This window comes from Podarcis vaucheri (genome assembly GCF_965113315.1).
Source record: "Podarcis vaucheri genome assembly, chromosome: 14".
NCBI classification, from domain to species: Eukaryota; Metazoa; Chordata; class Lepidosauria; order Squamata; family Lacertidae; genus Podarcis; species Podarcis vaucheri.
In genome coordinates this window covers 47,037,833-47,109,765 of record NC_138752.1, presented here as the reverse complement: position 1 = coordinate 47,109,765, position 71,933 = coordinate 47,037,833, and the positions used below count along the sequence as shown (strand labels likewise).

The window sequence follows — 71,933 nt, the reverse complement described above, 5'->3', positions numbered from 1 at the left end:
CAGGATAAATACAACTCTTACAACTATATGAAATAAGAATCTAGCATTTCTTAAATCCTTTGCATAATTACATTTAAGCCAATATATTTAATACACAACACAGGTAGCCTCTTAAAAGGAATAAGGCCTTTGTAAAGTAGAAAAAGGAACTCAGTTTAAAACAGTTTCAAAAGAAGCCTCTTCAGTTTACACCCCCCCCTTCAGCCAGCTGCTTTTCCCATTAGCTCTTCCCAACATTTATTGCCCTCTAACTCTCTCAGTTTAAGAAAGAAACAGCTTTAAAAAAAGACTTCCCAAAAATGCTCTCTTTCTGCCAGCTAGATGCTTCTCCATTTGGTCTTTAACCTTAGAAAGAAGATCTGGCTCATTTTACTGGGAGGCACATTGGTATTATTTTACTATTTACTCATTCCTAATTATGTTTATCTCTGCCTTTTTTATCTTCTGTAACATGTAGGGTCAGTGTCCTCACTCTCAGTCTGTAATTCCAGCTTTTACGACTTTGAGAATTGTTTTCTGCTATCAATCAAGGGGGCCCTTGTCTAGGAGGAAAACATTGCCAGTGTTCTCTAAACAGCTAGTCTTCTTGCCTGGCATGAAACATTTGAAAATCTAAGCCCATTTAATTTAGGAACCTGATCAAACATTAATAAAATGCAGGCTTATGATTAGATGCCTCATTCCCCCCTTTCAAGCTCAAGGACCTTCATCCCAAGTGTCCTTGATAGCTTGACCTTCATCATGTTCCTGAGGTAAAGCTCTGTATAGGGCCATGATATGAGGTAGAGTTTCATTTGAAACCATCTTGCTAATTGTACTTCTAAAACATGAAATGATACATGGCACCATACATAAAACCATTACCACTACTGTCAAGAAAAACAAGCAAGACAATAGTATCCCTTTGAGTCCTGTGACATTAGGTAACCAATTGGTGAGCCATCCCATATCCCATCCTTCCCATGTTTGTACTGGGACATGTGCTATATTCTCCATCTTTGTGGCCAACACACGGATTGCCTCACCATTATCTGAAATGTTAAAGCAACAGGCATTCCCTGTCAAGTTCAAGACTCCACATAGGCCTCCCTGCTTGGCAAGTACATAATCCATTCCCATTTTCAGCTGCAAAATGGCGGCTCTACTTTCATCCAGCTGTTGTGCAATAAGTCTCAAACTCTGGGCCGTTGCATTGGTTACAAGTTCCACTACTGCTTGCAATCGAATTATTCTGTTTAGATTATAAATAGGATCCCGTGCCCCTTGTATGAGCTCACCAGGATTCCAGGAGGCAGGATCATAATAGGCTATAATGCGCTCTGGTGGCCAATCTTTGGGTACTTCCTCCTGCTATATGAGAAATATCAGCGTTTCTTCGTGTTCGCTTGGCCAAATTAGTGGGCATAATCCACATTGGTGGTAATACCCATCCCAGGAAACAAGTCCCACTCCATTTGGAGGGGAGCTTCTTGTATGCCCATTCTCCACATATCCACCACAACCATCGGGTCTGAGGTTTTTGGTACGTGGAGTACAGAAGGCGAAATAGCAAAAGAGGTAGAGAGTTCACAGTGCAGTATGTTAGATTGCCTTTTTCTGTCACAGTTATGTTCCATACCACTTTCCATGCATGAATAAAAGGAGGTGCACAGGGCAAGGCATTCCGAGTTCGATAGGTAGTACCGTGTGCCCAGGTATTCTTAATATTATCCCAAGTATAGTGACAATGAGAAGAGCCTATCATGGTAGAATCAGCTGCATCTGATGATTTATGTACACAGAATTCCCCTTGTACAGGTATAACTCGTAATGGTTTAGTTGAGTTCCATCCGGGGAAATTCTGTATTTCTGTTTGGTGTGGTATTTCGCTTACCATACCAATGGCATCTAATGGTATCGGTAATAAGGGCATACCTCCCTCTGAATCATCTGGCCCAAGAGAGCAAACAAGGCAATTGGTCCTATTTGCAACATTGGCTACCATCTCAGCTAAGCCTACCCACATATTGTGGCCATGGCGGAATCCATATTTAGCAAATTTGGTCAGATTCAAGGACCCTTCCCCTTTCCAAGGGATCAGGATTAATAATAAAATCATGTTGATGTCTAGCATATGCATTCCTTCCACAAAAGATTACCTTATTGTGATAGCAAATAAATATTAGTCCCAATATAATTCCCCCAGTGACAGAAATGGGGAACCACCAAGACCAAAACATATATCCCGAGGATCCCCAATGAGTAATATCTCTGATAATTGTTCCACAAGGGGGGGCAGTCAATTAATTGTATAAGAGAATCTTTCCTTTCACAATCGCTGGTTCAGATGCTCCTCAAGCTTCAGGCGTGCGCAGGTCAGCCAGCTTCCAGGTTGTGGCTGCAGCAGGCCGGTCGTCTAATGTTGCCCGTGACCTAGCCCGTTCCCGGTAGGGCTAGATACAGGGTTTTTTGGAGAGAGTCAGTTTAAGAGGATTAGAGGGGTCACCTTTGCACGTCCAACTGCCTTCGGACTTCTTCAAACGGGAGTGATGAATCCAGGGGGTCACCTCAGCTACCTTCACCGCTGTTGGGGTAGAGAGCAAGACGGTGTAAGGTCCACGCCACTTAGGTGCAAGTGGATCACGTTTCCACTCTTTCACCCATAGCTATCGCCAGCCTGGAACTGATGAATCGGCTCGGCAATGCTGCACGGCGTGCGCTTGAGGGCCCACCTGTTAAGAGAAACAAAAACACGGGAGAGAGATTGCACTTGTCCCTGTGTCACATGGTCTCCTATTTGTTTAAGATCAGCTGGAATATCCTGAACAAAGGAGGGCGGTCTCCCATACAGGAGCTCAAAAGGTGACAACTTAAGTCTTTTTGTGGGTGCGCACCGAACACGAAACAGTGTTATGGGTAACACGTCTACCCTCCTGAGACTTTAGACATATTAGTGGGCTTCTGGCATGCCCTGCAGATACCTTGCACAAGCGTCTGGCGGTAGGTGGTAAGCCTGGCCAGGTGAATTGCATTGTTTGGATCCCAATTAGGATCTTCCAAGGGAAAGTTGTCTTGGAGATGACGGTCAATATTAAAAATATTTCCCACTCTGGCCTGCTCACGCAAATATATCTGTGCCTTTTCAATTATGTCTCTCCTTTCCTCAGTGGTGAACAGAGTATTCAAGAGCTGGCGGCAATCTGTCCAAGTAGGACTATGAGTATTTATTATTGAAGTCACCAAGTCCATCATAGCCTGAGGTTTTTCTGCAAAAGATGGGGTGTGTGTTTTCCAATTCATCAGATCCGTAGTTGTGAATGGAATGTACTGGAGGGTCGAAGTTCGAGGTGGCCGTGGTCCGGGTTGCCCGTTAACCAGCACAGGCTCCTCAAGTGCATCAAATACTCTTCTGAGAGGGGCTAGTACGTGATCTTTCTCTTCGCTTTGCTCTAGGGGCCTCAAATCATAGGGGATGGTATTTGTCCCAAGGCGTTCTTTTAGCAACCTTATACGCCTGGCTGTATTGCTTGCTGACCGATTAAGGTCTCCCTGTAACTTCTGTAATAATTCTCTAGGACTTGGATGTACAGGGGTTTGGGGTGGGCAATTAGTTGTTCCACTAAAGGAGACTGTAGATGGAGTTCTACTGGGACTCACAGGTGGAATAACCACTTCTGCTTGGACTTCATTATAGGACTCCAATGCCTCCTGAAGATATTTATCATAATCTATCAAGGAATCAAGTTCTGTGACTCCAGCCCCATTATTCATTCCACTTTCTTGCCTTGGGGTTACAACTGGTGGAGTGTTTGGATTAGGCTCCCTTCGATGTGGAGCATAGGGTGGAGGTGGAAGCAGCTCTTCCTCTGGTCCCTCAAAAATGGGTTTGAGTTTATTTGGCAAGATTCCTTTCCTAGCTTCGGCTTTTACAGCCAATAATTTGCATCGTTGGACTTTGCATTCCCTTATCCATGGAGGATTTTTATTTAATGTGCTCAGCCAGGAATCTATATATGAAAATTGTTCTGGGCACCCTCCAGTTTCTTTGGCGATGTTAGACCAAAGTTTGCTTACTAAATTTATATCAAAGGTTCCCTGAGATGGCCATTCAGTATTTTGCTTCGGCCACTCTAATTCACATAACGTTCTCAGGCGCTCTGGTGTCATTTTGACTCCATACGCCCCTGAGAAGGCTTTCTTAAAATTATTTAACATACATTCAAGAGGTGTATTTTCCCCCTTTGAACCCCCAACTCCCATTGTATGGCCCTGTGAAGTATCCACTCAGTCACTCACACACACACTTCGTGGGTTTCCTTGCCTAGTGAAGTCGCCTTACTAGGAACCGAAGTACTGCCCACTCCACACTCAGGTCAGCTACAGATTGCTCTGTACTTTCTCACACATACAATGCGCTGGATACTTCACCACACACTACCTCCCATTCTTCCCTTTTCCCCCACCAGACCACCATCTGATATATCCAACCACCTAGCGTACTCAGTTCCCACTTACTGAGACGCAGAAGTTTGATCAAGACTTCTCTTCCTCCCAATTAATTGGAGGGCCAAAAATCCCTTTGTGCACTTACCCTTGGTTGGTTCCGTTTCCCCCCGGTCCGTCGCCGTCAGTGGGCAGGGTATCAGACAGACGAGACTGCTGCGTTCCCCTGGAAAAAAATTTCCCAGTGCGCGCTGGGTAGGCAATCAGTTGTCTTCTCTCTTGTACCCTGTCCAGTAAGGCGAAGGGGCTGCGTTCCAGCAGACCACTTATCCGAGTCGCAGGCACCATAAAATGTAGCACCCTGCTTGTGGTTAACGCTTAGCTGGAATGAAATATTCAACGCAGCAATAGAGAAATTAAAATAATAATTTATTTGTCAGACAAATAAATGAGAGGCACAGTGGTATATGGTTACCAAGCTCTGGCCTGGCCTCCTGCCATTATGGCCAGCACTTATATTCCCTCAGCCCAGGCCCCTTGCTCCTCCTTTGGCTGCCTCTGTCCAATCAGCCTGGTTGAATTTCCTATTGGCTGATTGCTATAACCAATCCTAAAAGATACACCCATATCCTCCTGTCCTTATATGGAACACAAAGAGCTATATATTGTTACATCTATAAATGACAAATAAGTAGTAATATATCTTACATGTGTCTCAACAAGGAATCTTAATTACCAGCTCACCTCTTGCCCTCCTTGTCCTATTGCCTTCTAAAACAAATGGTTAATCTTAAATTTTTATCTTAAACATATGTCAAGGATCTTGAGTTTCACATCAACATTGAAAGATCTCCTTCATTTGAAGGTTTCCAAACAAATGCCTGACCACTATATATCAGGACTGCTTGGATGGCGTCTTCCTGTCTGGCAGGGGGGCTAGGCTGGTGGCTGACTTAATTTCAGGATAAATACAACTCTTACAACTATATGAAATAAGAATCTAGCATTTCTTAAATCCTTTGCATAATTACATTTAAGCCAATATATTTAATACACAACACAGGTAGCCTCTTAAAAGGAATAAGGCCTTTGTAAAGTAGAAAAAGGAACTCAGTTTAAAACAGTTTCAAAAGAAGCCTCTTCAGTTTACACCCCCCCTTCAGCCAGCTGCTTTTCCCATTAGCTCTTCCCAACATTTATTGCCCTCTAACTCTCTCAGTTTAAGAAAGAAACAGCTTTAAAAAAAGACTTCCCAAAAATGCTCTCTTTCTGCCAGCTAGATGCTTCTCCATTTGGTCTTTAACCTTAGAAAGAAGATCTGGCTCATTTTACTGGGAGGCACATTGGTATTATTTTACTATTTACTCATTCCTAATTATGTTTATCTCTGCCTTTTTTATCTTCTGTAACATGTAGGGTCAGTGTCCTCACTCTCAGTCTGTAATTCCAGCTTTTACGACTTTGAGAATTGTTTTCTGCTATCAATCAAGGGGCCCCTTGTCTAGGAGGAAAACATTGCCAGTGTTCTCTAAACAGCTAGTCTTCTTGCCTGGCATGAAACATTTGAAAATCTAAGCCCATTTAATTTAGGAACCTGATCAAACATTAATAAAATGCAGGCTTATGATTAGATGCCTCAGTCTCTTCCCGGTAATAAGAAGTATATAACCTCTGTCTCTGGTTTCCATGTTGGAATACATAGATGGTCTAAAAATTGTTGGCAGAGATCATCATATATTTTACATTTAAGCGCCATGTGAGCTAGAGTTTCTACCAGGTGGGCATCGCATGGGCAGATCCTATCTCCTTCTGCCATACCTGCCAACCTACCCCAAAGAAGGTTAGAAGGATTAGAATTGAACCTAGCCAGCGAAAGAACCCTTCTTTCTTGTGGGTTAAACAAAAATTGTAAATAATTAAGGTTAAATTCCTGCGCCCAAGAGAGTCGCAAATAAAGAGGGGAACGTATTTTTTCCGCAGCTGAGATTAGTTCCTGGTGACTTCCCTTAGTCACAGTGGTGTAATGGAAAGGTAGCACAGGGAGCTCCATAACTTACCCCCCCAAAAAAAAAAAACAACCCAAAGGAGTGATGATGTCATGTGCCAGAATGCTAAGAAAATTAATAGCAGATCTTCTTTCCCTTGGCAAGCAAATGAGGTGATGAGGCATTCGAGTTTGTGATAAGTTACATAGAGGAAGTCAGAGAAGGAGGAAAAATAGTTGAGCAGAGGCTGACGACATCTTCCCTTTTTTTGATGGTGTTCCTACTTCGCACCACTAGTTTTTTTAAAAAAAAATTATTAAGGAATTTCTTGTTTTACAGAAGTAAGTGTAATGCCTCGTATTTTTTTCCCATGTAACATTTTTACAAATCCGTTTCATTGTTGAGGCATTGGGGGGGGGAGAAAGAAAAAAGAAAGGGGGTGGAGGGAGGGAAGATGGATGGGGGTGGGGTCGGGTGGCGATGTTTCTATTATGCTTAATGTATGTAGAATTTGGTGTCAGCGTTGCTTGTTGAAATATACTCAGAGTCGCAAAGTGATTTCATGCTCTTTATTCAGCTCATAGTGGTGAGGAGGAATGAATGAAAGTCCCCTCAAAGTATCTGCTTTATATACATTATTTACACAATGGGCTGCACATGATTGGTTAATTCTGGAATTCTACTGTAAGCCAACCAATCATACTGCTGCATAGTTCTTGGACCAATCAGACTGCTGCATTCTGAATCCTATTGTTCTAGGACCAATCAGACTGCTGCAATTTGGATCCTATTGTTCTAGGACCAATCAGACTGCTGCAGTTTGGATCCTATTCAACTCAGTACATAACACTTGTGTTGTTCACTTGTGTTCCTTTGGTGGCGAGAGAGGTTGGGGTTGGCCTAGGGTGTGATTGTTTGTGATTGGCTGTGGTGATCTTTGTTTTTGTGTGTGAGTGAGGTGGGTGGGTGTTTTGGATCAGGTTAGCCATATTGATTTGTATGCTGTTGGTGGATTATTGTCATTGTCTTGTTGGGCTGTGTATGTGATAAAGGGGAGCCATACCGGGGTGAAGGCGTCTTCTCTTTGTCCCCGTGTCAGTTTCAGTTTATTAGTTAATTTTTCTAGTAGGGCTGTTTCCCATACTATTTGGTACCATTGGTCCATGCTTACTCCTGACAGGTCTCTCCAGTGTCTGGTTATGGTGTTTCTGGCTGCTGAAAGTAGGTGGGTTATGAGTTCCTTGTGGTGTAAATGGGCATTGTTGTCTTGGAAGACTTCGCACCACTAGTTTATCAGAACACTGCTTTGCCGCGCAGTTTGCTTTCTAATTTCTAAGCTCTCCTGGTGGTTTTAGCACCCAGGAAGGTAAGTGGTTAAGCAAAACAGGTTCTCGAAAACAATATTACGGAGAGGAGGAGGAGGAGGAGGAGGAGGAGGAGAAGAAGAAGAAGAAGAAGAAGAAGAAGAAGAAGAAGAAGAAGAAGAAGGTGTGATTTACTTTCTGCAGCCTCTCAAGCTAGTGTGCTGCTTGTTGCTGAAAGTCACTTTGATCTCCTCAAGTAATTCAGACTGTGTTTTTCTCTGAATGACACCTAATCCCTTATTAGCTCATCCAATGATACAAGTGTCTGTTCCGATTCCATGAAACTATCCAATCCTTCCCATGGGATGCAAGTTTTTGTTTTGTTTTTTAAGCACTAATGCAATATGATTTTCTCCCCTTGTCTTTTCCTTTTCCCTTTCTCTTCCTCTAAACCTGTGGATAAAAAAGAAACTGGGCAGGATATAAATATATTATTATTATTATTATTATTATTAATAATAATAATAATAATTTTGTTTCTCTTAAACCCTTATCTGTGCTATACATTCAAAGCTGTCTCATGCCCCTTTAAATAGCCATGGCTTCCCCCAAAGTATCCTGGGAAGTGTAGTTCATTAAGGATGCCGAGAATTGCTAGGAGACCCCTGTTCCCCTCACAGAGCTGAAATAGCCAGCGTTCCCTGGGAAGAGGGATTGTGAAACCACTCTGAAAATTGTAGCTCTGTGGAGGAAACAGGGGTCTCATAAGAACTCGCAGCACCCTTAATGAACTACAGTTCCCAGAATTCTTAAGTGGGGGACCACAAAAGTGGTATGATAGTACTTTAGCTGTACAGGGCAATTGCATGCCCTTTAACTTTTCTCCAATGAAAATAGGGATATCCTATTCCATTATTATTATTATTATTATTATTATTATTATTATTATTATTATTATAATACACCGCCCATCAGACTGAGTTGCTCCAGCCACTCTGGGCGGCTTCCAACATATATAAAAACATAAATATTAAACATTGAAAAACTTCCCTATACAGGGCTGCTTCCAGATGTCTTCTAAAGGTTGTATAGTTACTTATCTCCTTGATTGAAGGGGTCACAGAACTCCATGACCTCCAACATATCTCCGATGAAAATAGGGCCGTCCTAAGGAAAAGCGGGACATTCCAGGATCAGATCAGAAACCAGAATGGCTTCTATAAATCTGAGACTGTTCCTGGAAAATAGGGACACCTGGAGGGCTTGCAACTAAGGCCTTACACTCAGCTCTCCTCTGGAAGAGGTTTGGCTCCGAAACTTGGAATGTGAAATCCTTTTTTCCCTTTGCTGCACATTTAGGAAGAAATCAAGTGAGGATCAATAATAAAACTGAACACCTGCAAGCTTCTAGTGGCCAGAAGAACTCAAACCTTGAATTAGCATGATCACGACACCAGTTGTTCCAGAAGCTGTCGATGAGGAGCATATTTCAATGAATTGATCGTCCAGAAACATTCCAGATGATCAAATTCTCTTCACATCCTTCAGATTTGGCAGACCACACCTGGAGTCCTGTGTCCGGTTCTGGGTACCACGTTTTAAGAAGGGTATTGACAAGCTGGGGCAAGCTTGTTTCAGAGGGTAGAATCCAAACCCATGGATTCAAATTACAAGAAGGAAGATTTCAGCTAAACATTAAGAAGAACGTTCTGACGGCAAGATCTGATTCGACAATGGAAGCTGATGGACTCGCCTTCAGTTTTGACAGAGGTTGGATGCCCATATTTCAGGGGATTTTGAGCTATGATTTTCTGCATTGCAGGGGCTAGACTAGATGGCTCTATGGGTCTCTTCCAGCTCTACAAGTCTATGGTTCTAATCTTCATTTTAAGCAAATCAGGGTGAATGACCAATACATAGGTTGTCCAGAGGACCTTAAAGATGGGGGAAGAATTGGGGCAATGATTTCGAGGGATGGGGACCTGAACAGAACTGCCTCATGCCAACTGCAACATATACAGCTGCAATGTATGGGGTTTTTTTCTCTCCAAATACTCTGCAGTATCGTTCGGAAAACTGCGCCCTAAGGCGACTCTGAATTCTGAACTGATCTGAGTGCACAGAACATCCTTAAAGTTGAATATTTGTTATAGAGCTCCACCTATTGTCAACATGAATTAAGAGAGGTCCTGCATCTCATTTCTCCATCGTGGAATTTATGGCGGATCTTGAAAAGTCTTTTTCTGGAAAACCAAATGCTGTTCTCACAATGCCCGCTACCCACCACTGATCAAAGCTGCCAACCTTTCAACTGGTCTCTGTCATAAGGTGAGTGTGAGTTATTAACACTGTTGCACTGTGAAAAGCTTCGCTCTGGAATTGATTTTTCTGTGTCAAACTGCTGGTAAAATTGCAAAAGCTGTCCAGCGTGAGCTTTCCCCCCTGATGAACTGGCAACCCTGATACTGACACAAATCCTGATAAGGGGGCTGCTTTCAACAAAAACACAACACGCAACAATTTCTTTTATACCAAGGGTTTTTTAAAAAAAATGTACACCCAGCCCAACATTCTCAAATGAAATTGTCTAGAGCACCTAAACTTTGGAACTCCTGGCCTCCTTACATCAGGCAAGCTCCTTCACTGTCCAGTTTTCGGCACCTGCTAAAAATATTTCTGTTTAGGCAAGCCTCTCTGAACTTGCAGAAAGTTGGTGTGTGTTTTAATCTAGTTTTTAGCATGTTGCTGATTTTAACTATTTTGTGAATGTTTTAAATGGGTTTTTAATAATTGATAATTTTACCTTGCTTTATTTTTTCGGTAAATCCTTTTAGGTTTTTATTGCTACCAAGCGGTATATGTATCTTGAGAAAGAAATAATTTTTTAAAAAAATAAAGCAGAGAAATTTCCGGCCTGTGGTCGTGATTTGGCCTTTGACACCTGAGATATTTGTTTTCAGGACCCATTGAATTCCTGTGACTCTAACTTGTTTTAAACTGTTTTAATATTGTTTTTAATATTAATACTGTTTTTAATTTTGCTGCCTTCAGACGGCTCGGGGGTTGGATAACTCCATACCCTCCAAAATTTCTCCAGTGAAAATAGGGCTGTCCTAAAGAAAAGGACGCGGCTGGCGCTGTGGGTTAAACCACAGAGCCTAGGACTTGCCGATCAGATGGTCGGCGGTTCAAATCCCTGCGACGGGGTGAGCTCCCGTTGCTTGGCCCCTGCTCCTGCCAACCTAGCAGTTTGAAAGCATGTCAAAGTGCAAGTAGATAAATACTGTAGGTACTGCTCCGGCAGGAAGGTAAACGGCGTTTCCGTGCGCTGCTCTGGTTCGCCAGAAGCGACTTAGTCATGGTGGCCACATGAGCCGGAAGCTGTACGCGGCTCCCTCGGCCGAGTCGGCCATGACTGGACCTAATGGTCAGGGGTCCCTTTACTTTTAAGGAAAAGCAGGACATTCTGGGATCAAATCAGAAACTGGGATGGCTTCTGTAAATCCAGGACTGTCCCTGGAAAATAGGGACACTGGGATGGTCTGTAGTGATAATAATAATAATGATGATGATGATGGCTGGGGAGGCCCAGCCAGATGGGCGGGGTATAAATAAATTATTATTATTATTATTATTATTATTATTATTATTATTATTATTATTATTATTTTATTGCCCAGGATGCTGTTTTTATTCCAATCAATCCCAATTGTAAACAATTCAGGCTGCTTCAAAGAATGGAAAAAAGATATTTCTAAATTTATTTGGGGGGGGGAGCCAAGTATAAAATTGTGATAGATATAAAAGAAAGAGGAGGTTTTGCTCTGCTAGACCTGCAAATGTATTATGAGGCAGCCTGTTTGTGTCAGTTAAAAGAATGGATTACATTGGATAATACAGATATGATTTAAAATTTGGCTGGCATGCATGTCTTTGGCATGGGAAGGTGAAAATTTATAAAAGTTTTATGAAACCTATTCTTAGGTAGAATCTGTATAGAGTTTGGGAGAAATATAAAAATCTGCTAGAAAGAAAAGCACGTTTATGGCTATCTCCTAACAAGGCAATTACAATTAAGAGAGTTAATATGGATAGACAATGGGCAACCTACAGGGAATTGCTGCATTTCACAGGGTGGTGGGTGGACCCAAACTGAAATCAATGGAAAACTTAAGGAGTCATGTTATGGACTGGTTGCAAGATCATCAGTTACATTATATGTTTAAATTAGATAGAAATAATGTTTTTTTTTCAGACCAAAGCTCACAATTTGAAAAAGAACTCCTACAAAACAAAGATAAACTTTTGTCTAAAATGGATAACCTGTTATTAGAATGACGAGCTAGTCAAAGCCTCAATGATGCACTGGGCAATAGATAGAGGAGACACAATATACTGTAGATTTTAACCTCTGGGAGAAACTCTGGAAAAGCAACTTGAAATTTATAGCATGTTATTCTTTGAAAAAGAACTATTTGAAAATGATAACTCTGAGTAGGCTTGCTAAATTTTACAAGGCAGAATCAGATAAGTGCTGGAAGTGTAAAGAGGGAACGTTCTTTCACATGTGGTGGACATGCAAAAAGGTAAAAGAGTTTTGGGAAATGATTTATAATGAATTGGAAAAAAAAGTTTAAAATTACTTTCCCAAGAAAACCAGAGTCCTTTCTGTTGGGGATAACTCAGACTGAAATCCCCAGGTGTCAGAAAAGGTTATTTATGTTTGCAATAACTGAGGCCCGTGTTTTGTTAGCCCCCAAATGGAAAGTGAGCGAGGTCCCAACTAAAGAAGATTGGCAACTTAATTTGACAGAATACGCACAACTTGCAGATTTAACATATCGAATAAAAGAGCAAGAATAACATATGTTTAAAGAAGATTGGGAAACGTTTATTGTGTATATGGAAAATAACTGTGCACATCTGAAAACGCTGGCAGCCTTAAGATAAATTCAACAGAGTAAATAATCTTTGACGGGTGTAATAGTGGAAAACTGATTGGAATAGTTTTGTAACATATGCAGGGATGTAAGATATGCAAAATGAAGCATGGAAAGAGAAGAAGGGAAGTCACTGATGTTTTAAAGTGTGTAAAATAATTGTAAAACAGAAAATTATATATATAAAGTTTGCCATGAAGGAATGTAGTCCTCAGGCGGCAAAGTTTTCCTAGAACCAAATTAAATGATGTGCTCCTGTTTGCAAGTACAAATTCCAGGTGCTTAAAACTAAAATCTACAGTTCAGAGACTTTAAAAATGAAACCCTCACTCTGCCCCCACTTGCCACTCCTAGTTAAAAAGGTAGCTGGCCACAAGCCCTGAGCTCTGCCGTGAGTTAAAAGGGCTGTCAGATACACTTGCTGGAGGAAGTGAGTTAATAACAAAGGTTTGGTGTCCTAGAAACGGTCATTGTGATGAATCAAAAAGATGAAGAGAACTGTTGGGACTACTCGAAAGTTGTGTGTGAAAAGGACTACTGCTGTCAGACAGAGATGTGAGTGGCAAGATCTGGCTCGAGAAGTCATTATTTTGTTGAAATAAAGTCCCAAGATTGGCAGAAAGATGAAGGCTACAATCTGTGGCAAGTTCTCAACAGTGCCTTGACTCTTTTGACAGGAACTGATGCAGGAATTTGTTGTGTGGGTTACCCCTCGAGGCCATTTCTATTCAGCTATAACAATAATAAAAGAAAAATCCTTAATTATTTGATTTTAGATGGGAAAACCTTGGGGGTGGGAAAGGCTGTCTCCTGGTGCCAAAATGACAACTGGGTGACGTGTTGCCATTTTCGCCAGCTTCCTGGTGGGTTATGCTTACCATACAAGTACCTCTAGCTAAGCTAGCATGCAAGCATGTTAACATACAAGGATTTCTCTTCAAAGAAACCTTTCATCTTTCCCCTTTTATAGCTTGCCAACTTCCTATAGCTGCTCAGCTCAGGTCAGTTCAGCTAGGCTCCCTAAGAATGGTTTACTCACAGTTCTACATGTTTCCAGCCTAGGTCAACTTTACCTCTTGGCGAACTGCAAATTACTGCAGAGGGAATGTTTGCATGGACAGGCAAAGTCCCCCAAACCCTGGGCGCGTGGAATAAAGACTCAAGACCATGTGCTATGGGATTAAAATTGGCCACAACTTTATTATGTTTCAGATGTGGGTAGACCTTGGCTCAGGCACTGGGCGTTTATCCCTCCCAGTCCCCCACCGGGGATCTGGGGAACACCAGGGTTATCCAGTGTGTGGGGAGGGATGGGCTGGCTCTGGAGAACATATGTTCAAGCAGAGAAAGCCTGCCCCTGTTACACCGCCGTCACAGGGGAGAGCAATTACAACCTCTAGGCGTATAGTGGACGCTTGGGTTGCAAACGTGATCTGTACGGGATGCATGTTTGTAACCCGCAGCGTTCGCAACCCACATCTGCACACACGCAGGTTGTGATTTGGCGCTTCTGCACATGCGCAAAGCACAATTTAGCACTTCTGCGCATGCGTGACCGCCAAAGCACGGAAGTAACCCATTCCAGTGCTTCCGGGTTTCAGCAGTCCATAACCCAAAAAAAGGGAACCTGAAGCGGCTGTAACCCGAGGTATGACTATACTACCAAAGCCTCCCCTCAAACAACCCCTTTAATGGGGGAGGAGGAGGAGGAGGAGTTTGGATTTGATATCCCGCCTTTCACTCCCTTTAAGGAGTCTCAAAGAGGCTAACATTCTCCTTTCCCTTCCTCCCCCACAACAAACACTCTGTGAGGTGAGTGGGGCTGAGAGACTTCAGAGAAGTGTGACTGGCCCAAGGTCACCCAGCAGCGGCATGTGGAGGAGCGGAGACGCGAACCCTCTGGGCACTTCCTGGAGTCCTTTTTCAAGTGGAAAATAGCTTTGGAATGGAGGAAACTGGCAAAGGAGTTGATTTTATGTTATTTTTAAAGCTAGGTATCTTCCCTGAGCTGTCAAGTTGAAAGGATACATTCAGGCATAATATTTGTAACATTTAACAACTTTAAAGATGTGCCCCCCTGCCGTAATTTCCGTAGCAGTTCCCATAGCAAGTATGCGTCCAATTGCAGCCTAATTTCTTTTCTTTATAGATAGAGGTAGATCGATAGATTTGTGATCGCACTGGCTTTTTTTAATCATCACTCGTAAGATGGATCCTGAGTTGACAGTAGTTGTATTTAATCCTGAGACAGTTGTCCAAAAAAAATAAAAAGGAGACAAGGAACAAGGAAAGAAAGGGTTCGATGTGTTTGCGCCCTTTTAAGAACCAGTGAGCTGGAGGAGGGAGTGATTTAATGTTGCCCCAGCAGCCTTCACATTTTTCGTGAGTGCAGCCTCAAAACCTCCTGCCTACTGACATTGCCTATGACTCTAGGCAATGTCAGCTTACCAGGCTGGGTCAAAAAGAGGCCGCTTTTCCCTGCTTTTTAATTAGACAGAAATGAGCTCAAATAGGTTGGTTGACTTACGACAAAGCACACACCAACCCTAACCAGCTTTGCCCCGGGGAAATGGTGGCCAATTAAGTCGATTGTGGCTGCCATGTAGATGGGTGCAGAATTTGCAGGAATCTAAGAACAAGGACGCGGGTGGCGCTGTGGTCTAAACCACAGAGCCTAGGGCTTGCCAATCAGAAGGTCAGCAGTTCGAATCCCCGCGACGGGGTGAGCTCCCGTTGCTCGGTCCCTGCTCCTGCCAACCTAGCAGTTTGAAAGCACATCAAAGTGCAAATAGATAAATAGGTACTGCTCCAGCGGGAAGGTAAATGGCATTTCCGTGAGCTGCTCAGGTTCGCCAGAAGCGGCTTAGTCATGCTGGCCACATGACCCAGAAGCTGTACACCAGCTCCCTTGGCCAATAAAGCGAGATGAGTGCCACAACCCCAGAGTCGGCCACGACTGGACCTAATGGTCAGAGGTCCCTTTACCTTTAAGAACAAGGAGGAAGCAGTGGCATTGCCCCCCTGTGCAGTTTACATTATATCCCTGGGTTTTTATTGATTTATTTTATTTTATTTTAAAATATCCACACACAGCATTACTAGACTTGCTCTTCACAAAACATGATCGATCCCGGGGTGAGGAGCAAAGGCATAAAGTAAATAAATAAACAGGAAAGTAATATGCCAAAATCATATAAGCAGGTCCAGTCAACATCGGCAATTCTGTCCTAGGTTAAACTGAAGTGGGAGGAGGAATTTTACCCTTATGCTATTCATATAACCAGATATCAGTTATCAATATATTCACATATGCTCACACATAACCAGAGTTTTACAGTGGTTTTATAGTCCATTTGAATCATAAAAGCTTTTGCCTGCCTAACAGCGAAACTGCTTGAAACCGCACGTTTACAGAATGAACCTTGCCCTAGTGCCTTTTGGGGTCTCTACAAAGAGGAAGCTATAAATCAGGAGATGCTGATACATCTCTCCCCCCCCCCTCTTGTCCAGACTCAGTCTGTACACAAAACAGGAAGGTTCTGACCACAATGTCCTTAAAATTGTTACTTAAAAATCTGGGTGCGGGGCTACTCTGCCACCCAGCTCGTCGGACTAGGTACGCAGGTCCCTGTGGAAGAAAATGAGCTCAGCCGGACAGGAGCAAACTGCAGAAGATCCAAGTTTATTGCGCAACAGGTTCAAGGCGAGATTGAACAGCCAGAAAGAGGTGACATGAACTTTTTAAATTTCCCTCCATATCCCAGAATACAGTGCAAAATACATCCCAGTTACATCATGAATACATTAAGGAGAGGTTGGGTTACACCGGATTAACATATGGAGGAGGGAGGGGGGAATATGCAGAGCTGGGGATATGGAGGAGGGAGGAGGGAATATGCAGAGCTGGGGATATGGAGGAGGGAGGGGGGAATATGCAGAGCTGGAGATATGCGCAGATAAGCACATCCTGAGAAGACAATGGTCCATGTATGCATAGTCTGTCACCTGGCATTGCCCGGAGGAAGGGCTTGGCAGAGTGATTTGACCGCATTAGGGTCTTGACACCTTGCTTGAGGGATTATGGAGGACAGGGGAGGTGTCATGGGGTCCTAGAGAAATTGAGCAAATTGGCACGTTGATTTTCTATGAATTTTATAGATTTTAGTCCCTTTTGACATTGACAATTGGAAATAAATGGATATATTGTAGCAAAGAAGGAGGTGAAGAAGACATGCCCCCCCCTTCCGTATCAAAATGAACAGATATTGCAGGGGAGTTACAGTCAGGAGTTCCTCCTAGCTTTAAGTTTCTATTCTCCTTTTGCTCAATGTGGGGGAAAGGTCAGACTGTGCAGACAAAGAAAGCAGAAGTTGGGAGTAGTACTCTGTACATGGTCAGGAGCTGAATGTGCTCATTGGTTATTTTGCTGGCGTTCGCGTATGTATTTGATTGTGTCATGATCTATGATGCTGTACTCAGGTATATAACCCCAGAACTTCAATGCTCTGGGTCCCAATCTTTTGGAAAGGATTCCAACTGGGTCCATTTTATTGCTCAGCAATAAAACCTCACCTTCTTTTCTCCAGTTGCTGTGTCTGTCAATCCTTCAACTCTATTTTAGTTGGTACCATTGCTAAAATATTTGCTTCAAAACCAGCAAAAAAGCAAAAAAACCATAACCCCACAACAACAACCCTACAAGATCCAAAATTCATATTTCCTGGTTGTAAATCAATGGAACTGAATTTGAGGCAACTTTGATTCTAATATAATTTCAACAGGAGACCTATTTAAAAAACCCTCCATCAATGGTATTTAACACCCTATAAACTGAAGTTAGGATCTGATAAATGTTGCAGATGTGGATTAAATAAAGCAGACTGCATACATATTTTTTGGGAATTTTTCTAAAATAGAAATTGTAATGAGTATGGGTTGCTCGTGCGTAAGTTGCCGCCTCTCCTGGCTATGTTGCCTGGTTAAACCTTTCTGTCTGGACAGCCCTTCACTTCGTGGCTGCCTCAGTCACTAGCAGAATCCGTCAGTGGGCGTTTCTTAAACCTTTTCCAACATAAAAGTTGTTTGACGCCAAGTCTCCTCCTACTCTCCCTGCGCGGAAGTCTTCTGCGCAGGGAGGGTGTGGGTAGCGGAGGACCCGTGCTCTCCCCGCTGGTGTCCGGTGAAGAGTCCTGGAGCCCTCTCGCCGATTCCCCCATCTGTCCCCCCTTTATCCCTGGTGTTGCGCTGATTTGCTTCCCCATCTGTTGAGCTGCCTCTCTCCCTGCTGGGCCCTTCTCCAGCATCATTGGAGAGCCTTCCCTCTGCCTCTAGCTCCGATATCAGTTCCCTGACATCCACCTCCCCCCCCAGGACCCCCTCCACCCCCGGCCCAATCTGTTGACCCAACTTCGTCCCTTTATTCGGCCGACAATGCGGGGAACCCCCGGAAGGAGCTGTCGCCATCCTCTGAGGATTCAAAACCTGCTTCCCACCCGCTCTGATCCCTTCCCGCGGGGTGGGCCTCCCAGTCTGATTCTTCTTCCTCCGAAGCCTCTTCTCCCTCCCCTTCAGAGGCAGAAAAACCCCACAAAATCCTCTTCATCGTCTGTGGTTCCAAATTGCTCCTCCCAGAATCTCGCTAGTGGTTTGGGTTTGTCTGGGAACAGGCGGTGGAAATCCTCCACCAGTTACCCGTCAGTGATTGCCTCCGCGGGAACCCACGTGTTTTCCGACCCGGGTTCTCCCTCCCAAGCCACCAAGTACTCCACCTGGCATCCTCGCCACCTTGAATCAAGTATTTCCTTGGCCAAGTTGTGGTGCTCCCTCTCTTCTACCTGTGGGTGTGTGGTGACTTCTCCCTCTCGCCCCGGGAATCCCCGTCCTTCCCTGTATGGTGAGAGTAGGGACCTATGGAACACCGGGTGTATCTTCATGCTTTCAGGCAATTTGAGCTTGAATGCCACAGGGTTCACCTGCTGTGTTACCTCAAACGCCTGGGCTGCAACTTCTTGCACCCCCCCTTAAAAGGTAACCCTTGGGTTGCCAACCACACCCGATCTCCCACCCGTATGGTCTCCCCTTCCCTACGGCGCTTGTCTGCCTGCCTCTTGTAAATTTCCTTGGCCCGCTCCAAGTTCATCTTAAGTTGCTGGTGCAGGGCTTCCATTTCTTCCACGAACTGCTCTGCTGCCGGTACGCTCCAACCTTCCTCCCCACTCCCCGGGAAGGCCCTGGGGTGACACCCATAATTGGCTATGAACGGGCTCATTCCCGTGGACACATGTTCAGCATTATTGTACGCAAATTCAGCCCGCGCTAGTTTCTCTACCCAATCGTTCTGCCTCTCGCTGACGTAGCAGCGTAGGTATTGCTGGAGTATACTGTTCACTCTTTCTGCTTGCCCATTGGTTTCCGGGTGTCTCGCCGTTGAGAAGCCAACTTCGACCTGCAGCAAGCTCATGAGCTTCCTCCAGAAACGGGGAGTAAATTGTTTCCCACGGTCGGAGATAACCCTCGAAGGAGCCCCATGCAACCTGAAAATGTGATCTACAAACAACCTGGCTGTTTCCTCTGCCGTGACCGCGTGTGAGCAAGCTATAAAATGGCACATTTTTGTTAGTAGATCGACCACTACGATGACCGCTGTCTTCCCCCGGGACTTGGGCAAATCGGTCATAAAATCAATGGACACCACCTCCCAAGGTTTCCCCGGTGTGGGTAAGGGTTCCAGTAATCCTGCGGGGGCAGCCCACTCCCCCTTTGCCCTTTGGCAGTGGTCGCACCCCCATACATATTCCCGTACATCCTCCCTCACCCTGGGCCACCAGAACTGCCTGGTGATGAGCATCATGGTTTTGTGCTGTCCAAAGTGTCCAGCTGTGGGGTTGTTGTGGAGTTGTTTGAGTACCTTCCCCCGTAGGGTCTCCCCCGGTACATACAGCGCCCCCTTATAGTACAGTACCCCTTCCTTCTCCTCAAACCCTCCTTGGGCTTCTCTTCCATCTCGGAGCTCCCGGATTTTAGTTTGTGCAAACACGTCGTTTCTAGTAAGTCCGGCCAGTTCTCGTTTCCCCACCAAGGTTCCCCCACACACCCATCGGTCCTCGGGGATCACGTGTCGTATCTCCGGCGGCCGCTCTCCTTCCATGTACTCCAGGTTCCGGGAGAGAGCATCTGCTCTCATGTTTTCCTCTCCTGGCACGTATCGGATTCCGAAGGAAAACTTGGAGAACTCCTGTGCCCATCGAATCTGTCTCTGGTTGAGCACTCGTGCGGTCCTCCAGTATTCCAAGTTCTTGTGATCTGTACAAACCTGGATCTTGTGCTGCACCCCTATTAGTATATGTTGCCATCGATGAAACGCCGCATAGATCGCAAGCAGTTCACGGTCATACACAGTATAGTTTTGCTCCGACTTGTTCAGCTTTCTCGAGAAAAAGGCACACGGTTTCCATTCCTGCTTGCTCCTCCCTGGCTGCAAAAGAACCGCCCCAATGGCTCTGTCGGACGCGTCGGTCTCTAGCCTCATGGGTTTCTCCAGATCCACGTGCAGGAGCTGCTCTTCCAATGCGAACGCCTTCTTCAGTTTTTCAAAGGATTGCTGGGCCTCCTCTGTCCAGATGAACTTCCTTTTGCTACTGAGACAATCTGTGATGGGTGCTGTCAAGTGGGCGAAGTTCTTGATGAACTTCCTGTAGAAGTTGCTGAACCCTAGGAACCTCTGCACGTCCTTCCGGCTTTTGGGAGCCTTCCAGTCCAGCACTGCCTGCACCTTGCTTGGGTCCATCGCTAAGCCTTTGTCCGACAACTTGTACCCCAGAAACTCGACTTCTCTGGCATGAAACTGACATTTTTCCAGCTTGGTGCTTCTGCAGTCGTTTTAGCACTTCCTTGACGTCTCTGACATGTTGCTCCTCATTGACCGAATAGATTAAGACGTCGTCCAAGAAGGCTACGCAGTTCTTGTACAGCAGGGACCCCAACACGTGGTGCATGAAAGCTTGAAAACAGGCGGAGCCCGACTGTAATCCAAAAGGCATAACTAGGTACTCAAAGGCCCCCAGGGGTGTGAACATTGTGGTCTTCCATTGGTCCCCCTCCCTCATCCTAATCAAGTTGTATGCTCCCCTGAGATCAAGCTTGGTAAAAAAATTCCCCTGCCCAGTGGCGTAGCGTGGGTTGTCAGCACCCGGGGCAAGGCAAGTAATTTGCGCCCCCTAACCCGTGGATTTTAGCACTTGAATGCGAGCGCGCGCCCCCAAGATGTTGCGCCCGGCCCCCCCTGCACCCCCACGCTACGCCGCTGCTTCAGGCCCCCCAATAAAACATTTGAGGGGGCCAGTCCCCCAGTTGATGGGCATTGCCAATGTGATCAACTATGCAGGGCGGGGCTTACTTGCCCCCCCCCAATATCATACTGTATTCACGTTGGCACCCCTGATGAACTCAGCGGGGCTTACTTCTGCCCCGTAAGCCTTTGCACCTCCGCGTCTCCTTTCCTCTCTATATGTAAGAGGGTGAAGGTCAGGCTGGCAGCGCAAATAAGGGCCCCGCTGCTGAAGGCCTCGCCCGCCACGACCTCCTGGTCCACGGGCAGGGCAAAAAAGTGCCTTTTCCTTGGGGGGGGAGTCTTAAATTTCAAACCATTATTATTATTATTACTACTACTATTATTATTATTATTTCTCTACCTCCACCGACGACTCGCCACGTGCGAGGAGGGAGGCAGCGGGCTCCCTTCACCTCCCCGTCCCCTCAAGGGAAAGGGAAAACGACGTGAGGAAAAGCGACACGGGACAGCGAGCGAGCTTCTCCTCAGAGCCTTTTCCCGCCGCCCCCTCGCAAGACAACCCCGAAGCCGCGCGCGGAGGGAGGGAGGGGCGGGGCCCGGCAGAGTCTCGCTGCCCCCCAACGCCTCTCGAGGCGGCATGAGGGGCGCCGCGTCAAGGGCGCCCGCGGGCGCAGCGGCGGCTCCTGTCAGGGCACGAGGCGGGCCCGGCGCCTCTCCCCCACCCACCCCGTCCGCCCATCCATATCCCGCTCAGAAGGGGCCGGTGGGGTGGCGAGCGCCTCACGCCAGCAGCACCAGAGAGGGAGAGAAGTCCGCCTCCCGCCGCCGCCGCCTCTTCATCCCCAGCAGCAACTTCCCTGCCCGGCTCCCCGCCGCCGCCGCCTCCTTCTCTCCCTGCTTTGCAGTAGCAGCCGCCGCCGCCGCCGCCGCTCCTCCTCTCCTCCCGGGGACGATGCTCTGGCTCCTCAGCGGCAGCTCCCGAGCCGTGTCCCCGCGGCACCTCCGCTCCCCCGGGCTCCCCTTGGCTCCCCTTCGCCGCCTAGCTCCTGCTGCACCACCTGGGGGCAGCGCCCATGGCCGGGGCTTCCTCCTTCTCGAGACATGGGGCTCTGCTATAGCCTGTGCCCGAGGCTCTTCGGCGACTCCGGAGGCAGCGAGCGCCCCCCCAGATGTTGCGCCCGGTGCGGCCGGCACCCCTGGCACCCCCCACGCTACGCCACTGCCCCTGCCTCACCCGTGTTAAAATGTCGTCAATCCTGGGCATTGGGAAGGTCACTGGTTCCGATACCAAGTTGACAGCCCTATAGTCCACAATGAGCCTGGGTTGATTAGTGTCCTTTTTGTCCACAAAGAACACCGGACTGCCCCCTACCGCTTTTGATTCTCTTGTGAAGCCTCTTTTCAGGTTCTTGTCAATAAATTCCCACAACTCCTTCATCTCCCTGTCCGACATGGCATACAGTTTACCCACCGGTAGCTGCGCCCCAGGGAGCAAGTTGATTTGGCAGTCAAAGGGCCTATGGGGGGGGTAGTCTATCTGCCTCCTTCTCGCTGAAGACCTTCTGCAGGTCAGCATATTGTGGTGGCACCTCCCCTTTCGGCTCCACAGCTATCCCAGCCACCCTGGCCACGGTCATTCTTGGGGTTTCCCCCCCTAGACAGTGTTCCAAGCAGTAAGCAAACCCAAAGGTGACCGTTCTCTGATGCCATGCCACCACTGGATCATGTTGTGCTAGCCAGCTCATCCCTAATATTATTGGGGGCCCTGCCAGTGAGGCTACATGAAAGGCGATGGTCTCCGTGTGCCTGGCAACCCTCATTCTCATTGGTGGGGTCTGGTGCGCCACTTCCCCTCCCAGAAGCTCCCTGCCATCAATGGTGGTTACTTGCAAGGGGAAATCCAGGGGCAGCAGGTGGAGCTGGTGCTCTAGTGCAAAGTCCTTGCTGAAGAAATTGCAGGAACTGCCTGAATCCTGTGGGATGTAAACACAGGAGCAGTCAATGACAACATTCCTAGAGTGTACATGTTAGAACATGGGGAGGGATGTCTGTCCAGCAAGCAGGTAAACTTCCTGGGGACGGACTTCCTCCGCATGTGACCAGAGGTGGGTGTGGCCTCACCTGTGCAGGTAATGACAAAAGCACAGGGCAGGCAGCCATCTCTCTCTCTCTCTGCCATTTTCCTTCGATGAGGAAGCATCTAAAGATGCCCTCTTGGCTCTCAACCAAGAGAGGAGATAAGGTCTATCTTACAACAAGATAGATTCTAAGTATATGTAAACTTTTTAAGCCTGCCTACCTTCTGGGATCATGTTGTGAACAGATCGTGAGTAAACTCTTTTATACTTTTATAAAGACTGTGTTGTGTCTTGTATTTTAAGAGGGAACAAAGGGGAAATTACCAGAGTAATTATTATAGAGGTTCTAGCGAACCTGTGCACACGTTACCGTTGCAAAATTAAAGGGGAATGTTTATAAACTCTGCTGATATTTTGGGAACTTGTTAGCACAAGTTGGATAAGGATATAATTAGTCAATATATCCTCTCCTGCACCCCAGAACATTCCCACAAATCCAACAGCCCTTTCACCTTGACTGGGTGCCCATTCGGGAGTTCTAGCACCACTTCTATGGCTATAGCCGCCCTGGGGGGGTCTGGTTGGGGCACTTCTATTGGTTGCTGGCCTGGCTGCTGTGCCCGCTGAGTGGCAGCCAAGCGTTGGCGTTTCCCTGCTCCTGCCCCTTTACCATCTCCTCCTCACCCCCTGCAGCTCCCACCATCCCTTGCCAGGCCTTTCTTTGCGGGCAGACCCTGGCAAAATGTCCTGGCCGCTGGCAGAGAAAACACTTCTTGGTGGTTTTTCCCATCCTTTCCCTCCCTTTTGAGACCTTCACTGGAGTTTGAAACCTCCCCCGCGCGCGCCCCATCTATTTCCATTGGCTCCGCCGGCGGGGAAGGCTGCCTTGGTATTTCAGGAATGCGGTAGTCATGGTAACATTGCTCTCTCCCTTCCCGCTTCTCCTGGGCCCACGCTTCCTGCCTTACACCAATCACAAGCACAGCCTTGGTCAGCTGATCCATCGACTGTGGGCGGGGTGCGCGGGAAAGCTCGTCCTTCACCGTTGGGGACAACCCCTCCTCGAACAGCATTTGAATGGGTTCAGAGTCCAATTCCCACCCGAGCCGGTGGACTAACATGGCAAAGCGTGACCAGTAGTCTCTAACTGACTGGTTTCCTGTTTGCAACCCATCAGTTCCCGCCGAGTCACACTTTGCTGTAAATCACTGGAATACATCGCATCCATCGCCTGGAAGAATTTCCTCAGGTCTTTCAAGGTGGAATTCTGCGTTGCCATTAGGGGCCTGATCCATTCTCTGGCCCCATCCTGCAGATGTCCGACAATATAGGCAACCCTCTCCCCATCGTCTCTAAAATCATTCTGTTGCAGTTCCAACGCGTACTCTATTTCAGTTTGGAACGCACTGTAGTCCTGGGGTTTCCCTCCAAATTTGTGTACCAGTCCCAGTACCTTCCTTGCTACGGGGGTGGGTCTGACCTGAGCATCCTGAGCCCGCCTTTCGTCCAGCCGCGCCGTCAGAAGAGCCACATGCTGTTCCAAATCTCGGTTCCTCTCCACCAGATTTTGCACTCCAACTACTCCCTCCGTGGCGCCAGCTTCTCCGGTTTTGCTCATGATGCTGCCTGCCTGTCGCTGTGCACGAGCGACGTCAGGGACTGACGGATTGCTGTAATGAGTATGGGTTGCTCGTGCGTAAGTTGCCGCCTCTCCTGGCTATGTTGCCTGGTTAAACCTTTCTGTCTGGACAGCCCTTCACTTCGTGGCTGCCTCAGTCACTAGCAGAATCTGTCAGTGGGCGTTTCTTAAACCTTTTCCAACATAAAAGTTGTTTGACGCCAAGTCTCCTCCTACTCTCCCTGCGCGGAAGTCTTCTGCGTAGGGAGGGCGTGGGTAGCGGAGGACCCGTGCTCTCCCCGCTGGTGTCCGGTGAAGAGTCCTGGAGCCCTCTCGACGATTCCCCCATCTGCCCCCCTTTGTCCCTGGTGTTGCGCTGATTTGCTTCCCCATCTGTTGAGCTGCCTCTCTCCCTGCTGGGCCCTTCTCCAGCATCATTGGAGAGCCTTCCCTCCGCCTCTAGCTCCGATGTCAGTTCCCTGACAGAAATATTCCAGAAATCTGTTCAGACTAATATCTCTGATATGTTAGGACACCATTTAGCCTTGGAACCTAAAATATTTTTGCTTGCTTATCTGAAAGATGTTATTCCAGAAAATGACCAACAAATAGTTTTTAACCTTATGATAAGCTTATAATAGCTAAAAAAAAATGGGGAATGGTAGGGTGGAGATCTCCAACTATATCTGAATGGAATGAGAAGATTTGGTCCATGGTAACTACAGTTAAGCTAACTGATTACAAAAAAATATATTTAAACTACTCTAACAGGTTTATATAAAAATGGATATTTTTTGTAATGTTTGGGAACAAAAGTTCAATGAGACAGTGGTACCTCGGATTAAGAACTTAATTCGTTCTGGAGGTTGGTTCTTAACCTGAAACTGTTCTTAACCTGAAATACCACTTTAGCTAATGAGGCCTCCTGCTGCCGTCACACGATTTCTGTTCTCATCCTGAAGCAAAGTTCTTAATCCGAGGTACTATTTCTGGGTTCGCGGAGTCTGTAACCTGAAGTGTCTGTAATCCGAGGTACCATTGTAATGTCCAACTTTATGCTGCTTTCAATGTGCTGTAACAGCAATTCTTTATGCTCTTTATCTTTGGTTTATTTTGTTTATTAAAAATATTTTATATAAAAACATTAATATTTTCAATTTAATGAAATACCTAGCTGAAAACATCAGAGATCGTGAAGCTGAAGCTCCAATACTTTGGCCACCTCATGAGAAGAGAAGACTCCCTGGAAAAGACCCTGATGCTGGGAAAGATGGAGGGCACAAGGAGAAGCGGACGACAGAGAACGAGATGGTTGGATAGTGTTCTCTTTTTTTATTTTAAATGATATTTATTAAAGTTTCAGAAAAGATTACAAAAATTAAAAAAAGAAAAAGAAAGAAAAAAGAAAATACAAAATACAGAAAAGTAAAAACAGATAAAAACAAATCAATCTTTCCATGTCTTGTCTTTCATTTACTTGTTTCCCTGACCTCCTCACACTCCCTTTTTTGTATTCCAGTTCAGTTAGTTAATTCAGCAAATCCTTTCCCTCTTTGTTTTTATCTTAATCCTTTATCTTAATATATTATACCTTTAGATTCTCACCTGTTAACAATCCAATTTTTACATACTCCTTTGTAACATTGCTACTAAAACCACTTAACTTCATTCCGACATCATTCTAACATTCATTAATTTTACAGTATTTCTGTAAATAGTCTTTAAATTTCTTCCAATCTTCTTCCATCGACTCTTCTCCCTGGTCTCAGATTCTGCCAGTCATTTCCGCCAATTTCATATAGTCCATCACCTTCATCTGCCATTCTTCCAGAGTGGGTAGATCTTGTGTCTTCCAGTACTTTGCAATAAGTATTCTTGCTGCTGTTGTAGCATACATAAAGAAAATTCTCTCCTTCTTTGGCACCAATTGGCCAACCATGCCCAGGAGAAAGGCCTCTGGTTTCTTCAGAAAGGTATATTTAAGTACCTTTTTCATTTCATTATAGATCATCTCCCAGAAAGCCTTAATCCTTGGGCACGGGTTGGACAGTGTTCTCAAAGCTACAAACATGAGTCTGACCAAACTGCGGGAGGCAGTGGAAGATAGGAGTGCCTGGCGTGCTCTGGTCCATGGGGTCACGAAGAGTCGGACACGACTAAACGACTAAACAACAACAACAAAGCTGAAAACATACACAAGACCATTCCAGGCCCCTTCAACACAACACATCAATACATTTGTAATGTCATGGAAGCATAAACGTATTAACTAGCAATTTATAAAGTATCCTAAGTATTATTCTTAGGCTTATAAATAAACATTTTGCAAAAGGAACAAAGCTCTTCGCTGCAGGTGAGTCTGTGAAGACCTTTGTTGAGCCTGGCTGAATTGCCAAGAACATAGACTGCATCACTTTGATACACAGAAAAATGTAGTTAGCAGAACTCCCGGAAACATCTGCATTGTCTCTTTCTGTTAGAAGTAGTAATTTGGTACTTATAACAAAGCCCAAGGACATGTGGGTGTGAATGGATTGGTATTATTATTCAGCCAAAGCAGAATAAGGCTGTGTTTCCCAAGGACAAAAAAAGCCAGAGGAGGTTCAAAAGAACTGCAAATAAACTGAGACTTTGCAGCTTAGTGGCCTCCAATATCCTGTGGGGTACAGTAGGTAAAGGTAAAGGACCCCTGACAGTTAAGTCCAGTCACGAACGACTCCAGGGTTGTGGCACTCATCTCACTTTACTGGCCGAGGGAGCCGACGTTTGTCCGCAGACAGTTTTTCTGGGTCATGTGTCCAGCATGACTAAGCCGCTTCTGGCGAAACCAGAGCAGCACACGGAAACTCCGTTTACCTTCTTGTTGGAGCGGTACCTATTTATCTACTTGCACTTTGACGTGCTTTCGAACTGCTAGGCTGGCAGGAGCTGGGACCGAGCAACGGGAGCTCATCCCTTCGCGGGGATTCGAACCGCCGACCTTCCGATCAGCAAGCCCTAGGCTCTGTCGTTTAGACCACAGTGCTGTCAGGAGCTCAGCCTACACTTAAGTAGGACCCTGGCAGAGACATAAGCCCGACTGGCAAGTTCCCTCCCTCCTGGTTGATCGTCCGGAAGCTGCAAAAGCTTTCTTCAGCCCAAACATCACCCCCTCCATCCCATTAATCTACGTCACTCCTACGTCAGGTAATCTGAGTTTGTTGCCGCTGTGCTCTCTGTTCTGTCACTCTTAAAGTCTGTCTAGTCTTAGGAGAAGGGGGGGTCAGGAATGCTTTCCAAGGACACTGAATCTGCCAGCTATCTCTCTCCTGGTGTTTCCTCTTCTAGCTGTTCCTCACCTAGTATCTCCCAGCTTTTCCCTTCTGGACTATGCCCCTCTGCAAACCACTGTTCTAAATCAATACTGTCCTCTTGCCCATGCTAAGGTTCAGAAAAGGGGGGACAGCTCCCACCATTCCTCCTCAGTCCAGCCCCCGAAAATAATTGGATAAAGCAAAGGGAGGTGTTTCTCTCAGGTGGGTACCATTGCAATTATAAGAGAACAATGGAGGCATTCGTGATGCGTTCCAGCACCTCTTTTTCTAGAAAAACAGCAGTAGGGTAAAGCATTCATATATATATATATATATATATATATATATATATATATATATATATATATATATATATTGCTTTCGTAGATTTTCACGGGTACAGGAATGCAGGTTTTGGTGTCTTCGGGTGTCTTCCCGTGTAAGAGTCGGGGTGTCTGTGCGACGTTTCGACGAGGTCTCACTCGTCATCTTCAGGCTGGTGCTTTCGGCTTCTTGTTACTGGAACAGAGCAGAGTCTGGTGTTTGAGTTCCTATAAATACTGTTGAGGGGTGTGGTGTATAGCCTCCAACGTTCTGGGCAGAGAGGAAGTTCCTAGATTAGTGTGCCTTTTCTTCTTTTGTTCCTTAATTACTTGAGGGATATCTTGGGTGATTTCATGAGTGATATTCTGAATACCACTGGGTGGGTCATTAAGTGTAGATTAGTTGCTAAAGCTTTCGTGTCTTGACCTCTTGAGCTTGTGAAGAGTTTTTCTGAGAAGATGGCTGTGCTGCATTTAGTTGTGCTCTGGCTTGGCTTCGTGTATAGGGGCGAGCTGTGGTTTTGTGCCTTGTGCCAGCCAGATCTGTGTAGGGATTGCAGGGGGGTGCAGCATCCGGAGGTGCCACTATAGTTTGGCTACTGGATGGAGTCTGTAATATGTCTGTGGAGAGGGTCTGGGTTTGGGTCTGGTGTGGTTGATTGGTGACGGCGTTCTGTCACCCTCACAACATGAACAAGCGTGACGACACGTCCCGCCTGCCAGACATCTGGAAATTAGCCCTCCCCACAAAAACCGACACCAGAACCAGAGGCACACAGAACGCCGTCACCAATCAACCACACCAGACCCAAACCCAGACCCTCTCCACAGACATATTACAGACTCCATCCAGTAGCCAAACTATAGTGGCACCTCCGGATGCTGCACCCCCCTGCAATCCCTACACAGATCTGGCTGGCACAAGGCACAAAACCACAGCTCGCCCCTATACACGAAGCCAAGCCAGAGCACAACTAAATGCAGCACAGCCATCTTCTCAGAAAAACTCTTCACAAGCTCAAGAGGTCAAGACACGAAAGCTTTAGCAACTAATCTACACTTAATGACCCACCCAGTGGTATTCAGAATATCACTCATGAAATCACCCAAGATATCCCTCAAGTAATTAAGGAACAAAAGAAGAAAAGGCACACTAATCTAGGAACTTCCTCTCTGCCCAGAACGTTGGAGGCTATACACCACACCCCTCAACAGTATTTATAGGAACTCAAACACCAGACTCTGCTCTGTTCCAGTAACAAGAAGCCGAAAGCACCAGCCTGAAGATGACGAGTGAGACCTCGTCGAAACGTCGCACAGACACCCCGACTCTTACACGGGAAGACACCCGAAGACACCAAAACCTGCATATATATATATATATATATATATATATATATGCTTTCGTAGATTTTCACGGGTACAGGAATGCAGGTTTTGGTGTCTTCGGGTGTCTTCCCGTGGTGTCTTCGGGTGTCTTCCCGAAACGTCGCCCAGACACCCCGACTCTTACACGGGAAGACACCCGAAGACACCAAAACCTGCATATATATATATATATATATATATATATATGTGAAAAATGCATTGTATAAGGGGGAAAACACATTGTATAAGGGGAAATTGCTTTGCAAAAATCTGTACATTACGAGAAACTTGCACTAAAATGTTGGTGAGTATGTTAGGGTTACCATATTTCAAGAAGTAAAAATCCAGACACAAAAAGTTTTAGGAAAGTTGTTTAGCTTTTCGGGGAAGGTTTCAAAAACCCAGACATTTTCGCGATTTCCAAAAATTTTCCCCAGACGCTACTTCTGGCGTAGGAAAATCCGGACATATGGCAACCGTAGTTAATTGCAAGCTACTGTGCAGAGCTGAACTTAAGATTGGGAAAATGAGAAAATGAGAAGAAACAGAAATGGAGGGATTCACTCATCCCAAATCTTCTAATTGATTTCTCTAATGGAATTGTTTAATCATTCAAGACAGGCAAAAAGGAAGACTTCTTCTCACAGCGCTAAACAACTGTATGGATTTTGCTGCCAGAAGATGTGATGATAGAATAATATTTACATGAAGATATACAAATTTTTGACATAAGCAGGAGAAACGCAGAGCAAGAAATCCAGAGCAGAACAGCTGATTAGCAAGCAGACTTGTCAACAGCCCACAAGCAGATTAGGGTGAATGCGGACAAATGCTTGTTGTCATACAACAAATCAGAATAAATGCTCAATGAAGACATCGTATAACCACTGAATAAGCTTTGTACAGGCAAATGAGGATGAATGCTGAATAAGTGGGCAGTCTGGAGGAGTCTTCAGTAACTGCTCTGGAGGAAGAAGAAGAAGAGAAGAGTTTGGATTTGATATCCCGCCTTTCACTCCCCTTCAGGAGTCTCAAAGCGGCTAACATTCTCCTTTCCCTTCCTCCCCCACAACAAACACTCTGTGAGGTGAGTGGGGCTGAGAGACTTCACAGAAGTGTGACTGGCCCAAGGTCACCCAGCAGCTGCATGTGGAGGAGCGGAGACACGAACCCGGTTTCCCAGATTACGTGACTACCGCTCTTAACCACTACACCACACTGGCTCTCCAACTGATACACATAATAGATTGTGCAAGTGCTAATTAGTTCCCAGAACATCTAACCAAGGAGACGACTTTGTTTAGCACTAATTAGCTCTGAACAGTAACAATAAGGCATCTTTCCACAAGTACCCCTGTTAAGTTGGGGGTGAACATATCAGACGACACAGCAATTCTTCAGATAGCTCTTGTTTATTCACAGAACAGAACAGGGCTGAAGGGTGCAGCCAACCTCCTTATACAGAGCTCCACTACAACACAACAGTAACAACTTTCTGTAACTATCCAGTCACTGAATGTCACTTTCAATTCCTTATTTGCATACGTGGACCTGAGTGAAAACTATCTACAGTATCCCCCTGCTGGCCCAGGGTGAGAACTTCAGTACATAACAACCCCCACCCCTTGTCATTGGATTAAGTCTAAATTGACATTTTGCAGGAAATCTATTTCCTTACTCCCTGCCAGGAGGGCACCATCATCTCCTGCTTGTGAGTCCCGATTGGCCAGAGACCCCTTGTGACCTCCTGGCCCCTGTGCAGCAGGAAACATGCACCAATGTGCCTCGCAATGACTCGGTGCTTGAGTGAATTAGCTTGCAAGGTCCTCTTCTTTGATGCAATCATTTCTCTGTTGCGAGTACGCGTGAGAGCTCGGCACCCAAAATGGCTGCCAAGGTCTCGCGTGAAAAACAGGATGTGATTTGAGAAATCCAGGGAGTAGAAGGCTACTGATAGCTACTAGCCACGATGGCCATGCTCTGATTCCATGGGAGGGGAGCGTGCTCTTGTGTTTGGGTCCTGCTTGTGAGTTTCCCTCGCCAGCGTGGTGTAGTGGTTAAGAGCGGTGGACTTGTAATCTGGTGAACCGGGTTCACGTCTCCGCTCCTCCACATGCAGCTGCTGGGTGACCTTAGGTCAGCCACACTTCTCTGAAGTCTCTCAGCCTCACTCACCCCACAGAGTGTTGGTTGTGGTGGAGGAAGGAAAAGGAGAATGTTAGCCGCTTTGAGACTCCTTAAAGGGAATGAAAGGCGGGATATCAAATCCAAACTACTCTTCTTCTTCTTCTTCTTCTTCTTCTTCCAGGCGACCTGCTCACTGAGCATTCATCCTGAGGTGCCCTCCACACACATTTCTCAGTTGTCAGGGACCATGCTGAAGAGGGCTGCACTGAGGAAGAATAGTGGGAGTCATTGACTGTACACCCATATACAGCCCACGTCTTCAGTGCCTTCATGGGCTGGGTGTTGGGAGCACCTTCTTCGACCTTCCAATCACAGGAACACAGGAACAACAGCGCAGCATTCCTGGTGCAGTGGACTCACATTTGCTATTGTGAGCACCTCAAAAGCAGCAGAGAAACGGAAACAAAACTGTGGAGGTTTCGTTGCATACCTAATTTTATTTCTACTGATTAAACAAATAAAAGAACATAACAAACATGTACGAGAGATTCAGCTCTCTCATGCTGCCATCTAGTCTCTAGACAGATCAAAGAAAACAGGGCACAATGCTAGGGACGGAAGTCTAGAAGAGTGGTTTCCGCCCCCTCCTTTCTCTGAGACAGAAAGTAAAACAAACATGATCTGGTGATCTTTGCAATGGGAGGGATGAAAATACTGACAGTCATCCCCTTCCCCTGATCCTGATCCTGAATCTTCCCAGGAGCAGGAGGACAGCACAGATTCGGAACAGTAGTTTGCAGAGGGGCACAGTTCAGAAGGCAGAAGCTGGGAAATACTGGATGGGGAACAGCTAGCAAAAGAAACACTAGAAGAGATAGAGAGTTAATAGATTCTTCAGAGTCTCTGGATCCACCCCTCCTTCTCCAAAGTCACGGAGAGCTCAGAAAGTGTCAGAACAGAAAGCACAGAGGGTACAAGATCAGATTACAAGAGGTAGAAGTGACGAAGATTAATAGGGATGGTGGGGAGAGTATCCCTTAATTGGGAGCACCGCCATTTCTAGGAGATGTGTTCTTTCTTCTCTCGCTGTGATTATTAAAGATTCTAACTGGTAAGCCGTTCCTTTCATTTGATCTTCCTATCTACTGCCACGGAGGGGTGGAGGCCGATTCTCCAAAGCCTGACACCAGTAAAGGTAAAGGTAAAGGAACCCTGGACGGTTAAGTCCAGTCAAAGGCAACTATGGGGTTGCGGCGCTCATCTCGCTTTCAGGCTGAGGGAGCTGGCATTTGTCCACAGACAGCTTTCTGGGTCATGTGGCCAGCATGACTAAGCCGCTTCTGGTGCAACGGAACACCATGATGCAAACCAGAGCACACAGAAAAGCCATTTACCTTCCTGCCACAGCGGTGCCTATTTACTTGCACTGGTGTGCTTTCAAACTGCTAGTGTAGCACGTGAAAGTAAAGTAGATACCCACTTAGAGTGAACAAGGATCAGGCAGACACAGCTTTTTGGAGAAAGAGAAGGTGAGGTTTTATTGCTGAGCAATAAGGATCCAGTTGGAATTTTTTCCAAAAGGACTGGGACCCCGAGAAACACAAATCCTGAGGTCTTTATACCTGAGCAAATCACAGCAAATCACAGATCATGAGACAATCATGAGACAGTCACGAACGCCAGTGAAAATTAGCCAATTAGCGTGCTTCTTGCCATGCTCCCAGCTCCTGGTCAAGCGCAGAGTTCTACTCCCAACTTCTGCTTTCCGTTATCTGCACAAATGATGCACAATGATGCACAATCTGACCTTTTCCCTAGTTCTGACAGAACAGGGAGTTTTGGAGTTTTTGTGGTTTGGCCCTTCCTGTTCTGTGGACTATTTTAGCCTGCATTTGAGGGGGATTTTGTACCAGTGTCTCTGATTCATGTCTTCCCCTTTGTTCAGGGTACAAGGATGTTTCTAGGGGAAAGGTCGGTTCTAAAGTTGCTGTTCCAAGCAGTTTGCAGTTAGCTAAGGCAAAAGCTTTCCTTTGATTCAAAATGGATTATAAAAATACTGTAAGCCCTGATTATGTGTGAGCATATATGAATATATTGATTACTGATAACTGATTATATGAATAGCATAAGGGTAGCCCTTCTTTCCTTGCCTCACTAGGTTGGCAGGAGCTGGGACAGAGCAACGGGAGCTCACTCCATTGCAGGGATTCGAACCGCCAACCTTCTGATTAGACCACAGCACCACCCGCTTCCCCATTTCCCAGTAACCTCACAGGAGTCCTTGCGATTGCCACACCACTCATTCGCCTCATTTTCCTTCTTTTATTCCAAGTTCCTCTTTTGTAAATTTTCAGCCACTGTACCTACATGAAAGGGTCGTGTCTCCGCTGGAGAAGCGCTGCGGCTCACTGGTAGACCATGTGCTTTGCATTCAGAAGGTCCAATATTCAATATACGGCATCTCTAGGTAGGGCTGGGAGGGACTCTGATCCAAAAACCCCTGGAGATCCCCTGCAGGTCATTGTAATTGACGTGGGCAAAAGCCCACCCAAGGTTCGGGCATGGCCAAGTCACTTCGTGCCAGCAATGGCGAGACACAGCCAGGAAGCACTTCAAACAGACCGATTCAGATTTTGTTTCTACAGCAGCAGAATGGTAACAGCTTGTCAGGCAAAACAGGAAAGCTTGTTCAGAGCTGCACCCCGAATTGAATTGTTGCAGACCCTTTTATACATGCAAGTAAACAAGAGAATTTTTCCTATAGTCTATCTGTTAACACGCCGCCGCCTTAGCTAACCACTAAGAACATCCTCCCACTAACCACATCCTATAGAAATCTTTTGCAGCAACAATAAATGCAGAGCCAGCAAGTTCTTGTTTTCAGCACATGACTTTAAGCTGTGTCACTGGAGTCAGATGCTGGAGTTTTTATTTAAGGCAACGGACATACACTTAGCAACAGTGTCACATAAAGAGTCACTTCTCTTTTTTGGTCATTGTCTGCAATGACTTAGTTGGATCGGAGACGAGTGGATAAAAACCCAGCCCTCCGCACACTGCAAAAGCAGTGCTACTTTGCCAAACAACCTCTCCTATTGTGCCTACTAGCTATTCTCCTCCTGTTTATAAAGACAAGTTGGATCCTTGTTCGTTTAAGCTTAAGCAGAGAAAAGTAGTTATGGATGCACCACGGAACATTAAGCAGTAATTTGGAGGGCAGGGGGACAAGAGACAAAATTAGCTCGTGCGACGGCATCCTTTAAGAGAGGTTAAGCTGGCTGACTTCACCGAGACTGTTGGTGCATAGCGACGGAGCGCTTTCTCTTCTGCATAAAAAGATCATCACCATCATTGCCGTAAGCATTTAAACTGTCCTTTCTCGGTGCAGAACACTTTGCATGCACGGTTAAAGTAATAAGAAAAGAAGAAGAACCCTGCTGGATCAGACCAAATACCCCATCGAGTCCAGAATCCTGTTCTCAGCTTGGACCACCAGAGTACCACATGAAGCCCACAAGAGGACCTCAGTACAGCAGAAAAAGGTAAAGGTAAAGCAGAACCCTCCCCACTTGTGAACCCTAGCAACTTCCAGATTGGTGATTTTCTGCAAGTTTGTTCTGCAGTATATATATAGTACACAAAGGGATGCGAGTGGCGCTGTGGTCTAAACCACTGAGCCTCTTGGACTTGTTGATCGGAAGGACAGCAGTTCAAATCTGCGCGATGGGGTGAGCTCCCGTTGCTCTGTCCCAGCTCCTACCAATCTAGCAGTTCGAAAGCATGCCAGTGCAAGTAGATAAATAGGTACCACTGCAGCGGGAAGGTAAACGGTGTTTCCGTGCGGTTTGGTCGTGCTGGGCATATGACCCAGAAAGCTTTCTGTGGACAAACGCCGGCACCCTTGGCCTGAAAGCGAGATGAGCGCCGCAACACCATAGTCGCCTTTGCCTGGACTTAACGGTCCAGGGGGTCCTTTACCTTTTTTATATTTATAGTACATTAGTGGTAGATTTTACTGAATTGTCCAGGCATCAGTCTGCTTTATTTCTGTAACTATCCAATCACTGAATGCCACTTTCAATTCCTTATTTGCATATGCGGACCTGAGTGAAAACTATCTACAGTATCTACACCCTGCTGGCCCAGGGTGAGAACTTCAGCACATAACAAAAACCTTTTGAGATTTTGCAAAGATCAACAATTTCTGTGTCCGGATTTTCACTTTTTGAAATATGGCAACCCGAGTAACGAAATTGTTTCATTTTTCTTGTAGTCAGCAGTAACACAAGCTTAAGAGAGAAACAAAGAAGAAAAAGCGCCCCAGATAGAAAACTCTTTCGCAGGAATGCCAGTAGATGGAATAGTGTCAATAGCTACATTGTACTCAGTAGGGCTGACTTCTGAGTAGATTTCCGGGTCAGGATGTGCTTTAAAAATTCACTGTAACATTGTAGCCTGCTGTGGTTTGTACAAGCTAGGTCAGCTTCTTATATTTACACAACAGAGAAAGGCAGCAGTAAAACCTGGAGAGGGATATTAATGGCAAAATCGTAAGTCATAGATCATAAATTGTAGTTCCTTTCAGGAATTCTGATTTAGTCTGAAATTGCTTCTTCAAGGACCTATATCTTTGCTTGGACACAGGTAAAAGCGTTTTAATAAATTTTAAAAAATCAGCAAGCATTTGCCACTTGTTTAGGGGATGAAGCTCTGTTTCTATGCCCCTGCTGTGATAAGTTCTTAAAAAGCAAACGTTAACAAATCTCTGATCTTGTTTACTATCCTCTGTGACCAAGTAGATAAACTGCTTGCTTTTATTAGAATGGCAGGTTATAAACTTGAGGACAAGGCTGAAAGTTTCAGGTCAAAATCCTGTGTACACTTATCCAAGAGTTAGCAGGAAGTGGGACTCACTTCTGAGTAAAACACACATACGGTAGGATTGGTGCTGTAGATTTCAACTCCTACTTATTTACTTCATTACTTCTTTTTAGAGACAGTAAATTGGAATGATCAGGTAACAGAAAAGCAAGCAGAAAATGGGGAGGAAGGAAAAGCAGAAAACAGAACATATATAGTGAATTGTTGCGATGGCTGCGAAGTTAATTTAGAACCCGAGGGTTGCAAAAAAAAGGGGGCCAGAAGGTTGCAACAGATTATTATGCTAAATGGGATGTGTTTAATCTGTGTATGAGAGAGCAGGTTGCTTTGTTGGAAATGTCAAGGGGCGTAATTAAGATGTCGGGACAAGGTCTAAAACGGGCATGGAAATGTGCAGCTCCGTTTTAAAAGTTTTGTTTTCATGAAAGAGAGCCGGCGGTGGTGGAGTGCTTAAAGAGTGTCAGACTAAGACCTGGGAGGGACCAGGGTTTGAATCCCCCACTTAGCTATGATGCTCACTGCATACCCTACAACAATTCCCCAATTATAATAGGGACGCCCTAAGGGAAAGTGGGACATTCTAGGATCAAATAAGAAACCTGGAAAGCTTCTGTAAATCCAGGACTCTCCCCGGAAAATAGGGGTACTTGGGAGGATATTATTGTTATTTATTCTGACCACCTCACAGGGTTATCATGGGAATGAAATGAGGAGGGCGAAAACCACATATGCCACTTTGAGCTCCTTGGTGGAACAGGTGAGATACAAATGCAAGAAATAAATAGAAGCTCTTTCACTTTTAGCTTGAGAAAGATTTGTGGTGAACTTAAGGTTGTGCATGCACACATACTTATTCCGGCTTGGCATTTTTCAAAGGGTTAGATTAGAATCAACCTCCTGCAATGCAGGAATCAATAGGTCCTATGTGTTCAGTTGGACTTACAGCTGTGTAAGTTTGCAAAGGACTACAGCATTGTTGTTTAAAAAGAAACGACTTAACTTGTTGCCATGCTTTTTTAAAAAAATAAATGTATCATAAAATCAAGTAAGGAATGCAGAGAAGCCAGTGTGTTTATCAGCAAAACAAGAGTGCTCTTTATCTGCCAAGTTGTGTCCCATTAATCTCCAGGCCCATTTCACACGTTCCAGGTCAGGAAATTAAATTGGCCCCAAAGGATTGACGTGACTTTAAGTCGGTTCGCTTGAATAAATCTTTGCTCCTCTCTACCCCCTGGGCAACTGTAGCCACTGCCGGCCCTCTGCTGTGAGCTTCTGCAATGCATACGTGTTCCCCACGTTCACACGTTACACGCGTATGAACAAGCCGAGGAAACCACGCGTCTCAGTCCCGCCCCCCCCCCGCCCCCCCGCTCCGAAGAAGATGCTGCTCTTTCCGGGCTGTCTCCCGCTCCAGATAAATTATAGCCTGCGCTCGCCGCTGATTGGCTAAGGCGCTTGAGCGAGGAGGAGGAGAAGGGCGTGGCAAGGCAGGATACGACCGCTCCTGATTGGCCGAGCGGACGTTCTCCCCAGGCAAGACGAGGCTCAGCAAATAGCCAACGCTTTTAGCGAGGAGAAGGATGCCTCGGCTTCTGATTGGACAGAGAGAATAATTGCTTGATGGTCTCCTCGCTTTAAGCGCCTGCGCGGTTAATTCCCCCGGTTGCTGCCCTTACCCCCTCTTTTAACGCCGCGCGTGCCTTAGAACGATGGCGCCGTGAGCGTTCCAACGGCCTCCAACGGCAGACGCGGCGCGAGAGGGAGGCGCGAGGCGAGGCGAGGGAGAAAGAGAGCGCGCGGAGCCTCCGTTGAGCGCCTGCCGCGCCTGCGCAGACTGGTGAGTAAGTGGGGGAGGGGCGGTGCCTGTAGTTTTTCTGTTTATATCCCAACTTCTTTTGTCCAAGGTGGCGCGCGTGGTTTCTTCTCCGTTATCCCCCGTGTTATAAACACTACAACCCTAGCCTGAGAGGGAGTGTCACACCCAGTGAGCTTGGTCGACAAGTGAAATAATATGTAAGTTTGTTCTGGGTATAAGCTTTGTATAAGAACAAACTTAGTTGGTTACTGGACAGTTTTTTAATTTTTTTCGACTGTGTCAGACCAACACAGCTACCTAACTGAATCTGAAATAATGTGTGTGTATATATACCATAAATATACATAATATACATATATACATAAACATATGCAAATATATACTGAATCTGAAATAATGTGTGTATATATATACATAATGTGTGTATATATATACATATATATATACATATATATGCATATACTCCCACATGCTTCCAACTTAAATTCCACTATAAATATACATAATATACATATATACATAAACATATGCAAATATATACTGAATCTGAAATAATGTGTGTGTATATATACATAAATATACATAATATACATATATACATAAACATATGCAAATATATACTGAATCTGAAATAATGTGTGTGTATATATACATAAATATACATAATATACATATATACATAAACATATGCAAATATTTACTGAATCTGAAATAATGTGTGTGTATATATACATAAATATACATAATATACACATATACATAAGCATATGCAAATATATACTGAATCTGAAATAATGTGTGTATATATATATACATAAATATACATATTTTGGTGTCTTCGGGTGTCTTCCCGTGTAAGAGTCGGGGTGTCTGTGCGACGTTTCGACGAGGTCTCACTCGTCATCTTCAGGCTGGTGCTTTCGGCTTCTTGTTACTGGAACAGAGCAGAATCTGGTGTTTGAGTTCCTATAAATACTGTTGAGGGGTGTGGTGTATAGCCTCCAACGTTCTGGGCAGAGAGGAAGTTCCTAGATTAGTGTGCCTTTTCTTCTTTTGTTCCTTAATTACTTGAGGGATATCTTGGGTGATTTCATGAGTGATATTCTGAATACCACTGGGTGGGTCATTAAGTGTAGATTAGTTGCTAAAGCTTTCGTGTCTTGACCTCTTGAGCTTGTGAAGAGTTTTTTCTTGACCTCTTGAGCTTGTGAAGAGTTTTTCTTGAGCTTGTGAAGAGTTTTTCTATACACCACACCCCTCAACAGTATTTATAGGAACTCAAACACCAGACTCTGCTTTGTTCCAGTAACAAGAAGCCGAAAGCACCAGCCTGAAGATGACGAGTGAGACCTCGTCGAAACGTCGCACAGACACCCCGACTCTTACACGGGAAGACACCCGAAGACACCAAAACCTGCATTCCTGTACCCGTGAAAATCTACGAAAGCATAAATATACATAATATACATAAACATATGCAAATATATTTCCAGGGAGGGAAAATACGCTTCATGTGGTAATGGAAATAATTATCATTATTTATTACCCAACCCTTTACCGTAAGATCCTGGTTACATGTGTAAGTATGCAATGTACTCAGGTTTTATTAGTATTTGCCGCTAATTATTGTCATTCACCATCATTGGCATAAGACTCTTAAATGTGTAATGTGTAGATTGGGGCCAGGCGGGAAATGGTTGCTCCAGGAAGATGGGAATAAACCCCCCGAAATGGAAATAGACAATATTTTTATTTTTATTAATTGAATTGATTTGCCGCCCTATACCCTGAGGCCTCAGGGTAGTTCACAGAACAAAGTCAAAACATAAAACCACAGAATCTATAATTGAAATAAAAGCAACAACCCAGTGCCCCCCCCCCCCCCGTATTTAAGACCTTCATTTAGCTTCCGTGGATATACAGTTAGATATAAAAGGTTTAAAACTCAACAGTGGATCCGTTCAGATAATGCGTAGGTAAATAGGTGACGATGTTCCTGTTTATACTGCATGCATTACATTTAATGTTTGTTTATTGCAGGGGACTCTGCAATAAAACTAGCAGTAATCTGGGAGGTTCAGGTCAAAGTTGCTGAGCTTTTTTTAGGAAGGAAAGTCCCATTTTTATGGGGTCCAGGACAGAAATGTTCAACTTTTTTTTGGAGGAGCAAAAGCTGTTGAGCTTCTTTGGTGGGAGCCAGTGATCTACTACAGACATCCATCTACCTGTTGGACGTGCCTGGTTTATTCCATTTATATCCTACCTTTTCCCCCTCAAGGTGGCATGCACAGAGTTATGGGTGATCATTTGTAAATAGCGTAGTATAGCCAGTCTATGCTTCCTTGCGTGTACCGTTCTCTTGGCCAGAACATGCACATTCCATCCCATTAGCTCTTTGATCAACACAGTTCATTATTAGTTCATCAACAGCATCCATTTTGTGGTGGTGGTCTTCAGCCATTTTAGGTCCATTCAAATAATACCATTCATTACAAAAGTAAGGCCTGGCAGCTTCTGGGTAGACCACATCAGTTTATTTACAGGAGGTGATCATGAAACGCCTGTGTTTGATAGATAAGAATGATATTCTTAGGATATTTTGCTTGAGCAAAAAGGCATAAATTCAGATTATTTCTTATTGGCCAAGATGTTGTTTGAGAGAATTCGCATTGACATTTTTTAAAACGCACACACGTAATATCATTTATTTTTAGCACTATAGAGACCAAATTGGAATTGAATGAGATTGATGTAGTTCGCAGAACCTGGAGAGAGCTATTAAAGGATGTGTATTGCAGGTGGGAGAGATCTGGAGCAGGTATTGGGAATATGAATACCAGATGACCTGTGGGGGTCAGGTTACCCGAGTTTCAAGTACCATTTAACAACCTGGCCTTTGCTTTGGTTTTATAGGGAGATACTCACTTTTATTCAGATATTTGCAACACACACAGGTGCATGTATAAAACAATCACGTTCCTCAAATATACTGTATAAACTGCAGATGCTAGGATAGTGAACTGGTGTCGTTAATTTACTAATATGTGTCCTCCCAAAGGAGCCTGGAGTGGCAAGCAACAAGTGATAAAACAATACAAATGCCTTTAAAACAATTGCAGCACAGGTGCAGACTGTCAGGATTTAATCAAGTAAGTCCTGTACAGTGGTACCTAAGGTTACATACGCTTCAGGTTACAGAATCCGCTAACCAGAAATACTGCTTCAGGTTAAGAACTTTGCTTCAGGATGAGAACAGAAATCGTGCTCCGGCAACGCGGCAGCAGCAGGAGGCCCCATTAGCTAAAGTGGTGCTTCAGATTAAGAACAGTTTCAGGTTAAGTACGGACCTCCGGAACAAATTAAGTACTTAACCTGAGGTACCACTGTAATTGAAATTGGTAGGGTTACGTTTCTAATTCGGCCTTTTCTTCTTGGGAGTAGTTTGGGGGAGCATGAGGAAGCAAATACTGGTTTTGGGAAAATCTAGGGCCCAAAGGAATTTAATAATAATTTTTATTTTTACCCCGCCCTCCCCAGCCAAGGCCGGGCTCAGGGCGGCTAACAAGCAATAATAAAAACAAGTTGAATGAATACAACTTAAAAACAAGATTAAAATACAACAATTAAAATATTGAAACATTAAAATGCAGCCTCATCAAAATTATTCTCAGCTGCTTGGGTTTTAATAGCCCTATGAAGTTCTCAAGGTCACACCCATTCTTAATTGGTGATAACTTGCAGCTGGGCTTGTTTCCAGCTATCATTTCCTGAGTAGTTCTGGAAGAGTCATGAGTCCCGCCCCCCGCTTTTGGATTGGTGGGGAAATAAAGATGGGCTGTCCCCTTTTCAATATGATATAGAACATATTTCGCTTTGCAATTTGTTGGCCTGTTGCCTGGTAACTAAATTGGGACGTGCCAAGCCCGTCTCTCGGGGAGCAGGCACTGCCAGTATTGGTAAAAGAAGTGCATGGTAAGTTTAACTAGTGAAGTCTTGATTATTATTATTTTATTGTGTGGTGGTTCTGTAATTCCAATGTTTAAAACTTCTAATTTGTCTTATTTTGTGGAAATTCTACCTGTGCATTGGAGTAGAGCAGTGGTTCACAAAGTAGGTGAACCAGGTTAAGTATGACCTAGGTAGGTGTAAATGACTCTGAAAAGCTGAAAAAATTGTCCAGTACCACCTTAGAGACCGACTAAGTATGTTCTGGGTATAAGCTTTCATGTGCACGCACGCTTCTTCAGACAGGTAAAATGGATTAATCCGTTCCAAACAACCCCTAAAACAACAATTTAACATGAATTTTACTATCTAATGAGACCACTGATCCATAAAATGAAAGCAATAATCGATGTACTGTACTAGAAAATAAGTAAGACAGTATTGTAGATGATAAATATATATATATCTTACTTGCACTGATGATAGTCATTGTTTGGATGGGGGGCTTTTATCCATTTCCACAGTCACAATCAGTCAGTAGCTGAACTGGCTTCCACACAGTTACAAAAACAAATTGACCAAAAAAGCCTCAAAAACGCAAAATAAATAGCAAAAACAAAAGCGCCAAACTTAATCCATTCTGGAAGTCCGTTTGACTTCCGAAATGTTCAAAAACCAAGGCGCAGCATCTGATTGGTGCAGGCGCCCCAGAAACAATAACCAACAACCACATCGGATGTTCGGCTTCCGAAAAATGTTCAAAAGCCGGGACACTTATGTCCGGGTTTTCGGCATTTGGGAACTAAGGCGTTTGAGAACCAAGGTGCCACTGTAATCCTTTTTATAGGGTAGGGTAGGTTAAGGGGCACTGGGGGTGAGTTTATAAACCAAGGAGTCAGAGGCCTCTAGAAGTTTGGGAGCCACCGGATTACAGGATCTGTGTGGCTGTTCCCCGATAGTTTTCTCTTGCTGTAAAAATCTGTGAATTCATGGGAAAAGACTGTGGTCCTAAATTCAGTGTTCTAGATTGCTGAGGCTTCTGGTATAGAGAATTCTTTTTATTAGGGATGTGCAAGCAGGATAAGTACTAAGGCACATTCCAGCTCCTGAGAAGCCCTGGTTGCTAAAGTTTTGAAATTGTACCCCTACTGGTCTATAAGTCTGGGTGGTGGCAGTATTTATCTATTGACTAAGTGGGCATTGGGACTGATATTTTTATATCTCACAAGTGGGGATTTGAACCCTCATCTCCCAGTTCCTAGTTCCACACTTGAATCACTGCACCACACTGGCTTCCTAGAGGAGTACTGCTATGGGGTTACACGTATCAATTAAGAAGGTAAATAAATAAATTTACTTTTGCTGGTTCTGTGCTGTGGAACGCTGTTCCACCAGAGACTTAGTAAGCATCCTAGCTGTTGACTTTCAGGCATCTCTTAAAGAGCTTTTGATGTCAACAGGCCCTTGCTGCTGTTTTGATTTTTGATTAGCCAGCCACTTTAATGGTTATCTGTAGTTTTATTTTTTAACACGGGGTAGTATGTTTTTACATTGTGCACCACTTTATATTTTATGATATAGCAGTGTGGAGAAATAAAGATTTGAATGGCAGCCACCACCAGAGAGCCAGAATTGTTTGAGAATTATCCTGGTTGTGGTGAACATTTATACTTTTTTGTTTGTTTGTTTGTTTACTTAATGGTAAAGGCCTCTAGGAGAGTGTACAGGAGGGGTTGGGCAGCCTAGTCTCCTACATGTTTTGGGACTTCCATCAGCATACCGGAAGATGGATTGTAACTCGAAGAAGCGTAGTTGGTCTGGCGCTATTAATCCTTCATATCACTGTTAAATGAAGGCTGTTAGAAAAACAGACAACCCCTCTTTCTGTCTCAGGCCTGACAGTTGCTTATATTTGCCCGACCTGAATTCCTAACGGAAGCCTCTCATAGCTGCCGAGCTTGCATGGCAGAGGCATGGGCCTCCCTTGTTTAGAGATAACGCGGATGTAATATATTGGGAGGACTCCAGGATTAAATGCATTTTAGGCATGCAGCCCAACCCATGGGAATCTTAATGTCTGGTGTGATTAATTTGGCAATTGGATTTTGCAATTGCGCCTAATGCATATAAACCTCTAGAATTTGACCCAGAATTTGAGCCTCAACACAAACCAGGAACAGCAATGCTGTTGGATTGGCTAGACTGGGGTCTTTCTCTTGACTTTTGTCTCTGGAGCTCCTGGAAGCTGAATCGAAGTGGGTGCCATCTGTTCTCTGGGTATGATGTTGTACTTCTGTATAGGTTGCCTGCTGTTTAATAAACCTTAGACTTTCTCACCACTTGTGTGTCTTGCGTTTGCTTTTGTTTTGATTTTTTTATAATATTTTATTAGGTTTTATCAATAGAAAAGTTTAGAAAAATACAAAAACGAAAAAGTTACAAAATACAAAAATACAGACATTGAACACACAAAAAAGAAAAAACACATATAAAAGAAAACAAAAAATTCCCTCTTTCTTAATTTCTCATTTTTAGTTAACTTATTTTCCTGACTTCCTCACGTCTCCCATTATTGTATCCCTTTTAAAAATTGGTTCAGCAAATTTATGTCCTATTAGTTTATCTATTATTAATCCAATCTTACATTTTACCTTGTTGTTAGAACCCCTGCAATTCATTTCAATGTCATCAGCATTCAAAAATTATACAATATTTCTGCAAATAAGTTTTAAATTTCCTCCAATCTTCTTCCACCAACTCTTCTCCCTGGTCTCGGATTCTGCCAGTCATTTCCGCCATCTCCATATAGTCTATTAGTTGTATCTGCCATTCTTCCAAGGTGGGTAGGTCTTGTGTCTTCCAATGCTTTGCGATGAGAATTCTTGCTGCTGCTGTAGCATACATAAAGAAAGTTCTATCCTTCTTTAACACCGATTGGCCAACTATGCCCAGGAGAAAGGCCTCTGGTTTCTTCGGGAAAGTATATTTAAATACCTTTTTCAGTTCATTATATATCATTTCCCAGAAAGCCTTGATCCTTGGGCACGTCCACCGAAGGTGAAAAAATGTACCTTCAATTTCTTTACATTTCCAACATTTGTTATCGGCCCATTTTATCATTGCAGATTTTACCGTTTCTTCCTCAATATTCCATTTCAACAGAAGATTGTACATTCTTGGAAGTATCTTAGCATTGGGTTCTAACAATTCTGTTTCTAACTTTGATTTTTCCACCTTGAAACCATTTTTTTTATCCAAGTTATAAACCTCTCTTATTTGAAAGTAATGTAACCAGTCTCGCACCTTCTCTTTAAGTTTGTCATAACTCTGCAATTTCAGTTTGTCACCTTCCTGTTCTAAAATTTCCCAATATTTTGGCCATTTAGCCTCCATGTTGAGTTTTTTCAAAGCTTTCGCTTTCATAGGTGATAGCCACCTTGGGGTTTTACTCTCCAGAAAATCTTTGTACCTTGTCCAGACATTAAACAATGCTTTCCCTTCCGGAGGGGACATTCTTTTCTGAAGCCCCAAAGACTTGGACAAGGATTGACCAAATCTGGATAACCAGAGGAATGGCTCCTAAGATCCGAAAAGTGGAAATTTGCCCAAAAACCTGCTCCAACCATAATCCTGTGAAAATGGAAATGAAACCAACATTGACTGGTTCCTTCAGATGGAGGATGAACGACGCCTTGTTTAGAGATCCAGAAATCGCCAAGAAGGCCCCAAAAATTATAAAAGACTATTTTGAAATAAACCTGAAGACCACAGTGGAAAAAACAACAATCTGGGACGCAAGCAAAGCCGTAATGAGAGGGTTTTTGATTCAGCAAAATGCAATAAAAAGGAGAACCCAAAATGAGAAAAAAGAGAAGATTTTGGAGAAAATAAGAGAAGGAGAGAAAAAACTTAGAGCTAAACCAAAATCATAAGAGATTTTGAGAGAAATTAAGTCATATCAAGTACAAGTATACGAAAATGATAAACCAGGACATTGAATGGAAAGTTAAACAAATGAGACAAAAGACCTTCGAATCAGCTAATAAATGTGGAAAGCTGTTAGCATGGCAGCTGAAGAAGAGACAAAAACTAAACACGGTTACTAATCTTGAAGTGGATGGAAAGAATATTCAGAATCCACAGGAGATTAGAAGCTGCTTCCAGAGATATTTCAAACAACTCTATACACAAGGGCCGCAGATTGAGTCGAAAATTGATCAATTTCTGAAAACTAATGGATTACAAAAAATTTCTCAAGAAAACAAAGTATTATTGAATTACAAAATAACTGAACAAGAGGTGGAAGGCGCGATTCAGAATATGCAACTGGGCAAATCTCCAGGGCCTGATGGACTAACCTCCAAATACTACAGAACTTTGAAAGACTATTTAATCCAACCATTAAAGGAGGTTTGCAATGAAATTATGGAGGGAGGAAATGCGCCGGAGACGTGGAAAGAAGCTTATATCACACTTATACCAAAAATTGAGTCTGAAAAGACACAACTTAAGAACTATCGCCCCATATCCCTACTTAATGTGGATTACAAAATCTTTGCAGATATCTTGGCTAGAAGACTGAAAAAAGTTTTGGCAGAGATGATACATAAAGACCAGGCCGGCTTTCTCCCTGGAAGACATCTATCGGACAATACGAGGAATATAATTAACATTTTAGAAAAGCTGCAGGTGAACATTAACACAAAAGCAGTCTTGATTTTTGTAGATGCAGAGAAAGCTTTTGACAACATTTCCTGGAGTTTTATGAAGAAAAATCTTTGGGATGGGGGTTGGACAAAACTTTGAAAATGGTATAGGTGCGATATATTCTGAACAAAAAGCTAAATTGATAGTAAACAATATGGTTACAGAAGAGTTTAAAATAGAGAAAGGGACACGACAAGGTTGCCCAATTTCCCCATTGCTTTTCATTTCGGTCCTGGAGGTCTTGCTAAATATGATTAGAAGGGACCATTTGATTCAAGGTATCCAGGTCGGAGTTAAACAATACAAACTTAAAGCTTTTGCAGATGATCTCGTTATGACATTACAGGAGCCGATATCCAGCACTAAGAGGGCCCTAGAAGTAATCCAGGATTTTGGTCAAGTGGCAGGCTTTAAATTGAACAAATTGAAAACTAAGGTTTTGGAGAAAAATTTGACACTAATAGAGAAAGAGAGGTTTCAGAAAGAGACAGACTTAACATTAGTAAAGAAGGTAAAATACCTGGGGGTGAATATGACATCCAAGAATGTGAACCTATTTAAAGACAACTATGAGAAATGCTGGTCAGGTGAAAAAAGATTTAGGAATTTGGACGAATCTGAAGCTTTCCTTGCTGGGTATAATTGCTGTTATTAAGATGAATGTATTGCCGAGAATGTTATTCTTATTTCAATCATTGCAAATTATTGATAAGATGGACTGTTTCAAGAAGTGGCAAAGAGATATATCTAGATTTGTCTGGCAGGGCAAAAAGCCCAGAATAAAATTTAAGATTCTTACTGATGTTAAAGACAGAGGGGGGTTTGCCCTGCCAGACTTAAAACTTTATTATGAGTCAGCAGCTTTTTGCTGGCTGAAGGAATGGCTACTTCTTGAGAATACAGATGTTTTGGATCTTGAAGGGTATGATAACATATTTGGGTGGCATGCATATTTATGGTATGGCAAGGTAAAAGCACATAAGGCATTTTAAAACTGTCTTGCGTTTGCTTTTGAACCCCTGAAGAAAAACAACCCCCTTGCCTTTGACAAGACATTAGCCCAAGCATTGGCTAAGAGCACGGTGGGAGTTGTAATCCAACAACATCGGACAGGCACTCAGTTGGGGAATTGTTGGCAAAGTGGATTTATGGGTAGAGAGGGATATGTGCCCTCTCCAGATGCCTTCTTGTAGAGTTGTATCAATTCTCTTTCGTGTGGTCTGAATTCCCATTCCCAATTACTTGGTCTGTTCAACCCACAAGCTGAAGTCAATATTAACATACGAAACACAGAAGCCACCAAATGAATTGCCAAATAAGGGAGTCCACTTCTCAAGGTGCTGGTAACTTAATGGTGACTTAGTTTTTCCTAGCAGACCAATGTGTTTCAGCCAAAAGGCTACCCTCAGGGGATTTCTATAAAAGAGACGTAATAGGAATGTTGGTGTAATGCAAACAGTGGGTTAAATTACACAGTGCTTGGGCTCATGTCTTGAGGAGCACCCCCCCAAAAAAAAGTCTGGATGTTCAGAGATAAGGTGCCAGGTGCGCTGAGTTACCATAGCAACACCAGCAGGGTTGAGTGTATGACTTGCTGAGTCATTCATCCTCCCATTGTTTCAGGAAAAAGAGACAGATATAATAATTTCAAGGGCACTGCTTTCATGATGTCCTGTTTGCATGTCGGGATTTTGCATATCAGCGTTAGCTAGCATGGTGAAGGTGTTAGTTGATCTCTGTATATATGTATCTTCAGAGACCAGAAGAATTGTTTATAGTAGGCAGTAGTGTTTAGATTTGTCTTGTATTGGAGACAAGAAACATTTTGTTACTTTGAACTGCATTGGAGAGCAGCTTTCCCCTTAACTGGGGACTCTGGAAGAAGCTGTTTTGCAGGAGAAGGATATCTCTGAAGACTCTGCTGGGGCTCTGCATGCTCTGAGGTGTGGTGAACTACCAAGTGACTCCCACAAGTAACCAACAAGGAACACCTGCAAAGCATAGTATTAATTCCGTATATACAGTGGTACCTCGGTCTAAAAACAGTCCTGTTAACGAACAATTCAGGCAACGCACTCCACAAGACCGGAAGTAGGTGTTCTGGCTAGCGAACTTTGCCCCAGAAGACAGAAGCCAACCGGTGGTGGGAGGCCTCATTGGGGAAAGCATGCCTCAGTTTAAGAACACTTTCGGTGTAAGAACGGACTTCTGGAACGAATTAAGTTCGGAAACGGAGGTACCACTGTATAAACATCCATCAAATAGCTCCAAACTTTAAAAAAACCCAACCAAGATAAATGTCCAAAAAGGCAAGTTAAAGCATAAGTGGTAACCATTATTTGTTCTTGGCATACTGCTCATGGTTTGAGGAAACTAGCATGAGCCTGGGTTCAGATGTAATGGCAAGTTTCCACTTATGGGCACCTTGGTTTTAAGAAGCATACTGATGAGCTGAAACGCTTGTGGAGGATGGTGTGAGAAATGAGGATGTTTCTTTTTCACATAAGGCACAAAAGTACCCAATTCTTACAAGGGCAACGAAGATGATCAAGGGTCTGGATAGCAAGCCTTACAAGGAACGGTTGAGGGAATTTGGGTATGTCTAGCCTGGGAAAGGAGACTGAGAAGGAGATATGATAGCCCTCTTCAAATATCGAAAAGGCTGTTGAATGAAACATTAGAGCAAGCTTGTTTTCTCCTGCTTCGGAGAGTAGGACCCGTAATAATGGCTTCAAGTTACAAGAAAGGAGATTCCAACTAAACATCAGGAAGAACTTCTTGACAGTAAGAGCTTTTTGACAGTGGAACAGACTTGGGAAGTTGCAGACTCTGCTTCCTTGGAGGTTTTTAAGCAGAGGTTGGATGGCCATTTGTCATGAATGCTTTAGCCGAGATTCCTGCATTTCAAGGGGTTGTATTAGATGACCCTTGGAGTCGCTTGCAACTCTACAGTTCTGTGATGAATAATAGTGTGTGGTGTGCACACAGGCCTCTGATATATTGAACTGACTGCATTTAAATCTGGTATAGGTTTAAATTAAATGTAGGTTACCTGACTCAAACTTTAATTAGCATCTTAAGGAAAATAATGTTTGATCTCGACTCATAAGATGTAATTATTGTGTTTTAGGGTGCAAGAAATTAATCCAAACATGGATGTCAAAAAGCCCTGGCGTGCCAAAAAGACGATGACTCCAAGCGCCCGAAAGCAAGCGAAGATGCTGCGTGAAATGAAGGCTGTCCAAGCAGCAGAAAAAATGGCAAATGGTACCTCCGTTGTGGATAATCATGTCCATTTAAAAAGGGCTGAAACAAGTGGCTTAAGTCAGAAGTCTCTGAAAGAACCTAACCTTCAACCGGAATCGAAAGGAACTCTGTTGCACCCTCCAGCATTAAGGGAGTCCGTAACCAATTTAGTTGTTAATTCTGAAATGAAGGCTGTCCAAGCAGCAGAAAAATTGGCAAATGGTACCTCCGTTGTGGATAATCATGTCCATTTAAAAAGGGCTGAAACAAGTGGCTTAAGTCAGAAGTCTCAGAAAGAACCTAACCTTCAACCGGAATCAAAAGGAACTCTGTTGCACCCTCCAGCATTAAGGGAGTCCGTAACCAATTTAGTTGTTAATTCTGAAATCAGTATTTATAACAGTAGTCGTGAAGGATCCCAAGATCTTCCCTACAAGGTTTGCACTGAAGAGTCTGATTTGGAGCAATTTCTGAATGCTGGAGCCTTACAGGATCTACTGTATTATTACCTTCAAAAAGAACCCAGTTCCTCATCGCATAAGCCGGTGGAAGTACACTTGAACTCTGAGCCGCTTGCCCAGCTTTCTGGCCAATCGGAACATGAGCTTTCGGTGACTTCTCCTATGCGCAAGATCCCTGCCTTAGAAAAGGTAACCGAAATAAAAGATGAACCACTTGTTAAGCAAACCATGCCAGTATTGGAACAGGAAGGCGACAAATTCCAATTGCTTGAGAAAAATACTAATTCTTCAGTTCGGCCAGGTAATCATTTTTTTAAGTTATTGTTTTTACAATCATTAAGATAGTGTATCCTCTCAGGGCAATGTAGAGTAAATGTAACCAAAAGTGCTAAACACAAAGAACGGTAGATAAATTTGAAATGGGGGGGGGGGTGGAATACAAAATAGGATACTCATAACAGAGACTCATTCATTCAGCTGGGAGAATCGTTAGGAAAAAAATGTCTTTGGTTGTTCCAGAAGGTGCAGATAATGGACGCCTGTCTTATCTCATTACGGATATAGGGCTAGGTGATATATCATCCAAAACCAGCTTGAAGTCCATATTGTGATACTGGCTTCATAGTTTTTGACCTGACAATACATTATGAATCACGTTGTGTGTGCGCTATGGAAAAATCGGTGTGGGGAAAAGCATGAAGGCTGCCTTGTGTCACCATAACCACTTCCTGTCCACAGTGCTCACTATTCACATGGAATACAGCTCAAGAAATCGTTGCTTAAGCTTTAGAAGACCAGATTTTGTTTTTAAATGGTGGCCACTTGCGGAATTTCCCTCCTGTTGCCTCTTTCCAAGAGTGAGTGTGATGCTAGTTTGAAGCGGTTGCAGAAGACACTGTGCAGTTCATTTTAATCAAGTGAAATGACACAGTTGCTTAACTTCAGAGTGTTGGCGTGACTGAGATCACAGTACCATTTCAGGCCCCGTTCATTTCTGCAGAAACTAGAAAACTGCAGCCTTCTTTAAAGTCTGAACCCTTCTTACATAATTCTGCTCCAAAGCTTTCAGGGGGTGGGGTAGGTGTTTGCTCTTGGCTTGTATGGGATTTTTAAAAATATAACTTACTGCAAAAGTTGCCCACTTCTTCAAAAACTAGAGCGAAAAACTTATTGCAGTACTGATTCGGCTTCACAAAAATCTGTTGCAGTGCATTGCTGATGTGATATAGTGGTTAGATTGTCCGATTAGGACCTGTGAGACCAGACTTTAAAGCTCACTGGGTCACTTGGGTCAGTTGCTGTCCCTCGGCTTAACCTACATAGTGTTGTTATGAGGATAAAATGGGGAGGGGGAGAACCATGTACTCCTTGGACAGAAAAGTGGTATATAAATGTTGTAGTGGTAGTAGCAATGTTTTCTGGATTTCTTAGGGAATCCCTTCTGTCTCCTCAAAGATGGGGCTCCGAGGAAAAGGAGAATTTCAGAAACTGATGAAGGCATCTTTTCCAAATGCATCAAGAAATCCGATGAAGCCAGAAAGATTGGCGACAAAAGCTCTGAGAAAAGACATATTGCATTGGAACAGGTGAGTTGCCTTGTATGAGAAGTCACTGCAGTTGTGCTGAAATAATGAAATTAAAGCAGGGTTGAGAATGGAAAACTGTTCTGGGTGTGTGGCTTGTGCTGTTCTGGTCATCCTAAGTGTGCTCTTGGACTGATTTTTTTTAAAAAAATGGCGGGACTGAAATGTCTTGATAGTTTTGAGTTGTTCATTTCAGCCTTGCGTAACTGCTGCTATTTTTGTTTCGATAGCTCACTTCAAGCCCTCCTGGGGCTGGACAAGTCCAAAGGTAATGCTGCACATGGCAGTGATGTTGCTGTGTAAATTGGGGTTGGGACTCTCCCACCAAACTTAAGCCTTGCATCAGGGCTGACTGCCCAGTTCTAGTCCTGGATGCAGCCAATTCCCTCCGTTTCTAGCCTGTTCCATTCTGAAGGCTCATGATGAGTACCAAATTATTTTTTATTTCTTAACTAAAACGCTTTAATGAAAGCTTTATTTTGCTGTCTGATCCAGGGGCTACCAAGTATTTCTAGTAGGCATTACTATTATTATTATTATTATTATTATTATTTGAATTTATTCCCTGCCCTTCACCATCAGGTCCCACACAATTAAGAATACTTAAAACACATTACAGTCACAATAATGTGGTGGGTTCTGAAAACGCACATCTCCAGTAAAGCGGTGTGTTTTCATTTGCCCAAAGCAAAGTTGTTATCACTGAACTATGGCCCTTTCCCACTGAAATGCACAGGGAAATGCTGTGGTCCAGTTCAGAATGTGCCTTTCTGCATTGTATGCCTTTCTCTGTATTTCTGTTCCTCTTATTCTTTTGCTTTTCAGTTAACCAAAGCAGCACCATCAGTAATAAGCAAAGAGGGCACATAGCTCTCCTAGACCCCAGTAACAGAACTTATAGGCTGATACCATGTCAATTAGAGACTGACCAGAGCCAGTGGAAGATGATTGACAACTTGATAAGATAAAGGGAGTTTTAGGTAAACAACTCCAAATATGGGGTGTCCAGTTGGAAGGCCAGGTAAAGAGTCCATGAATATTGCAGAGATGATAAGGGCACGAGAGCATGTATTCTGAATGCTATATAGATGCCTTGAATTATGTACAGTGGTACCTTGGTTCTTAAGCCGTTCCAAAACCAAAGCATTCCAAAGCCAAGGCGCGCTTTCCCATAGAAAGTAATACAAAACAGATAGATCCATAAAATGAAAACAATAATCGATGTACTGTACTATAAAATAAGACGTTGGATGAAGATTTTCTTTTTTTTCTATTTTTTGTTATTAGGACTATTCTATATAATTGATGAATATTAGAAGGATGTATGAAATGAAATTGCTTGGCTCTGGTATAAAAGTTCAAGGGATTAAGAAAGAATATAATGGTCAAGAGAAGTTATTAAAAATAAGATTTAGGTTAAGGTTTTTTATAGGATAATGAGGAGAATAGAGTAAGGTAATGTAACGAAAGATCAGAATAGGGTAAAAATTGGATGGTAAGGATTTGCTGAACTAACAAACTGAATTGGAATACAAAAAAAGGAGGTATGAGGAGGTCTGGGGAAATAAGCGTATGGAAGATAGGTTAAGATGATTAATGTGTTTTTAACTGTTTTTATTTTGTATGTTTTTTCTTTTCACTTTTTTGTTATAACTTGAAAACTTTAATAAAATATCTATTAAAAAAATAAGAAAGTATTATAGATAAAAATACTGTAAACTTAAAAAAAAATCTTACTTGCACTGATGATAGTCATTGTTTGCAGGGCCTACAAGATAGAGCTGTTCCGCATGGCCTTTGGTTTGGACTCAGTCTGACCCTTATGTTTTCCCGCCCCTTACGGTTTTGATCTATGGTCTCCTTTTAAAATGAGGCTGCATTTTAAATTGCATTTTAACCTGTATTTTAAATTGGTTCCCCCCCCAATTATGTTTTTATTGTAATTTTACTAGTGTTGGCCGCCCTGAGCCCAGCTCTGGCCAGGGAGGGCAGGGTATAAATAAAATTAATTTATTATTATCCATTTCTGCAGTCACACAATCAATCAATCAGCTGAACTGGGTTCCACACAGTCACAAAAACAAATGAACCGAAAAAGCCTCAAAAACGCAAAATAAATAGCAAAACCAGAACTGCCAAATACAATGGTATCTTGGTTCTTTAACTTAATCCATTCCGGAAGTCCATTTGACTTCCGAAATGTTCAAAAACCAAGGCTCAGCTTCTGATTGGTGCAGGCACCCCGGAAACAATAGCTGACAGCCGCACCGGACGTTCGGCTTCCAAAAAACATTTGAAAACCGGAACACTCCACTGGGACTTCCAACACGCCTTTCCCTTGATTGGGAAAGGACCAGGCGTAATTTTCAGGGCTTCTTTTTAAAGGGTAACAGTGCCTGGGTATATGCTGTTGTTGGAATTGAACTGTACATTAAGAACTCTGCCTCTACCTGATCCTGGACAAGAATTTCCCCAGTTATTTCGGGGGGGGGGAACAGCTGCATCTACACCCTCCTGTGTGGCAGAGGAGGGTGTCTATTCATACAGAAGTCCTTAGCCCAAATCCAAATAGCTGCTTGAGGCACCTGTGTTTTAGCCTCTTCAATTACATGGTGTGGAACACGCTTTCAGCAGAGATTTTGCAGGTACCCTCGCTTTGACTTTGAGACATATTTAAGCTGGCAGGCCTTTATCACAGTTTTAAGTTTGTTTGTTTGTTTGTTTGTTTGATCAGCCAGTCTCACCTTAATGATTATCTGCAGCTTTATTTTTAATTTATTTTTAATGGTGTTTGTTTTATGCTAAGGATGATGTGATGCTAATGAACCGCTTCAGTTAATCAAAATCCACAAGGACTTTTGCACATGACTTTGGGCAGGCAGCTTGACCTGGATTTACGTACGCATCATTTTTTAAAAAAGTATTCCATGTATTCAAGCAACCCGGGTGCATGGAGTTTGTTGCATGGCTCTTTGGATCCCGGCCTGGGTGCATGCTGGATGCCCTTGAAGCTGTGGTTCGGGGTGAGCAATGGAAGGTGTTGCAGGAAAAAGTTTTATTTGTGTTGGACTTGTTGCTTACTGCCATGCAAAAGGTGCTGTACGTCGAGTCAGAGCTTTTAAAACTTCCCGCTTTCTAAGAATTTCTTGATTTAAAGGGTGCGTGCTTATATGTGTTGTCCCCCCCCCCCCATTGTAGGTCAAAAGCTTTATTCAAAGTCAGCTGGACAAGTCAATGAAAACCTTGGATCACAGGCTCGAACTTCTAAAGCAAAGAATCGACCACACGCAGTGCCTCCGGAAGCATGAAGCGATAGCTATTAAAATTGTAGTAAGGCAATGTTCCATTTTAAAAGCCTTGTCTGTCAGTCATGGTTTAATACATGAAAATTATAGGACACAAACTTGTACATATGCACAAGCAGGTTTTTTATTTTATTTTACTGGAGCCTGTCGTGTCTCTAAGAAGCTGGCATCAGAAGCTGGTGTTATCAGGCATTTGCCAAGGCCCAAATCCCGACAAGAGGTTCTTTGATGACCTCTGGCTCTGCTTTTCCTCCCTGCTGTCACTGCCTGTCCCTCTGCCTTCTCTGAGTGTTCAGTGGCAGGAGCAAGGCAGAAGAGGAGGGAGCATTTTGCCAAGGGCCCCTGCAAAACCTGGAGCCAGCACGTTATATATCTGTATATAGAAATATGGCCCATAAGTCACGTGTTGTAGAGATCCCACTGCTGGCTGCTGTTAGACTTGTCAGTTTAACCCATGGTGTACAAATGTCTGACACCTTGCATGCAGCTGAGACCCTCTACTTGGCATGTTAAAGTGGCACAGGAAAGGGTGCTGGCCTGCCAGGGTGGCTGAGGGATGCAAAGAGGACTTTTTTTTTTTTTTTGGTAAAAAAAATTATTAGTTTTTCACAATTTTTATAAACACAAACAATACACAAAATGCAAAGAGGACTTAAGGGGGAGGGAGTTTTAGGAGTGGGCAGTTCAGGAGCAGAGGGTTAAAGAAGTAAGGCAGAGAAGGGAGCAGTAAGTCAGGGAAGCAACACTAAGGAGGAACAGAGAGCAAGTGCAAATAAACCTTTTTGTATGGCAGAGAGGGTAGCAGAGTCTCTTTGTGGTTGCCATAAAAGGGGTGAGAGGAAGGGATGATAGACTTGCAGTTGGTGCAAGCAGTTTGGTGGTGGGATTCCTTTTCAGACACTAGGAAAAGGGGAAGTAGCAACTCGGACATTCCGTCAGATTTGTTAGAAGCCATTGGTCATTGCAAAAACACAAATGTTAGAAGTACATCCTTGAGCCTACTAGCCAAACCCTTAGCTCCAGATATTTAGAGTTGCTTCAGTGCAACTGTGAATGTTGCTCCCCTTGTTCTAAAGTTTTTCTGCAGGCCAATGCAAGCTCTTCTTTCTCTTTCTCTTGCAGAAGAAAATCTCTAGGCTTGACAGACGCATTGATGCTGTAATAACAAGCCAGAAGAGAGAATCATCTAGAAAAGTAAGCATGCTACAGCACTATACAGTGGTACCTCGGGTTAAGTACTTAATTCGTTCCGGAGGTCCGTTCTTAACCTGAAACTGTTCTTAACCTGAAGCACCACTAGCTAATGGGGCCTCCTGCTGCCGCCAGAGCACGATTTCTGTTCTCATCCTGAAGCAAAGTTCTTAACCTGAAGCACTATTTCTGGGTTAGCGGAGTCTGTAACCTGAAGTGTATGTAACCTGAAGTGTATGTAACCCGAGGTACCACTGTATTATACTACAACACTCCATCATCGACAGAAACAACTATTGCTAAGCCGTTTTCCCAGTGTCTTAATTCTCTTGAGCTCAGAAACTGCTGCAGTGCCTCAAGGTGACCAGTGCAACACAGTCATATGCATGCACTGTAATACCATATTTGTTTGAGTATGACTGGTTAGGCGTGCAGAAGGGAATCTGCAATGGATTCTGCGCCTTGAAAAAGAAGTTCTGGCTTCACTTCCTAACAGAGTGCCTGACAGGCCACTGCAGGGAGGTTGGAATTTTAAAATGTGAAGGGGTTGAGTTGCCTTCTAGGGAAACTAGCAGTGCAGCAGATGACAACAACAAAGCCTTTATTTATTTTTTGTGGTGGGGTAAGGCTTTATCTTTACATCTTTAGACAGCCGGGTTTTAAGAACAGTGGAGAGCATCTCCTGTGTCTGCTTTCACAGCCGCAGTTCCCAATGTTCTTCACAGACAAACTGAATGAAGCAGTGGTCTGTGGGGGACCCATGATCTAATGGGTTTAAGTCAAAAGTTTCAGGTGAGCATCAGGAAAAACTTCTTGACAGTGGGACCCAGATGTTTACTGATGGAGAACAGAAATAAACTTTAGTTAGCATGTGAGAGAACACAACAGTTACACCGGCTTTAATACTAGCAAGAAGGAGATGCTTCCTTTATGAAGGAGCCTGATTATTCATACTGGAATATGTGGAATAGCACAGTGTACAAGTTATTTTTTTTCTCTTTCCTTCCCAGGCCTTCCCTACAAGACCACCTTTGCAAATTGAAATAATGAATTGCCCCAGCCCTCAGCATGGCAATGCAAACAGCATGCCAGCACCGTCAAAAGAGAAGCCATCCAATCTTAACAAAGCTATCCCTAAAAACACAGAAAGGTAAGTCTCCCCACCAGCATGGCAGCTGGCCTTGTTCATTTGCTGCAAGTATTGGGAAGTGCAAGTATTGGTCCATGAAAAGCAAGCTTACATTGCTGCTCTCTGCATTTAGCAACACACGTGCTATAACGCCTACTTCCCCCATTATTCATTTCACAAGTAAGACTTTGTTGCCTTAAGTGGAGGGGCTGGGTTCTTTTACATTTCTGCACAATCTATTTTGCTTTCTTTGTTTTAATCAGCTCTGAAGACATTATATGCCTTTCTTGGGGGGAAAAGAGCTCAGACGTGGGAACAGTGAATCCTACAGGTACATGAAACTAAATTCTCCTTTCCCCTATTTTAAAAGAAACTTCTCAACAATATGAGTCTTGTTTCGCAGCTGATTATTAGGTATGTGTTATATATGCGCACCATCTGCAAAGGACAATTAGCATAGTTCGAGAGGCAGAATAATACTCTTTCATAGAATTGTAGAGTTACATGGTACTTGTAAGAGTGTAAGTCCCACTGATTGCCTCGTCAACCGAATTAATCCTTTGACTCAGCTTGGCTGTCAAACTTGGCGGGCAGCTCCTGGGCAAAATTGCAGATGCATTTGGACATAATTTGATGCCAGAGTTTGGCAATACGTGATTGAGCTCAGAAAGAAGACACGTCATGGTACATCTGCAAAACCAGATGCCTTCATCTGCCCCACCTGCAGTAAAGCACGTTTCTCCTATACTGGTCTCTACAGACAAAGCAGGCACTGTAGCTCTCCAATGGTTTGACTTGATCCTGGATGATGCACTCTTTCGTTGTTGCAAATCTGATTGCCCATTCCACGTCCAATTTAGCAGATTGGTGAAGGCTCTGTGGCAAGACCACCTGGAAGAATTCTACCTTCATGATTTCTCTATAACCATATATCCTAATGATGATTTTTATATATCCGTGTATCCTAATGATGCTTAAATCACTAAGGCTTCAGTCGGGCTAGAAGTGCCTAAATCTCAGGAATCCAAAGTTTCCCTTTGCCCTACTTCTCTCTGCCCTGCTATTGTGCTTGAAGGAAACAATAAATCTGATGTGTTGGCATTTCCTATAGGGAACCTTCCCCAGACTGTTTCTCATGCTCACGAGATGGAGGGTGAGATGGAGGAAACGGGAAAGAGAAGTCGGCCACAGAATGCAATGTTCTAGCCAATAAAAGATGGCGGGGTTACTCAAGCTTCAATGGTCAAATAGGTTTCTTTTCCTCTTTATAGCTGAAAATTAGGGTAAAGGGCATCATGATGCACAATATTGGAAAAGCAGAACTATTCTCTACATGGGCATAGGAAGGGCTTTGCCCCGCTCATTGGCTTGATTTTGCTGCAATATGTAATGCCTAACACTGTTTGTAATCAGGTATATAAACCCAAAGCCCAAGGGGCTTGGGTACCGAGGCTCTGGAAAGTATTCCACTGGGTCTTTATTGCTCAGCAATAAACTTTGCCTTCTTTTTCTCCACTGCTGTGTCTGTCAATTCTTGGACACATTTGAGTGGGCAACAGGTATTCCTTTATATGCTTGCAACAGCTGCTGCAGAGGGAAGCCATGATCTTTTGTCAGACGAGTTCAAGCATTTTAAAATTTTCACTTCTTTCAAATTCCCTTAGGTGTTCAGCAGAAAGAAACTTCTGTAAATGCCTCTACTTCAGCTGAAACTCCATGCAACTCTAAGGTCAGCTTTAACATCTCTTCCCCCACCCCACCCCGTCCATAGAATTGTAGAGTGGGAAGAGACCCCAAGGGTCATCTAGTCCCCCCAAAGGTCCACCCCCTTCCAAGGTAGTCCATTCCACGTTCCTAAAGTTTAGTCAGAATATCTGTTCTTGTAATTCAAAACCATTGGTTTGGCACCTGCCCTCGGAGAAGCAGAAAATGAGTTTGCTCCATATACCAAGTATTCTTTAAGATTCTCTTCTCTGGTGCAACTAGGATTTTATTCCTTTCCCCCATCCTATAATGAACGGATTTGAATGATGAATGACTTTAAAGTGTGGGGTTTTTTTTGGGGGGGGGGGTTAAGCGCAATAAATAAATGTGTCATCCACATCATCTGTGGCTGTGACATTTTGGGCCTTGCCACATGATCAAAGTGTGCCCAGTTATACTGAATTTGGGGACCCCCTTAAGAGATGGAACCCTCCGAATCTTGCTCTGCAAGGTAAATTGGCCTGGCCTCATTTGAAACACTTGCCTGCCCATCTGCGCCAGCTTCAGTCCCAAAGGAATTGACAGTAGGCGAACGTTACCATGGGAATCTTGATCAGTGGCAATGTACTACCTTAAATCTAGAATATGAACAGCTTGTTTTATCATAGAATCATACAGTTTGGTTTGTTTTAGGAACATATAGTAGGAAGTATGCTGGAACGGTTTGGCAAGTTGCTTTCCAACAGCTTACGGCCTATGCCCTCACCCCAGTCTCCATTCATCCTCCATCCAAGCAAGCAGGAGCCATGATCAGAGTTCAAGGACCTACACCAGCCAGGCGAAAACATTTGAGCGGGAGCACAGAGGGAGAGGCCTGGGGAAAATGTCTGAGAGCCAAACAACACTGGAGGGAAGCATTCAGCCATCAGGCTCCCCAGTCCTATTAGAGACCAGGACCAATCCTGAGAAACCTCTAACTAGTTTTCGGCAGGGACGAGCCCCTTGTCCCAATTTTTGGCAGCACATTTTTTAAATTGGTTGTAGTACAGTGGTACCTTGCTTCTCAAACGCCTTGGTACCCAAGCAACTTGGAACCCAAACACTGCAAACCCGGAAGTAAGTGTTCCAGTTCATAAACTTTCTTCAGAAGCCAAACATGCTCCGTTTTAAGTGTTACGCTTCCGTTTGGAATGTTACGCTGCGGTCTGTCTGTTTTTGCTATTTATTTTGCGTTTTTGTGGTGGTGGTGGTGGTGTGTGTGTGTGTGTGTGTGTGTGTGTGTGTGTGTGACTGTGTGGAAGCCTGTTCAGCTACTGATGGATTGTGTGACTGCAGTACATTGTTTATTGCTTTCATTTTACGGATCCATGGTCTCGTTAGATAGTAAAATTCGTGTTAAATTGCTGTTTTAGGGGTTGTTTTTAAAAGTCCGGAACAGATTAATCTGTTCTGCATTACTTTCTATGGGAAAGTGTGCCTTGGTTTTGGAACACTTTGGTTTTGGAACAGACTTCCGGAACAGATTAAGTTTGAGAATCAAGGTACCACTGTACTTTATTAGCCACCATGGCTAGTAGCCATTGGTGCAACGTTCCAGTGTCAGAATACCAACTGCTGGGAATTGCAGGTGGGCAGCTGGAGGCAGCAATGTTCTGAATACTGTTTGCTAGAAACCACAGGGGGGGTGCATTTGTGCTCAGGCCCTGCTTGAGAATTTTCTACATATGTTTGGTTGGTCACTGTATGAGAACAGGATGCTGGACTGAGCGAGCGTTTGGCTTGATCCAGCAGTCTCTGCTGAGGTTCTTATGCTTACACGATTTGAATTATCTTAATTGCAGGACCCATTATTTATTGATTTGACTGATGAAGGAGATGACAGCAACAAAGGTGAGGAAAGTGCGTGCTTTCATATCCATGTTAATGTATTGGCGATGTTTGAAATGTATAAATGACTTTTCCACACGCAGTGCCCAGAACTAAATAGGAAATGTAAAACTACATAAGCAATATCTTGCGGAGCAGCAGTATAGCCCTGCATTTAATTGATACATATATACTTTAGTTTTCTGGTGAGTTGAAGCTGTTGCTGTGGTGGAATGTGACTGGCACTATTGGTTTCCTGCCTTTGTTGTTGTTGCTGCAATGGTGCACTTGAACATACAGCTGATTCTGCTAAGTAGTAATAAAAATTTTATTATTTGTACTGCACCCTTCTGACGCAGGTGGCACTGTGGTCTAAACCACTGAGCCTCTTGGGCTTGCCGATCAGAAGGTCGGCGGTTTGAATCCCTGCGACAGGGTGAGCTCCCGCAGTTCAAAAGCACGTCAAAGTGCAAGTAGATAAATAGGTACTACTCTGGTGGGAAGGTAAACAGCGTTTCCGTGCACCGCTCTGGTTCACCAGAAGCGGCTTAGTCATGCTGGCCACATGACCCGGAAGATGTTCACCGGCTCCCTCGGCCAGTAAAGGGAGATCAGCGCCGCAACCTCAGAGTCGTTTGCGACTGGACCCTAGCGATCAAGGGTCCCTTTACCTTTACTTTATCTGACTGGGTTGCCCCAGCCACTCTGGGCAGCTTCCAACATAAATAAAAACACAGTGAAACATCAAACATTAAAAGTTTCCCAGTACAGGGCTGCCTTCAGACATCTTCTAAGATTGTATAGTTATTCATCTCCTTGACATCTGACGGGAGGGCATCCCACAGAGTGGGTGCCACTACTGAGAAGGCCCTCTTGTCTGGTTCCCTGTAAGCTCTCAGTGAGGGAACTGCCAGAAGACCCTCGGAGCCTGGACCTCAGGGTCCGAGCTGAACAATGGGGGTGGAGACGCTCCTTCAGGTACACAGGGCTAAGGCCCATGTATGCTATACAGCTGCCTGGGGGCTGATGGGAGTTGTAGTCAGACAACACCTGGAGGGGCACCAAGTTGAGGACAGCTGCTGTATATGCTCGGTGCCAGCAATATTTAAAATGCTTCATTTTGTAGGAGTTGGCAAAGAAAAAGAGAAAAGTATTGCAAAGAAAACCAATTTTTATATATATAACATTTTATTGATTTTCCAAAAATAACAAAAATAAAAAACAATGCCAAAACAAAACAAATTGACTTCCCTCTAATCCCTTCCTTGGTTCTGTTACTAAGATACTGCATGTCCATTGTTAAATTTGTAACCTATTTAAATCACCTTCGTAATAAATTACTGGTTCTATTATTAAGATACTGCATGTCCATTGTTAAATTTGTAACCTATTTAAAGCACCTTCATAATAAATTACAAGTAATCTTAAAACCCTGCTAATGTACTAACCTGTGTACATCGCAACTGTATACAGTGGTACCTCTGAGTACGTACTTAATTCATTCCGGAGGTCTGTTCTTAACCCAAAGCACCACTTTAGCTAATGGGGCCTCCTGCTGCTGCCGCGCCGCCGCCACGCGATTTCTGTTCTCATCCTGAAGCAAAGTTCTTAACCCGAGGTGCTATTTCTGGGTTAGCAGAGTCTGTAACCTGAAGCATCTGTAACCCGAGCTACCACTGTATATGCAATAAACATCTTCCATTCTTCCTTAAATTCATTATTATCTCTTCCTCTTAATTTCATTGTCAATTTTGCCATTTCAGTGTATTCCATTAGTTTAATTTGCCAGTCTTCTTTAGATGGGACACCTTCTTCTTTCCAACATTGTGCTACTAAGAAAACCGATTCACCCGTAGAAAGCCTGGTCCTAAATCATCCTCAGCCTGTGCTGCAAACATCAAATGAGGTAGCTAAATGATTTATTTATTCATTCATTCATTCTTAAGGGTATTTGGGGTGTAAAGGGAGTAGTAGTACCTCCAGTGGGGGGCATGTTGTACTCCTTCTGGATTGTTCAGGGTCGTTTGTGCTGTAGATGGAAGTGAGGGGCAGATGGGGTTTGTCAGCCTGCGAAGAACTCTGATACTAAACCTCCACTGCCTTGTGGGGTATCTTCGGGGGGAAGAAAAGGCTAAGGAGTAAACCCTTCATAAATCTGGAGTGGAGTCCCTAAGACAGTTGGATGGTGCTTTGTATGCCTCCTTCCAGCAACTCCTGCAGCCAACGTCTTGCTCTGCTTTCCTTTGGACAACATCAGTGAGGCTAAGAGGAGGATCTGAGCAGCCCAGGACCTCCAGCCACACTGCTCAGGCTTGTGCACTGTGCAGGGTCACTTTGATGCTGTTAATGCAGCATTAACAAAATGGGAGGCAGCGGTTGTGTGTGAATGGTCTCTGCAGCCACAGCAGGCGCCGTGATTCTCCAGCAGTTTGACTTCACCCCTGAAGATGCACTCCATTGTCTCTCGAGATAGACTGGTGCCAGCGATATTAATTCTTAATGGCACTAATGCCTTTTTCCCAGCCCTGGTGGTGCCCATGAGTCTCAGAGGATAGCCTGAAGGCATCTGAAGCAGTCCTACTTTACTTCCAGGTAGGTGTGCATAGAATGGGGAAGGATGAGAGCTCCGTGGGAGAGCATCTCCTTTGCACGTACAGTGGTACCTCGGGTTACAGATGCTTCAGGTTACAGACTCCGCTAACCCAGAAATAGTACCTCGGGTTAAGAACTTTGCTTCAGGATGAGAACAGAAATTGCGTGGCGGCAGCAACAGGAGGCCCCATTAGCTAAAGTGGCACCTCAGGTTAAGAACAGTTTCAGGTTAAGAACAGACCTCCAGAACGAATGAAGTTCTTAACCCCGAGGTACCACTGTAGATGGATTGGTCCCAGTCTCTGGAAGTGCGATTCAGGGGGCAGCAGCATCCCTGTGGCAGAGCATCCACTTCACATGCAAAAGTTTCCAGGTACAGTTGCTGGCATCTCCAGTTAAGAGTTGGGTAGCGAGCGATGGGAAAGATCGTTCATTGATTGTTTCCTATTTAATAAAATACATGGACCTCTTTGTTGGGATACTGCCAGGGAGATAAAGTCCATCATGGCCCCCAAGCTGGCTGCCGGATGATCCATCGACCTCCCGTAGTCACGCAGTATGAGCTATTAGCGACACGAGTTTCCTGGAAATACCTTGCCACATTCCAGGGCTCGTGCACACTCTTATCAGCAGATAATGCACAGCCAGAAGTCGCACTCAGGAGAGCATTATTTACAAGCTTTTATTCAGTTTGTAAAATCTCAAAGGGTTCACAGTATATACAACATTTGCTAAAATTACTTCAAAACTTAAGGACCCTGCTGAATTAGGCCAATGCCCCATCTAGTCCAGTGGCCAGCCAGGCGCTTGTGCAAAACCCACATGCAGATGGGATCACAAAAGCACACGGCCCACCTGCGATCCAGTGGCACTTTTTTCTTCCTCCGTGCTACACTTTCAGAATAAAAATTTGCTCGCACGACACCAAACTTTTAATTGAAAAGAAATGCATTGGAAAGAACAACTAGGATTGTCTTCAGTATATCACTTGATGCTCTTGGTTCTCATTTTGAAAAGATACCTTTCCACGTTCTGTTAAAAAAACCCCACTATAGTATGCTAAACTATACGGAAATGATTAATTTTTTCTTGGATCATACTTGAATCTTTCTGCCACACTTGCCATCCTCTCCTGCCACATGCAGCATAATAATTGTAATAGGAATTAATAAAAATAAACTGCAGCAGACAGAACTAAACCATCTTCAGTATTGACAAGTGAAAAACACCAAGCTAAACCCGGAGCTGTTGGTAGAAGCAGTCCCCCCTTGGTGTGTGTCTAGTCTCCACGGGGGTCTCATTCTGCAAAGCAGGAAACAGCCCTGCTCCTCATCACAACCAGCCGTATTTCTGTACAGCCAGGAGAGACCCACCTGCAAACCACAGGAACCTCCTCTGCCCAAGACCCTGCAGAGCCGCTGCCAGTCAGAGTAGGTGTTGCTGAGCTTAGATGGACAAATAAGCTGGCACAGAATTAGACAGTTTCCAGTCGGGTGGGTAGGTATGCCACTTTGCTGGCATTAAACTCTGCTGTTAAGGAGGGGGCTCCCTTGTCCCCATAGGTGAGTCCCAACACCGTATCTGATTTCAGCACACAGTCGGATCTGAAATATCAACAAGAATTTGTCAGGCACTGATGGCAGAGAATCATTCCACCCAAGCCATACCGAAGGATGAGCTTCATCCTCTTAGCCACTAGAGGGCCATCTTGTAATATAAGCTGCACATCTCTTAGCCCCAGCGACAGGAATGCTACAGCACTTGGCAGTTCAGGGTTTCCCAAACTTGGGTCTCCAGCTGTTTTCGGACTACACTCCATCTTCCCTGACCACTGGTCCTGCTAGCTGGGATTTGTAGTCCAAAAAACAGCTGGAGACCTAAGTTTGGGAAACTGCTTCTAATTCAAGGCTGGGAAACCACATGTAATTGGACTCCATATCCCATCAGCACAGCCAGTGGTCAAGGATAGTGGGAGCAGTAGTTCGAGAACACCTGATGTAATTGGGATTCCCAGATCAGAATAACGCCAGTTTGGCAACACAGGGAGCACGAATCAAACATGCTCTGTGGAGAGAGGGGTTTCGCTTTGAACGTTGTCTCTTAATAGTTTTGCGTTATGGAGAAGTTTAGGTGTGGGAAGACAGGAGCAGCAAGCTAGTTGTGTCTTTTCCTGCTATGCCAGAGTCAGGGGCTTTTTAGAAAATTTTGAACTAGGGAAAAATTGTGGTGATTTGCCTTTACCAAGCTTGTGAAATGGCAAAGCTTGCCTGATGTTTATCTGCAACCCGCATCCATTCATTGTTTACTAATGGACCTTGGTGGCGGCGGAGAATAATGCGTATAAGATTATGATACTGCAAAGTAAATAGCAACAAGAATCCGCAGTTCATTGGCCAAAGAAACCTTTTTTTTTATTTTTAACCTCTCTTGCAAGCCTGAACTCAATTCTGAGTTTTAGCCAGCCTGATGTTCACCACGCAACTTTCGGCCACTCATGTTTACTCCTTTGTGATTTCCCCTTTCCTCCATTTCGGATGCATCCCCTTCTTAAATCTCGGCTCACTGTAAGTTCCTTATGCAGCCCCACTGGTTTCTGTAGATGCTCACTTTCCTTTCCTGTTGGAATTGTCTGCATTTGTGCCTTCAGTATTTCACCGTTAAGAATTCTAGGAAGGAAAACAGCATGTGTTTCATAATGCAACATTCCCTGTGGGATTCTTGTTGCTGTAGCCACTTAACAAATAATGATTTTTCTCATGGAGATGCGGATCTGCTAAGTGTCCGGCAGCCTGCGGGGGGGGGGGTTGGACATACTCCTTGCCTAAGCTGGTGATTTAGCTTTGCATGTGGTCTTGATTATTAGTCTTATTTCATAAAATTTCTATACTGCTTGATTGTAGAAAAAAAACCTCAAAGTGGTGGCAGGTGGGTGAGCAATTGGAAATGTAAATTTACATTGTTGTGATTTTGCTTGTTTGCTGTATGACAGATTTGCTTAATTGTTTGCTGGTTCTATTTATATGTTTTTGTAATTTTTGTATATTTTCCTCCATTTATTTCTGTTACTTTGTTTCCTGCTCTGGGGTTGAAAGCATCCGATGAAGAGCTTGCTATTAATACTTTAAATGAGCAATATATAAGCAGTGCAAGCAAGGAGAGTAGCCTCGTTTTTTGTGCGTGAGACATACACAGGGTTGTCGCCAGTTCCAGTCCTACACAGAGTAGACCCATTGAAATTAATGGAACCACTTTAGTCATGACCATTAATTTCAGTGGGTCTGCTCTTAAGTGGGAAAGCCCGTACTTCCTTTCTCTGCACGGAAGTCCCTTTAGTCAGACATGTAAATGGTTGAACTGAAATGGATTGTTCCGGCCCTTTTTAGCCGCCCTGTTAACTGAAGCTCCTGCTTTCTCCACAGGTCCCTGAAGCATTTCGGCACCTCCCTCCGTTACCGCAGGTTGAGCAGCAGCTGGAGAGCCTGTCCAGATTCAGATATACCCGTCCACCTCAAAAGCTGCACCTCACTGTGGTTCAGGTGGAGAAGCCCAAAGGCTTTGGCCTGCGGTGGGAGGTCAGAAAGGTGGAACCGTGGTGTGCACCTCTAGATAGCTTCCACTTGTTCGTTTGCATGGAGTTCGTCGGTAAAGGTGTGCCGACCAGCTGGCTTAGGGTGCGGGAAATTAAGGCCATGCCTCTCCCCATGGGTTGCTCGTTAGCCCAGATTGCTGGTTGCTCCAAGTGTTACTTTACCATCCAGTCAAAGGACATTTATGGACGTTATGGACCCTTTAGTGACATTCATGCCATTTCGATGACGTAGCTCCTGTGAGGGGGGATCTAGGCTCCTACAGGACGTCTACTTTATGTGTCCCTCTTCTCTCTATGCTGCCTATGGCTGGCGCCAGTTTCAGGATTCCAGTTACGGTAATGTTTGACACCTCACTTCTGAGACTTCCCGTTGACCTCTTGCCTTTCTGCGAGGGGCACCCTTAACATTTTAGATTTTGGAGGGGAGAGAGAAAGGACCTTTGGCTTTGCTGCTGCTGTTACACTGCAACTCCCATCATCCTGGCCTGTTCACCATACTGGCTGGGGCTGATAGGACTTGTAGTTCAACAGCATCTGGACTGCTTCGGCCCCTTTCCCCTGTTAGTTACAGTTCCTATAAGCTCAGACCACCAAAACGGTCTCCCTTGCAGGCGTGCCGGGTAGTGGGGGCTGAGGAGTCTTCAGCTCCCCCCCCAAAAAAAAAAATCAAGGAGTCTTCAGCCCCCCAAAGCCCTGTGGTCCGCTCCCCCTCCTCCCCCGATATTGCATGGATAGGAGGCTGAGCGCGGATCCTGGGGGCTGCACTCTGCCTCTTCCTGCCCAATGCTGTGTAGGGAGAAGACAGCCATTAGAGCGCTGGCATCACAGCAGCGGGGGTGGGGCACCAGTGTGTCCCGGCCCAGCACGCTATTTGGGAGCGGACGCGTCATGTGATGCGCCCCCCCCCCAATGTGGGGGGCAAGTTGACGCCCCTGCTCCCTTCAATGTATTTTCACATATCTTGGCAGAAAGAGATTCATAATTGCACCCATAATGTCCTCATCTATGGCCTCTTCCAGGTCTCTCTCCCACGTCACCTTTAGTGTGCCTTTAGCAGACGTGGAAGTTGGTTCCTTTTGCTTTATAAATTAGAAACTTGGCCTTGCCTGAAGGGCAGGTTTCAAAAGCCATTTGTGATGCTCTGAAGCCACATGCACTACAAAGGCAAAAATACCCCCTCCCAATTTTGCAGCTCGCAGACCTACTACAGCTAGTTAGCGTCACCAGTTCCTCCTCTGAACTTCTAGATGTGGAAAACTCTCCAGCCATATCTGATCTGCATTCCTGGTGGCTTTTTAAAAAAAATTAAATTATGCCTGTAGTGTATAAGCCCTGCTGGTCGTCAGAGCTAAAATTCATGGTCACCGGTGGCAACTTTCCTCGTGGGACCCTGTCACAAAGAAAGCCGGTGTCTTTGTCACCTGTACTGATTCATCCAGTTAAACCTCTAGTTGCTTAGTGCACATATTATTTTTTGCTTTTGTTAGTCATGGGGAAAGAAGGCAAAGCAATTAAAGCCTTTGAACACTTGAAATTCTGAAGACGCACAAAGCGGCATGCCTTCTACCTCTGAGTATCCAGTCAGTATCCAGTCAGGCGCTGCTTTCAAGCCTGTCTTCCCAGTCCTTCGGGCTAGAAGGCTGCTTGAGAACGAAATGAAAGTTGCTAGTCTCAGAACGCTTGGTTGAACTCGGCAGGCGTTTGTGTGCATGGGTGGTACAATCTCGCCCACTCCTACCTCTTCTTCATCTTAATGTCTAGCATCTCTTTTAAAAAGCTGGGCTTCCCTTCAGCGTTTAGGCAGATGCTGTCAAGAAACCAAACTGCAACACAGTATTGGCACAATACTGGTTGTAACTTTTATTTCCGTGTACACAGATGGTATATAAAATACAAAACAACAGAGGCACAGTCGGTAGAGCTAAGCTAGCAGTCTTAACAATCACTGTCCTCCGCTAAGCATTTTGGGATTTCTCAATTTCTCCCCCAACCCCAGAACTTGAAAAATGGTAGTACTAACGTACGAAGGAGTGCCTATTATTCCCAGGCGAGTGGCAAAGGCAATAATAGCATTGTCAGAATTGGGGGTTTTTGTATTCTCTGGTTATATTATGATTTGCAATTCAAATTTCTATTAAAGTGGTCAGAAAATATAATTGGCATAATGTTATCTATGTATGTACAGGTACATTTTTTTTGTTGTTTTGTTACATAAATACAAATTCTATCTATATAAAAAACACACCTGGTCAGACTAGTTCATTCTTTAGAACAGAGAATAAATGGTGGCACAGATTCTTGCATACAATGTATGTGTGGCTGCATGCAGAATGTCTGGGGATTTGGGAGGATGGTGCAGGAATAGGGTGCAATAAATCTGGGATCGCGCGGAGGGAGAAACGGCAACAGAGTGTAGGCAACCTTTCAGTGGCTTTATGCCAATGGTGGGTGGAGCAACAGATCTGGTTCTCTTTGCACAGTAGGGTCTATCCCAACCATGCAAAAGTCATGAGGTTTCTCTCTATACACCATCGCTTCAAAGATGTCACTACAGGCACACAAAAAGCATGGTTCTATGTTCCATACAGGAGCATAAAAGTGATTCCTGCTTGGCAGGGGGTTGGACTCGATGGCCCTTGTGGTCTCTTCCAACTCTGATTCTATGATTCTATGATTCTGGGAGGAGCTGGGATCATCAACTTGGCCTTTTAACTTGGCCTGATTTACTTAAAATGAGTTATCACCAGTTTATCCATTTGGCCAAATGTTTTTGTTTGCAGGATCTAAAACACTCCCATCCCTTCCCCGCCCCCCAGGTTTATGCTAACATTTCAAGTTGGGCATACCTTTTAAAAATACATTTTCTAGAGCACCATTTTGAGAGATGAAAGGGGGATTACAGAGGGGAAGTGGCCATACGAAGATGCAAAAGAAAACATATTTAACACACACAAAAAGCGCTCCCACTAAAAAATGCCCTTCCACACCGCTCACAATGGTTGTCTGTTAAATAGCTGCATTCTTGCACATTCTCTGAAATCTCAAAAAGGTCCCTCGTATTGAGAGATCAAATGAGCTACATGCACATTTAATTTAAACTGGATGGCAGCATGATTCCAAAGGCAGCTGATGTTCAAGTAAGAGGATGCAGATCAGCTGACAGCCCTGCAGACAGAGAAATCCTAAGCCTGCTTACTCAGAAGAAAGTCCCTGTTGGGTTTAATGGGACTGATACCCTAGGAACAGAGAGAAGGATTTTGCAGCCTTGGTGATCAATGGGTCGACCTTTTCCATTAATATCTTTTAATGCCCTATAAAGCCATCTTTGTTGTTGTTAAGAAGGTCAGACATTTGTAGCTATACGAACAAGGCTCCTGGGTGAAATATGGAATCCTTAAGAGCAGCCTGAGGTTATTCAAGGTTTCTGCACCTGCTAATAAGAGCCTCTGGGGTTTTGAAAACCAGGTGACTTGTTAGTGGGTAAATTTGTCAGACAGATTGGAAAGACCTGATATATTTGCCAACAAATAGGCCAGATAGTTAGCCAAATACTGGCTCGTTGGTTGGTTGAAGCCGTGATCGGGGGCAATCAGGAATCCCAAACTCTTCTGGAATAATACATTAGTGTTGGGTGGCTCTTTCCTGGTTGTAAAAATAAAATTGAGTCTTCCTGCCTGCTGTATTTGCCTCAAAGTAGGGAAGCTGTGCTTTAGCACTGACATTTTCCTGCTAAGCTGGGTTCCCAGTGCTTTCTTCTGAGTCATGAATTTTGGTTTGCCTAAGCCTAATATTGCCTACAGCAGGGATGGCAATCCTAAGGACCATATCTGGTCCCCCAAATGATTTTTGCCAGCCCCCCAACAACTTGGCGATGTTATTTGTTTTCTGACGGCCACTATGCTGACAGCTCGCCATGATCCACGCAAGGAAAAGGTGCTTCCACAGCCCTGCTACCTAGGATCCCTTGTGAGTTGAGGGATTGAGTGCCTTCTCAAAGACAAGACAGCCTTTCCATTTAAATTCTTCCAAAACACAGAGAAATAGTAAAGATTAAGGCACGGTTGGACTGTTGCCGCAGAAACAAGCTGAGAGGTGGTGGGCTTGGGAAAGTGCCTCTCTGGATGTCAATCAAGGCAGTGACCATCTTTGCGGCTTCTTGAGGTAGCTCTG

At 44.2% G+C, this 71,933-nt stretch overlaps 1 protein-coding gene across 7 annotated transcripts; it reads left to right on the top strand.

Moving 5' to 3' along the window:
• Window positions 1-34,656: 34,656 nt before the first annotated feature.
• ATF7IP2 (activating transcription factor 7 interacting protein 2) lies at window positions 34,657-70,005 on the top strand. Of its 7 annotated transcripts, none has more exons than XR_014213662.1 (12): window positions 34,657-35,290; window positions 50,228-51,105; window positions 52,236-52,390; window positions 55,586-55,717; window positions 56,815-56,886; window positions 57,894-58,033; window positions 58,276-58,343; window positions 59,677-59,741; window positions 61,558-61,606; window positions 63,382-63,488; window positions 64,106-64,174; window positions 67,594-67,716. XR_014213662.1 is itself a non-coding variant. In XM_082199736.1 (11 exons), exons 1-11 carry the CDS (start codon window positions 35,253-35,255, stop codon window positions 67,993-67,995), a joined length of 2,106 nt encoding a protein of 701 aa, XP_082055862.1. In that variant the 5' UTR covers window positions 34,677-35,252; the 3' UTR covers window positions 67,996-70,005. The 7 variants fall into 7 exon arrangements, 5 of the variants coding, with proteins under 5 accessions (XP_082055862.1, XP_082055864.1, XP_082055860.1 ...); XR_014213663.1 differs by having other exon boundaries at window positions 34,662-35,290; window positions 63,346-63,488; XM_082199736.1 differs by lacking the exon at window positions 64,106-64,174 and having other exon boundaries at window positions 34,677-35,290; window positions 67,594-70,005.
• The last annotated feature ends 1,928 nt before the right edge of the window (window positions 70,006-71,933 follow it).

Excerpts from the sequence above, each read along its gene's own strand:
- ATF7IP2 (XM_082199734.1), top strand. The coding sequence starts at position 35,253 with ATGAAGCCCACAAGAGGACCTCAGTACAGCAGAAAAAG. Across the intron at positions 35,291-50,227 it reads CCTCAGTACAGCAGAAAAAG|GGTGCAAGAAATTAATCCAA; the intron begins GTAAAGGTAAAG and ends ATTGTGTTTTAG. Across the intron at positions 55,718-56,814 it reads CGATAGCTATTAAAATTGTA|AAGAAAATCTCTAGGCTTGA; the intron begins GTAAGGCAATGT and ends TTTCTCTTGCAG.